General features: G+C 44.0%; 1 protein-coding gene across 1 annotated transcript; it reads right to left on the bottom strand.

The window, feature by feature from the left end:
* Positions 1 to 48,666: 48,666 nt before the first annotated feature.
* TFAP2C (transcription factor AP-2 gamma) lies at positions 48,667 to 56,838 on the bottom strand. Its single transcript, XM_027646037.1, has 7 exons — positions 56,791 to 56,838; positions 55,043 to 55,519; positions 54,731 to 54,782; positions 53,029 to 53,251; positions 52,272 to 52,390; positions 50,788 to 50,929; positions 48,667 to 48,952 (listed from the first exon to the last, which is right to left on the bottom strand). Exons 1-7 carry the CDS (start codon positions 56,836 to 56,838, stop codon positions 48,667 to 48,669), a joined length of 1,347 nt encoding a protein of 448 aa, XP_027501838.1.
* Positions 56,839 to 72,089: the final 15,251 nt, after the last annotated feature.

The raw sequence follows: 72,089 nt of genomic DNA, 5'->3' as shown, positions 1-72,089 counted from the left end.
CAAAAATTTATATTCTGCTATATAAACATCTGCCCGCCTCTTGGATGGCAAATAGCGATCATTCTGCAAAAAGAATTCTTTACAGCACTTCAGCTTAGCCCTTGTCTCCTGGTGCTTGGACAAACAGTTTTCAGTTTATGTAAATACGTGGTGGATCAAATTTCCACGGCAGCCACACCCAACCAGCCTGAATCACCCAGGGAAACATAAAGAGAGTCACCTTTTATGCATTACTTTTTTACCAAAGTACACAAGAGTTGCTACGTTACCCTTTGCCCACCAGCAAACAGATTTTTCACTCTGAAAGAATTTTCCTGTGTATCAACCCTCTGCAGAATGCGTAGTAAAGTTTGATCTGGTTCAGAGGAGGAGCAGTGGGGGTGAAACAATGCAAAATAAATGCTCAAAGTGAGCCTTCACTTCTGGATTCCCATGTTGTTGCTCCTCTAAAAAAGAGACAGGCTCCCACCACCTGCTCTTACTGCAGCCTCCTTAGTGCAGGACAGGAGGACTAAGCCATCTACCAACATGGGCAAATACAAAGGTCATTGAGAAAAACCTGTACGAACCCCAGGAGCTCGTCTACGTGCACTTGTCAGCTGACTTTAGTTGGGCTTGCTTCTCTGGAAAGATCAATACAAGGCAAGGCCAACTAGACCAACTGTAGTTACACCTCTACAGGGAAAAATTATGGAACAAAAAGCAGCCCTGTGGCCCCTCTCTCCCCATATTGTGTCTGTCCTGCAGTGCAAGGCTCCCAACATCACTTACGAGTACAGCACAGCCCAATATATCCCATGTTTGACCATGGCTCGGCACTGTCTGCTTCCCTCCCCTCCAGGAGCCAAGACATCTCTCCTTCTCCCTGTTTTAAGCTGCAGGGAAACTCTTTCCTGAGACTGATGCCACTGCTGCAGTTCTAGTGGTGCAAGGCTTGGGAAGAGATGCAGATCTGCTGATGCTCTCAAAAAGTCAGAAATCCTTTCTAAAAGCAAATGCTCGCTTTTAGGCTCAAAGCAGAAACAACAGGGAGAAATTACTATTAGATGTTTCTTTTAACATTGTGATGTCTTAAAAAGCCTCCCTTGTAGTTCAAATAATCACTAATTAGCCTCTGTGCACTAAGACTATCATACTACTACTTGTAGCTACTAGCAAGCAAACCCAGACTGAGACCAGTCAGGTGTTCCCCGAGATCACCACTCTCTGGTCGGGTTCATCTGGACCCCTGCCCAGCCATACCCTTAATCCCACCTCCAGCCCAACCTCAGCTTTGCAGCTGCTGCAGGAATTCAAAAGGACTCTGTAAAACAAAGCACCGAGGTCTGAGTTCTCTATGGAAACCCGAATGTAATCCCTGCTACGTCAGCAACTTACCTAAACTTTCCAGCTATCACATACAAAAACACTTGAAAAGCCAAACCCAGCTATGGGTTTCATTGATGAAACAGAGGGAAATTGGACTCGGGAGAGTTATGCCTACTTAGTGGCCATTAGAAACATGAAATACTTTGTAAGGGTTTGATTTATTGCAGGAGAACAATTCCATTGTTGAGCCAGCTCACTTCATGGCATAGTCTATAGACTGAAATCTTTTGTTTGTTTAAACTCTTTATAGAAATTCTTACATAGTTTTAAATAGTTGTGGTTAAACAGTTGTAAATACATAAGCATTTCCAACTATGTCACTATCATTTCCATTGCTCTTGTAATGCTTTGGGTGACCTTAATGCATGAGTCTAGGTTTTTTTATGTGAAATAAAATTACGTTGATTTGTCTCAAGACCTCTCTGATTTTTTTTTTTTGTTTAATTTTGTTGTTATATTACTCAGATTGATTTTGACTCTGTCATAGTGCTTATGAGCAATGTGGAGTATAAAGTGTATTGTGTGGATCATAAATCACTGCAAAGTGTATTTTAGTCTTCGTTGAAGGTGCAAGTCCCAGTTCTTTCTACAAGATTTCTAGGAGATATCTTAGCACTATTATTCTTTGAAACATTGGGATAAGTAGAGAACAAAGCTTCTAAATCTCAATAAACTAAAAAGATCTCTGTGTAGATCTTAACTACAAAGCCATTGGTGATCCATGCCTGGATTCACCTGGACTTTGGAATATGATTTGCAGCTTTTTGGGTAGCAGAAAACTGACCTTCTCTGAGGATCTTTCATTGTTGCAGGGTGAGAAATTGTGAATTAATCAGAGGAAATGTCTAGAAAAGGGAAAGCTGCACCAGGGGGAGAGAAAAGCACAAAGAGAAGGTGGCATGTGCTGGGCAGAGACCTGGGCAAGCACACACTGCTGCTGGGCAGCTCAGGACAGAGGCTGCTGGTGTGGTGCACACTGTGGGAGTTGGCACAGACTGTGAATTAACTGATGTGATACATAAATCCCCAGCAAAACTGATTGCACACACCCAGCTGAAAAATGTAAGTAAACAATAATTCCTGTCCTTTTTATATCTCTTGCTTCAAGCTCAAGCATGCTTTAATCCTTCATTTTATTTGATATCACTTGGCTTATCCAATGTATATAAAAGGATATGTTCTCCTTCTTAGATTGCCTTCAACTTTCTATGAAACCAGCATTAAGGAGTAGGCCAATATTTATATAACAGATAATACCTAAAAGGGGGCTCTCCCCTGTCTAAATAGGCAGAGAAAATTCCCATTTTAGGCCTTCAGTATAGAAAAAAATGTGATATGCTTAAAGACTGGTTTCAGCCACGTATTTGATATTCCTTGCATGTGTCCCTTGTGTCTGAAAACTGAGGACTATATGCCAAAAGTCATTCACTTTTCAGATGTGACACGTCTAGAAACGCCCCCATCTTTGAACAGAAACAATCAGGAGTATTTCACTCTTGTAGAGCTTTCAAACAGTTGTAAGAAATACAGGGTTATAAAGTCCTGTATATGTCAAACAAGAATAGAGGGACTGACAGGGAACAGAAAGTGGTGGAAAATAGGAAAAGTAGTTAAACAAATGAGCCTGGAGAACTGGGTTCTGTGCCTGACTCCACCTGAGGTGCTCTGTTTGGCCTGTGGCAAGCTACTTATCTTCTCTGTTTCCTTCATGTTTTTATGGAAACTCACAGCTAAAAATTACGAGCCTGTAGAAATTAGAAACCAGCACTGAGGGTAGGAAAAGCATCTCTGAGTAACAGTTTAGAATAAAAAGAAGTGGAGAATGGAATGACGGGATTGACATTTAATGAGGGAAGTCTCAGCTCTTGCTCCCAGTGTTTGACATTGCTCCTTTATCGCAAAGTCATCGACAGGAGCCTGTATTGCTTTGCCTCTAAGGGCCTTATTTTATCTTCTCACCTGCTCTTCTTCCGTGACTAGGACTTCTAGTCTCATGAGCTTGCATAATCGTGCTTAATCACAACCAAAGTGTGACACACTGCTGAACTGGCACCTTTGCCTCTCTATCCACTTATCACTGTGTTATCTCAACATGTCCCTAATTTTCTGCTTTTACTTCCTGCAGGCTGAGTGGGGAGAGTGGACTGCATGTGTTTTAAATTATTATCCCTCTAGTTACTCTCTGAATATTGTTATCCTAGGGAACACCGAGCTGCATCGCAAGGTTCATCTCTGATTGTGATCTTTGTTAGCAATAGTGTTATATATATTCAAATAAAACTTACATGTTCAGCTGTAAGAGGCACAGCAGCTGTTTTAAGTACTTTAAGACCTTTAATAAATTCATAGTTCATAAATATTTTCATGCCCTAGAATGAATCCATAATATCTGGTTTCTTTCATCCCAGCAATGTTATTCAAGTTGCTGAAATAGCCTCAGTTGCTGACTTTTTTCTCCCATCATATAAAACCACAAATACTCATATACACCCAAAAAATCGTTGCCTATGGAGTGGCACCTATGGACTTTAGACTTCAACCAGTCTACTTTTAGATGATCTGAAATCCCATTGCAAGTGACATTACAAAGATTTCCATTCTAACAGGAGAATTTCTCTCTGAATTAGTGTTGCACACTCAGTTGGAAAGCTCTGCTGCCTCCTGAGCAGGTGAACTGCAGAAATAACTTTTAAGGTTAAATACTCCTGCAAAGGATCCACTACTTAGCTTGACTAATTCCAGGAGGTATTACCCCAACTTCTCACCATCCATTTGGCCAATACTCCTAATCCTGTGACAAGGCAGAACATCTCATAACTTTGCAGTATTTCTGATGGGAGTATTGAAAGGAGGAATAAGGAAAAAAAAAAGTCCTAACTCATTTTAAAATCACACTTTCTAGGGAAAATTCACATGGTGCAGACCTTTCAAGATCAGAGGACTGCACAAAATGATCCCTGATGCCCCTCATAACCAATCTACACATATGTCAAAACAGATACTGTCTTGTTCTTAAGTGCCTACACTTTAAACACAGCAAGTCCTGATACCACGGGAAAACACAGATGAGAGTTAAAGAACTGTATTATCAGGCATAAAAAGATGTAGCCAAATTGTCTTTCTTCACCTGAACTAAGCCTCCTACACCAAGCTCTGACTTCCCAGAAATGTCTAACTCCTTGTTCTCACTGAGTGGTGGAACACTGATGGCACCAAGTACCAGACATGACAATTAATGAAAAGCCAGAAAGTGCCTTTTTACATGATGCCTAAAGCTGAAATGCTTATCAACACACTGCCTTTTAGATGCTCAAAGCCCAGTGTGAGAGGACTCAAACGGGTACCGCAATCCTGCATTTCTAGAACTATATCCAGTGAAAGAAATATACTATTTTTTTTACAAGTGTTAACAGGGATTTGTAAAACCCTGGTGTGCAGGGAGGCATCACAATCCTTGTTTTATAAGTGGGGCCTTTTTTTCATGATTGAATTGCTTCAAGGCCCAGACCTCAAAGCCCCAGATCCCTGTTTGCTCTGAGCATAGTGCAGCTCACCCACCTTTAAGAGCTTTCCCATACAGCTTCCTGCCCTTCCTACACGTGAGATAAAGGTATTTTCTACACAAATTACTTTAAGTATTATATTGACATGGGTTGAAAAGTCTATTCAGTGGGAAGGTCTATGATCCAATATTTAAATTGGACAAGGTATAGGCACAGGCACTGGAAGCACCTTGTGTTCAGAGAGGTTCATCTCCTCAGCAGGGAGAGCAAACAATCTGCTACGAGAGCACTTTATGCTGTCTAACAACGTTTGTGTGTATCTGCATATATATAAAAAACCACTTCATACTGCTGCTGAATGACTTCTTTCTCCCTCCCTATTTGGATTTGCTCCAAAGTGAGGATTATAACTGCTCTTTGCTAAGCAACAAATATTAACTATTGCTACTTCATCAAAATCCTGCACCAATGCATTTAACCAGTTTATCAGCCAGGAAGATGATATTTTCATATTTGCTAGCCTGGAGCTCCACTAAAATTAAGATCAACTGAGTACAGCTATAACAATTATCAATTTTCATTCTTGAATAACAGCTTGAAATTGCCTTCAGGAAAAAGGAGGGTCCTTAACTTTGGATAAAAAAAAAATAAAAATTTAGATATAAAATTAACTACTCTTTCTTCCTCAGGCTAAAGATGTGGTTAAGCTCACTAAAGTTATTCAACAGCTTTACAGGTTGCATCCCTATTTGCTTTAGCTTTTAGGTTGATAAATGAGTAAGTGAAAAAAGGCTGTCAGGGATATTACACTGAGTTACCAGCCTGCACTTTTACCTGTCCTATACTAAATTACTTCCTGCAGCCAGATGAAACTGTACCAAGAGGGGGAAATTTGAAGTGCCTATGAAAAAAAATCCTTCAAAACTGCCAAGACCAGTGTCACCCACTGGATTTGAATCCAGAGTTCTGTACACTGTTGGTCACAGTGGAAGATCCTCTGTATCAAAGAGGTTTAATATCAATGAGGAGACAGTAGTTTTACCTAAATAACGTGATAAAGGTGTAAATATTATAATATCCATTGCTGAATGCTTTATGATCACAGAAAATTCAAAGGTTTGATCATATGAAATTACTGACAAACTTAGAAGTGGACAAACTGCCTCCTACAAGCTTCTGAGCTCTGTTTCTTTCCATGGGCCTGGCATAAATATCAGGGAGGTCTGGTGGCTCCATCTCTCAGCAAACTTTTAGCTACACATCTTCCCAGTTCCTCAAGCGAACAGATCAGAGCTTTTATGTATTCTTTTTAAGAGAGCTCCCAAAGGCAAAGAAAATTAGCTCTGTAAGCAGTGAAAACAGATTTTTGTGTCAAAACAGAAGAATAAACAAAATAATGGAATTTCCTCCCTCTTCTGTCTACCTATTTTTCTATTGAAAAAGCGCCAGGTGATTTAATTATTTATTTGAATGCAAAACAAGATTTCTTCTGTCATTGGAGAAAACAACACTATTTGTGGGACTTTTTTTTTTAATTTATTTTTCCCTTTGAAGATTTTCCACTGAACATACTTTACATTGTTTTAATGGATCCTACCAACCACAGTGAAGCAAACACATGCAACCCAGTACTGAAGTAATGTCATTTCTGGATTGCTTAAAGCTGTACAAAGATTAAAGCAGCCCAGCTCTACCTTACTCAATCTGAGAGATTGCAAACTCCTACTTTAAGGCACGTGTGGTACAGCATTGCATGGGACTGTGTATCCCAGGAAAAGGTCAAAGGGACTGATATCCTGTTGAGCAACATTTTCTATGACTGAGACAAATGCAGCATCAGATCAAAAGGGAGTAGGTTGAGTAAAGGATCAGCCTGCTATCAATTTGAAGACACAAGAAAGACAAAGCAATTCCATCAAGAAAAATTAACCCACATAGATAAGAGGTAGATGGTGAAACTGTTTCAAGATATGTTGATAAAACTACTGCATCAAAGCAGTAGATTGTCTATAAAATTAAATCTCTTAGTGAATTTGGACAGCTTTTTTTTTCCCAGTGAAAATATTTCCACAATAAAAAATGTACCATTTGTAATTTCCAGACCTAAACTTTTTCTTTTTGTAACAGATTTTCTTTCTGATTTTTTTTTGAGTTTTAAATAGTTGAAATTGAACAAATATCAATGTATTTTAATTATGTCAAAATAACTGCTTTCAGGAGTTTTGTTTTTAATTAAGAGCAATTCACATTTTCCACTTTACCCTAATTGGAAAAAGAAAAAAAAGAAAAAAAAATTAAAAACCAGAAATACCACCTAATTTAATTGTCCTCCATAGCTTTCCACACTGCAGCAGTGCACAGACATTACAAGCAGACATGAGCTTTGCTGTGTCTTGTGGAAGAGAGCATCATTCACCTGTAAAGAACCTACAGGAAAGCAGAAAGCTTTCCCACAGGTTGGGGTGCTCCAAGTCATGAATCTGTGCCCTGAGTTTTCACCTTACTTAGCTGAAAATTGAGACACACACATTTTGGAGGTGGGAGGCGACTGAGAAGCAAAGATTCCATTTCTTTCTGGTACTAAATTCTGGACACTGACAGCAACCCAAGGAGATGTCTTGACCTTCAAACCTGTTTGCTCATCTTGGCAGCTACACCCCAGCTGGTGCTCGATGGCAGAGAGCAGTTTTCCTCCCCACAATATGCCAAATGCACTCCCTGCTGATGGAGCTGCATGGGTGAGACTAATTCCACTGTATTGGAGTGGGAGAATGAGCAGCACCTTCGGGAAGGTTATTCTTAAGAGGAGCTGTTAAGCTGCAGCCCAGCAGGGCCTTCTCCCCCTAATCCACTTTATCAGTGGTCCAGGGCAGCAATTACAGCCACTGTCAACAGCTGCTCTGGCACTGTTGGGAGTCACTGGGATTGCAATGAACACACCCTCAACAGCTCTTCCAGAGCTTCTGACCCACTCAGGAAAAGGGTCATTTTCACAGTCACAAAGATAAGCTGCAGCAAATCAAAGCAGTAGTGTACTTGGCAAAGAATTGCTTAGGAATCTGACTTTAAGGAGACAGATACCACCTTCTCCTTAATGTGTCCCCATTGGGACGTCGCTAAAGTTTTGTGCTGGTGGCAACATTAAGTAATTATCTGGATAAAGCTCTAAGTCATTACACCTGTTATGGTACACCTGACATAAGAACAAGAGGTTCAGATACTAAATAATCTATGATTCCTTCCTTTGCTGGGGCAAAATTGGCTTATTCTGCCTAGTGAGAGGTAACATGCACCTATTGATGAATGCCTCCCATCCTCAGTTTTAGTAGGAATCAGTCAACAGAATGTTTAGCTCCAGTGGACACTTTGACCGTGGGAGACCAGGGCATAACAACTACAACACAGTCTACAAAGGAGAGCCTTTCCATAAGAGCAATTTTCCAGCAACTTTCAAACATTTATTGTGTCCTCAAGCCTTCTGTGTCTGGAAACACAGACACGCTCAAGCTTTTGTAGGTTAATGTAAACAGTGTATGGAACTGAGCACAGCATTAGGATTCAGGCCCCTCTAGCCAACCTGCAAATGTAGAGGAAGTTCAGGATTACCAGCACATAATTGTGGAGTTGGGGGAGCCAGCCCAACATTTGACTTTTCCCTCGGTTCGGATTTCCCTGCATATAGAAAGAGTGGGTGGATATGGCAAGACATACAGTACTTATATATCAGCTGATGTCACATCTGAATGCAATTCTAGATTTACTATTACAACTCTTCCTTCATCTAGGCAATAACTACCTGCCTGCTAAAAGGCATCGGATTCTTTTATTGTTAAAATGAAACCGGACCTGGTACCCTGGGGCAACTGATTTCAATCTCCAAGTTCATATGGTTTTTCTTGCTGACAAGACTGGTTTGAAGGAGAGCCAAGATGCCAGAGGCACTTGCCCTTGCTAAGAAGAACCTTGAAAGACGTTATGAGGATTGTTAAGAGAGCACACACACACGCACACAGTTTTTTCTACCATAAACTGTGGATTATAACTAGTTCCTCCAACAGTACAATGGGATTGGCGTGAGGAGGATACAGTTCGTGTCCTGTTGTGGAGGAGACAAGAAATTTTGAGTTTGCAGGAAGTCAAAGTGTCTCCCACATTGCTCCTGCAACGTCCCTCAAGCACAAGAGGCACTGACTGACCATCTACTTGTACAAATACCAGACTTCATGTGGTGAAAGGGCTCTTGCACAAAAGCAGTAGCAATTTTGTGCATTTTGCTGGTGTATGGGCCATTGACTGACCATTTCCCTGAATATCAGGCTTGATACTTTAGGGACAGAAAGCAAACAGAGGAGTCACCAGTTCTAAAATGACTGAAAAGCTGGAACCTGTGTTATTCAAGAGCTTTAGGCCATTTCAGAGCAGTGGTATTGCACTGTTGGTGTTCCTATAGCTGTTGACACACACCTGCTCCATTGCCACGTGACACACTATAATAACACAAACACCTAACTCTGCCATGGATTATGCATGATTATAAATTTTCCAGACACCATAATGATCCTGGAGGAGCATCTCACTCGACTCTGCTTTCCCTGCACTCAATGGAACTCTTATCTCTAGGACTCTGCAGTTTTCATACAGAAACTTCATACCATGCTTACCATAAATCAGGCTTTTATTTGAGCTCTGGTTTCTACACAAGTAGGATTACAGTTATTAAAAAAAAACAAACTTTTTTTTTTTTCTTACTACTCAACTCAGTTGCATTTGCAGCACTTCCTAGGCAGAGGTTTTACTGTGATAGGTTTGTCTGTGCTAAGCGGTTGCTCTGAATAATTGCACCAAACAGTTCCAGTTTTTCTGGACCTGCTGCATTTTTCTACATTTTGCAAACACTTTAGGGAAAAAAAAAAAAAAGAAAAGAAAAAGAAAAGCAACGACAATGCTGAAACCCTGAGGCTGCTGGGCAGTTCAAGGAGCCAAGAGCCCACAGCACCTGTGTGTGTGTGATTGTCTCTGTCCACCCTAAAAGGCTTCGCCCCTTCTGCTGAGGCCAAGGACTATCAGAGATGTGACTTCCCTGGCCACCCAAAGCAGTTACTATGCTTAGCTGAAAGCAATTTCTGCCATGGAATCTGTGGCAGGCAAGAATATTCCTTGGAAGCTTCCACACACATTTGCAGAGCGCAGTTTAAGAGCATATTTATTAGTAGTAGTTTCTCCTTTAAAACAGACTAACATTTTTGATACTGAAGCTTGGATATACAAGATCTCATTACTTGAAAAAAATATTAAATTTGCTATTTAGGAGGTATAAAAGAAGTGACCAGATCAAAAGGCAGATCACCCTTACCCCCAGACTTATATCTGGAGAAAAACATTGTATGCAATCATTCCACAGATATGGCTTTTGGTTCTTGGTTTGAATTTGTAACTGAGTATATTGAATTTTCCCTGCATTATTAAACCACTGCAAAATGCCTGACTGTTGTTAGCAGTGCACATAACAGACATGGACTGCAGATCAATTCTGACTTCTCTTCGTTTTATTCTCTTTTATTCTAACACTTCCTAGGCAGAAGAAAAAAATTAGAGGCCTTCTAGAAATTCTCTGTAAAAGATGCAGAGCCCAGGTGTGAGACAACACACCTATGAACAGCAGGCAACATCAGAGACAGGCAAGGGTCACAAGTTTGTTCAGCATATTAGGGTTCTTTTTGTGTTTCTGGATGATCGGGTTAAATATTTTGGTTGAATAGCAGCCTTAGCTTCTTCAGCAATAGCAAATAACTCTTGTGCCTGATCTTACTACAATTCATACAGATTTGCATTCCATTGTTCATAAACAAGGCAAAAAAAAAAATCAATTTGTTAGATTCAGAGATTTCTCATCAGAGCAAAATTCACTGGAAGGTGTCCTCTGATACCTCCAGTTCAAATTTTCATGTTATTTTGTAATTCAGTATGGTAGTTACAGAACCTTGGAATACAATATTCTAAGTTGGAAGGGACCCACGAGGCTCTATGGTCTGTTCAGCCCAGCACGTCGTTCTCTCTCTGGTAACCCCATTTTCGTAACAAACCTCCTTAGAGCTCCCAACATCTGGAATATCTGACCACAAGTCAGTGCAAACCAGGGGTTTAGTCCTCCCAACTCACCACAGTCTCTTTTCACCTTTCACTGTAAGAACCTGAGAGGTGGAAATCGCTGCTAAACAATGCGGGATTCCTAGGAAAAGACAGTTCCTGTTACCAGAGCATTTTGGATCTGCATGTATGTAAATAGCCTGTTAATAGATAGCAACAGATGGCTCTTAACTTAGCAACAGAATAAACATAGCATGTTTTATTTGATCTGATCTGAGGTGGTTGATGAAGCCATTTGTTTACAAGTGTATTTTTTAAATAAGATCATCTGCAGCGCCCAGAGCATTGTCTGGGTTCTTTTTTATTACAGTTTGTAAAACTCCAAATAAAAACAGGAGGCAAGCCCATCATTCTTTGGAGCTCTGCCTGTGCAACAGTAGGGTTCTGGGCACATCAGTGAGTATTCAAAATAAAGCAGAAAGAATCAAAATAGCAAATTTTCGCAGCTATGAATTTGCACTTGTGCTCAGCCCCACACAAAGATGACACAGCTTGCACATGTTTTTATTGCTGCCATTGGCATAACCCAGGGTAAAGTAACAATAGGCAACTATGAGGATGCACTGGAGACATGCAGTTTGGAGTAGCCTCACACTGTTACACCTTCAAGTACATTAAGGTCATCATACCAAATAAAGTCACAGTTTTATATGTGCTGGCAACTGTAATGGTCTTATTTATTTCTCTCCCCAGAACAGGATTGTAAATTTGTAACAGATCATTTTAAAAGAGGTGGAAGAGCATCAGTGGAAGTCAAAGCTTCTTTTTCAAAGCAATACAAAATCATGTGGAATTTGTATACAGTTCTGACCTGTGAATTCCTCCCTCATTTCTCTGATCACTTGCTCTGTTTGAGAGTCATGCAGAAGCAGAGCCTCCCGTGTCGTGCTGGCCCCATGTGCACACGCACAGTCACTCTTTCCACTAACAATTGTCACTACTACACACTCAGACACTGCCCCAGGACACTGTATAACTATTTCACTTCTACCAGGGGCAGCCAGAGCAGACACAGAACAACTTATGTACCCCCCAATACAAATATGATAAACACAACACCCACAGCAGTGGGTGGAGCAAGAGGATAGAGAACTCGTCTGGACTGCACCAGCATTTAGATATTGGTATAAATGCTCTCAGAAGATTAAAACAGAGATGAAATACAACCATAGCATAGGCAGACTTGCAAAAATAGTCTTCCTTGCCTACCATGTGCAGCCTTTTAATCAAAGCACTACTAAGAGCAGTACGTGCAGACAGTACAGGCACCCTGCTCACAAACTGCAGAGCTGCAGCTGCCCCGTGCAGTTCACTTTGGGGACGGGACTTTGCATGCACTGAACGCAGTTGTGCAAACAAATGAAGGATCGACTCACTGCAGCTGGAGGGGACACAGTCACAGCAGCCTCAGACTGAGCAGTTCAGCTCTTTAGGTTTTCTGGTGTCTGGGGCAGGTTTGGCAGCACTGCTCTCCTCCCTCCGCCGGGGGTTTCTGAGCAGCCCAGCAAAGCTCCCTCCCAGGCTCTGTGCAGGTGCACTCCAAACTCAACAACACCCTTCCTTCCCTTGTCTGTGTGGGTGAGGGCAGGGTAGAAAGAGTGCATCAGCCGGCCCACCTCTGACTGGCATGTCTGGCTTGCTTTTAGTCTAATTTCACATAGAAGCCAGGCAGGGAAATACACGGGGTGTTATGTGTGAGCTCCTTTTACTGCCTCAACGTCATTTGAATCTGCTGCCCAAGTTAAACACTCAGAGAGAAAAAACAAAGTGAAATCTCTTGCATTAAAATGCACCAAAAATCAACAGGGAAGGGGACATCTGATAAATATTCAGCCACAAGAGAGCATCAGCTAGACCTTTCACTTTCTCCAACACCAAAGCTCATCAGCCACAGGACCCCTGTAAGAGCCAAGCTTTATTAGTGGCATGGAGATACCTGTTTTTAAAAAAGAAAATGAAGTTTCTGTCTGGCTCCAGGATTGATTTACAGGAAAACACAAGAAGCAGGAGAATACTGAGCTTTCATGCCACACCTTCTACAGCTTAAAAAAAAAACACTAGTAAAAATATTTATGATCTTCTTAAGATAGTGAAAATTTAGTTAAAATTAGGAAGAGGAAATTCATAACCTTTAAGTTAAGCTAGAAGCAGTACAGAAGAGCCCAATCAGCAGCCATGCAACGCTAATATGAACTCAAGCCATTCCAAATGTCCTGACCTCAGTGCTGCAAACTCACTCTTGCTCTTCACTGACTCTAAAGAAAGACCAAGCCACGGCTTCAGCCCCTTTCCCACCTACTACTCTCCTCTTAGTCCAGTTTTGTCAAGTTTGTCCTTCAGAGAAGAGGTCACGGAGCCATCTGTGCCCCGTTTCAGCCTCTCACTTTCCACAGGCAGCACCAGACCCCCCGTGTGCAGCACCCCACACTCCGCTCCCCGCCGTCCTTGGCGCGGTGACATTGGCAGCTGCATTTCGGGTGCCGGGGGGGACGGATGTCCTCTCCCAGCAAGACAAATTGGAAGTGGCACGCGGAGAATGATTGACACCACATGTAAGTTCTTATTCTGTCAAAGCTCTGCAGTGTTGTTAGTTGTCAAACCCAACCACCCTGCCATTGCTTTGCCACAATCCTACATGATGCCCAATGTCTACCAGGCTTTTCATCTGCTCGCGACGCTCACAAATGCCTTTCTCAGGGTTGTACATGTACCTCCTGCATAGCCTACGGTCATGCAGGCTTCTGAAACTTCATTTGCTTTGTGGAGGATGCTGCAAAAAATATTTTTGCTTGCTAGACTTATAAGGGAGGAAACTCTCTTAAATTAAAGGGGGTTTTTCAATAAATAAATAAATAAAATCTAGGGCAAAACCTGCTCGTGCACTACCAAACTCTGCATTTAATGGGCAGGACTAGGGGGGAAATAAAAAACCACTATAAATCAGATTTTAAATTCTCACTTCGCAGCACTCAGCAAATGCACCTCAAAGTTTAGCCTATACAGGGTCTGCCAGACCAGTTCAGCTGATGATCAAAACAGTCCTGGCTCCTACACAACCCAACCTTGGCCACAGAAAGAGAGCCTGCAGTACTGCTCAGTATCCAAATCACTGATGAACTTGCTAAATTTTTGTATTCCAGACTGTTATAAAATGATGCAAACCAAAAACTTAACGAAGAAATGACACACATGTATTGGAATATCTTGTCAATAAGCACTTTCCCACTCATTCATTTCTGTACCATGTTGGCAGGAAACTATATCAACAGTTTTAAGCCAGGGAGTTTTAAAATATTCCGAGATTTTTCTAACTCAATGAAAATATGGAGTGTGGCTCTTATCTCAGATGTAAGAATTTGTTCAGGCATTAACATGATGAAAAACTAAAAAAAGACCTGTATTCTTAGCAGAAAATTCAATATATCAGCTACAGAAGGAAAAGAGTAAATAAAGTTCAATGGAGATACAGTTCATTCTTTGGTGTACCTGTATGTTTACAGTTCCCATCATGTCTGTTGTGCTGGGATGCCCCTCCCTGTCCTCACTGAGTGTTCACTTTCAAGGGATTGATAAGTATTGAATTTCTAAGCATTTTTCCAGCCATCATTTCATACTGCAGAGCAAACCTTTCCCCAGAGAAGCAAGAAAAATCTTTTTCTACCAAAATAAATGAAAGAAGATAGGTCTTAAATGCTCTCCACTTGAAAACTCAGTGTTTTTTTTTAATTTTTTTTTTTTTGTTTCATATTAAAAAAAGTTGCTCTATGCTTATTTGAGCCCATGGTAACTCAAGAATTTTATTGTAACTTTTCATATTTGTTTAGTTATGATTGATTTTATATAAAGGGAGATTGAGAGCAAGTAAATCCAAGAGCTCCAACTCCCCTTCTCTTTTTTGTAATTTTCTATTAGTTACTAAAAGATCCTGAATATTTCACTTCTAGAAAGACCAGCACCTTTAGACTTCTGTAACCACCTTATTTACTTCCAGACTTCATAGGAAGCTGCAAATCTGGAGAAGGAAAAATAAAAATCAAGGCAACATAAAAACAGTTAGACCTGAAAGGGTCAATGGAAAGATTCTCAGTTAGGAAGAGTCAACTGAATCCTCAATTTGTTCTCAGGTCTGCAAAGCTGAAAGAAACAGTTTCATACTCCACACGCCCTTTGCTTGTGTTTTTTCCTACGAAATTTAGTTTAGGTTGGGGTAGAAGATGGAGAACTGGGCTTTGGAAAGGCAACCTACAGAGATCCCTGTGTCAAGCTTTCCCTGCTGGAATCAAAATGCATATCCAGCAGGCTGCCACTCCAGGGTGACTCCTGTGTGACAGCATGAAGGGAACCAGGCCTGCTCTGTGCCTGCTGCACAGAAAATGTTGTGCAAACACCGAGGATGTCTCCATGCAGGGATTAGCAGGAGGATTGCACAAGTTTAAGGTGTTGTGTTGCTTAGTCTGGGAGAACTCATCAAGGTGCAGGACAGGCTGCAGTGGTACTGCCTTGCCAGTATCTCCAAAGTGTGAGGGATGGAGTGATCCCACGGGGTTGAGGCATTTATCCACACCCCACCACAACTGCACCAGCTGCCCTCTGTGCAGCAAAGCAAAACAAACCAACCTGGGACACCACATTTTGTGGCTTGGAGGAGCATGTTTTGACTGATGGAGCAATTCCTGCAGAATCACATACCATTTAGCAGATAATATTTCAAAGATCATATAATATAATATGATATTTCAAACCTGAGTAGCATTTTCTGCCTTTTGAGAAGTCAGTCGCTTCAGATATCTTCCTACACACTGACCAACCAGCTCAGGGACTACAAACAGCTCAAATACAGTCCATGTTTTGCCTTGCAGAAAGGTTGGACTGCTTCTCTGGGCTCAGTTAAATCACCTGCATCTCTGCCTGGTATCACTCACAGGGTACAGCCAAAAATAGGGGTTTCCTTTTTCTCATTTGTTGCCACCAAAACACTCTGTTGCAAAGGTTCATGTGTATTTTTTCTTTTTTAAAATGGTAGTAATTCTATTAAGAGAGATCAGAAAAAAACAAAAATAACAAGTGAATGTGAAAGTCTTATCATTAGCAAAGGATTTAATTAGAAAAACACCTACAAGTCAGGGCAGGAACTGCACCTTGCTTTGTATTTGGAACGCAGCTTGTGCCTCCTCAGCCTTACCACAGTGCAAATATTCAGCTATTTGCTGAAAGAGGGAAAAAATATGTCCCCTCATTGCATAGTCGGTACTCCTGAAGCTTGGAGATGCTTGAATTAACACATTCTTGAATTTTAAAAAGCTGGAGTGGAGAAATTTCAGCCCACCACCACTTAAATACTGATATTTTGTACCCATGGGACCTCCCTGCACAGAGCAGACAGGAATCCTCTCCATGCCTGGGAAAGTGGCGAATAAAACATTGGCAAAACAGACTTCAACAAATTTATCTTTACCACACCTTGACAGGATGAGCTGCTCTTTTAATCTTTTGGAGTTTGAGGGTTTTTTCCTGTTGTTATTTTGGGGGTTTTTTTGATGGTTAGGGTTTTTTCCTCTGGTAGGTGGAATACAAAGAAAAAGACTAAAATTGTCAAGGATTAGCTGCTTCTGGATGTGCTGCTAGAAACACCCAAACCCTATTCTACTCAAAAGAGCATTCAGTACTTTTATGGCATATAATTCATCCCCAGACTTCACTCAGAGCCATGGCTATGCAGTAATTCCCAAATGAGAAGTCAAGACCTCAAGCAAGGCAGCCAGAGACACATCTGGGTTAAACCAGAAGGGCAGATACATGGTATGGGAAATTCATCCTAATGGTTCAAACCTGCCAAAATTATGAGCCATGGAATATCTGGCCAGAAATTCTTTCCCAGCCTTCACAGTGTCATCAAAAACAGCAGATCAACTGGACCAAGAGATGTATGTCTTACAAACTTATCTCCCCAACAGACAAACCAGGTATCACAAATTTAGCTATTGATAAAAATGTGATTTATCATTTGCATTCATCTGACATCAAAAACTGTGGGGCATTATCAGTAACTTTTCACACTACATCCATCGGTAAGTCCTGGTGGGTGATGAGAATTGGTTGGAAATGAAACTTAGAAGTCGAAGTTTTTCATAATGTTAAATGGTCTAAATTATTTGGTGCCACCACGCCCTCTAAAAGTTACAAAGGCATCAACAACTGTTTCACGAGCTCATCCCAGGGCCTTTCTGTGCTTCAAGAGATGACTGAGTTTACCCATTTCAGGATCAAAGCAGGTTGTACAAGTCAAAGGCACAAAACTTTGCACCCCTTGCCCCCTCTGAGCACTATCTGGCTTTTATGATGCTCAGAACCATGCAAAAGGTAGAGTTTCCATGCAGCTGGTTCATCAGCAATGGCAGACATGATACAATTAAAACTTTATTTTCATGACCCAAGAATTTACTATTCCTAACACCTGTTGGTGCAGCCCCAGTCACTAATCCTCTGGGCTAACAGGCCCTGCATTGCTAAAGAGGGCAGATTCTCTGAAACAAACCTTCTTCCAACTGGGCACTGCCTGCCACTCCCACACACCCCTGTATGTGGGGCATCTGGGTTTTAATGGATTATATCATCCCTCTTGGTGTTGTACAAGTGATGTATTTAAACACCCCTGAGCATAAGTGAGGCTGAAGAAAAAGGGCAAGGGAAGAGCTATTCCCATCTACAGCTCCAGGCATCAAACTTCAGGGACATCAGAGCAACAGTGGCTCCCCAGAAATGCAATTTTAGCAGTTAACCTAGATCCCTAGGGGACAGGACGTGAACAGCCCCACCTGCAAGCAAAATGCTCCGGGTTACCCAGCTTGTGTGAGGCAGGGCAGGAAAACAAATCCCCATTTCCCCATGCTCCCAATTAGCATCTTCCCTGCTGGATGGGCCTTCCCTTACCAAGCTGTTTGCAGGCCATGTTTGCTGAGCAGGAATAGCTTTCAAAAGTTACAACTGGCTGCACTGTTTTAGTCCCTGCACCCCCACCCAGTGTCCTGAAGTAAAGCAAAAACTTGCAGCAGAATTTGTTTGAGCAGAAAAATAATTCTCTCCTTCAACAAGAGTCAGGAGAGATGTAAAGAGGTTTTTTTTTTGCTTTCCGCTGAAAGTATGTTTTTGGGACCAAAAAAAAAAAGCAGTATTTTTTCTACTGTAACTCTAAATATCCCTTCTTCAGTTGGGAGAAAATGGTGATGTTTCATAATTCTAAAAACAGAGCAATCCCGAGGAGAATGACAGAAGTTGCAGCTGCACTGTGATATATGGCATCAGTTAGAAACAGAATATACTGAGATCCTTTTTAGTAGTATTTTCAGAAAAATAAATCAGGGCACGCACAAGTCTCCTGTGCAGTGCCTGCCTGAGGTTGAAATCAGTGCTCAGTCCTTCCTTGTCTCTCCAGACACCCAAAACCACAATGTGCTGAACACTTAGAGATTCCATCACTGCAGTGCAGGTGGGATCAGGCTCCCCCTTCCCAAAAATTTAGCAGTTCTCTGTGCTCTCACCAGCAAGTACCATTGAACACCTTTTCCTGCTATCTGTGCATTTTCCCCAGATCCTGACAGGTGAACTACAGGAAGTAGCAACTGCAAGGAAGGAAAAAATAGTTCATTCTCATGTGCCAGGTCAGGATCTCTCTTCTCTTGGCCTGTTGGATAGCTTCAGGTTAAATTTCTAGCCAAACACAACAAAACAAACTTCAAATTTTTTTCACCATGCTGCCCTTCATTTGGGAGAATTTTAACAATTTGCTGGTAAATCCAACTCTTAAGAGTTGTAGTGATGACTAATCACCAACAGACATGTAGTCACAGCTGCTCAGATATTTATTTCTTGTCTAAACCCAACTCTGAATACTTAAGCACCTTAATAGAAGTAGAATAATAAATACAGTCCAAATATAGGCAGCAATCCAACAGAGCCATCACAGCTCTCTTAAATCCCCCATCTTTCAACAGTGCTCAGTGCAATAGCTCTCACTATTGTATAGCAGGAATGTAACAGAAAAGCAGAGTAGGAAGGACTGGCATATTTGCCATATTTACTGCTTTCACCTAGTTCTTTATTTTTTTTTAAACTCAGCACATTCAGGTTTGTCACAGATTCTTTCCCCATGCACAGCAATAACCTCCCTCTGCTCCAACAGACTGGGGCAGAGATAAATCAAACCTGTCTGAGGCTGCTGGACAGGATGGGGAAAGGAAAACTTTACTGATGATTGAGCTTTGGTTTTCATCTAACCTTGAAGAGGAGGAGGATCCCATGGTTTGCATTACTCTGGTTAGGACAGACATTTCCCAGGTAAGACAGAGCTTAGCCAATGTGTTCCCTATGAGCAAAAGGTCTTGGAGCCAAATACTCACCCAGGGAACAGCCAGTAAGGGCATCTGGGCTTCCTATTTCCAAGGGAATTGCAGTAGAATAAGAAAAAAAATATATATCTGCTGCTAAACAGCTTTGGTTTAACTGGCAGAGTGACTGCTTCATTAATGACCACCCCAAGCATCAAAACGAACTCTTGGCTGTACATTCTGAGATCCCATGAATTACTCCTAGGGAAATGAAAACAAAAATCTATTTTTAAGCCGCATTTTGAGGTTTCTTATAGGTTTTTTCCATATACTTAGTTTGATTTTTTTTCCCTGCAACTACAACATTTATAAACTTAATTTTTTTTTTCCAAAGTTCATATGTTTACAGCTTTACAGAGATTAAAGTCTCCAAAATATTGATCTCCCAGTTAAAAAAAAAAAAATCAAACTAGTTGATGGACTATTGATTTTATCTTGTATGGCATCATGTTTTTTTTTCCTTAGGTCAAGCTTGCAAACAACGAGCTCAACAGAAACTAAATTGTAGTTTTTCCTCAATAACAACATACGTAGTAATTCAAGTGGCTATTGCTGCTTTGAGTTTTTCTTCACAAGGATAAAATTCATAAAATGCACAGCAGCACTTCAGGAATAATTGTAAACCTTAGGGGACAAAAAGGCTTGTACCTGCCACTATACACACACAGAAGATATTTAGCTTTATTTATTGGTTCTGATTTCATTTACAAGTCAGGTATGAACTAAAAATCTGTCTTTTGTATTTTTTCCCCTTTTCAATTTACTTTAATAGACAAAACTCTTCATTCTTGACCTGGCCTTTGTCATAAAGGTTGCTCTTTTCACTCAGACATACAGTGAAGGTAAATCCTGCTCTTGCAGTCCATCAAATAAGTTTCTGTCTCCTCTAACCTGTAATTGAGGTTGTAACAGATGGCTTTGCATTTTGCAAGACCAAAGGTTGTGCAACTACAGCAGCTTTATTTAAAGGTAAAGATCTGTCAGTGCACAGAGTAAGGTGGGAGTTCGTGGAAGATAAAAAAGAATTTCTCACTTTGAAGGAAGACTCAGAGGAACAGCATTTAAAAGCTCATCTGCCTGTGTCTTCTCCATTCTTATTAATGCTTTTAGTAGAAATAACAAAACATCCATGGATCCCTGTGTGATTAAGGACTTCCACCTTCTACTGTAATATTTGTCAACATCTCTGTTGCCAATGCCACAGGCTTTATTGCACTGAGGTCAGGCAGAAAGGCTGTACAGCCACTCAAGGTGAGGCTGCTCCAAGAGTCTCAAAACTTAGCCAGAAGTAACATTTCATGGGTGATGCTCCTGGCTCGTGATGCAGATTCTTTGTGCAGCACCACAAGAGCAGGAGCAGAACACTGGGAGCAAAGCAACAGGAGGGCTCGGCGAGAGACCCTCAAGGAAACACCACTAGTCTGGTACAAAACATGGTCTTTGGGTCACAGAGCTTCAAATCAATGACAACCTGGTGCTTTCCAGAGGGATCTCAGCTGGCAGTAGGCTCGAGCCCAGTTTTATTGGGATCACACCCAACGATTTGTCTGGGGACAGCTTCCTGAACCGGTTACTTGCCAAGGTTCTGTTTGTTTGGTAACAGGGATGGGGAAGAGTCCCTGATGGTCCTGAGAGAGGTTATTTCAGTGCTGCACCTGGGCACGTCTCAGAGCAGCTCCTCCATCGCTCACCCAGAGCGATTCTCCCTGGTTTACACAGCTCCCTCCCTCCTTTTAAGCCTGTTAAGTGAGTCCAGCCCCCCAGGCAGAAGGGTGGTACCTCCCAACTTTCTGGCTTGCCATGGTCTGTTTATCAGATCTAATGAAGACATTTATGGGTTGATGGTCTGACAGATGCTCAATTTTCTGACTGGATGAGGAAGTCAAACTGTTATATAAGAAGCCAATAAGTACCATTCATTCCTAAAGCAATAAAACACTGCTGCATTTCCAAGTTAATTGGCACAACAGAGCCAGTTTGCTGCAAGTGCGTTTAAGCAAATTTAATCTTTAGTTAGGGGTTTCTGTAGCACCCTGCACTGCACTGAGGATCTAGAACAGTAATGATTGCTATTACAATGCACTGTTTTCTGTAGCTCTATCCAGGATCAAAACATATTGCTAACACAGCAAAACACTCTTGGAGACATTCACACCTTTCACCATTTGCATATGGGGTGGGGGTTAACACAGAGGTTTGCTGACAAGTTGAAGTTATGAAGGTTGTTCCTCTCCTTTACTCAGAACACTTGGGTATTCCTAAAAATTCTGAAAGTAGTTGAAGATTTCCTTATTAAAAACCTTATTAGAAGACAGATTCTTTCTCAGCACTAGTTGCCCTAGATGTTTACTAGAGGCACCACTTCACCCTCCACCATATATTAAATTCAGGAGTGTTTTGTGCTAAAGCACTAAGGCTTGATGGGGCACGTTTTATGTGTTCATTACAGTGCCTCTGGAGCATTGCAAGGCATGAGACCAAAGGCTATGTCCCATTGGCTGCCTGAGTCATTTATTAATGGCCCCATTAAACACTCCCTCAAGCTTTTGATTGCAGTTATCCAGTTTACTTTCAAAATATTTTTTTTTCCTTTTGACTTAGGATTCCACAGCTGAAGAGTTTCCTTAGGGAGTCACAGCAAGGCACCCAGGTTTGGCATCTGAAAAGCCATAAGACCTTGGTGTGGAGGTGCCACAACTCCAGTTTGGGACTGGACCTCCTGCCTTCCCTTCCCATGGGCACCAGGCACAAGAGAGGGACAGAAGTTCACCTTGCCTTATGCAATCACAGGATGTGGGTCAGGCAAGGGATAGATAGGCCACCTTTCTCCTTCCAGGGCTCCAAAACCCCTCCCTACAAAGACCAAGGAATCTCCTTTTCTCATGCTTAGCATCAGCATTCACACACAGCAGAAATAAAGCATCATTATTATTTGCTTTAAGTGAGTGTATAGGAAATGCAGTTCAGAAGTATTTCACCTTTCTTGCTGCCATGAACCAGTGATGCTGGGAGATGCACAGAAACAAGCTCCATGTTGACCTTCAAGGGCCACTTTCCCCTCCAGAGGATTTCCATCCTCTCTGCCAGTGGTTTAATTGCATTCAGCAGACAAGAATTAATAGCAGTACTGAGCTCTGTGCTACCTCAGGAGATAAAACACAACTACTGGGAAGTGACAGAATAAAGGCAAAACTCATAGACCCCTAAATCACTCCCCCATCATTTACCCTGTTGCTGCTGCATTAGGAAATGTCAAGCTGCATCTTTAAGAGTAGACCTGTCTCTGCAGCAAGAGCACAGAAAGCTGGCAGTTGAGAAAGCAGAACGGATGACAGTTTTTGGCAGCAGTTTCAGCTGTCTTGTTGGGTTTTTCAGATTAATCAGCCCCTTTGGAACACTGAACAGATCATCAGGACAATCCCTCAATCCAAGATATTTTGCAGTGGAAAAAAAAGAAAAAAAAGGAAAGTCATAAACTGGGACAGCAGCATCACAGAGGCAGCTTTCTGAAGGAGGCTTGGTCTTGGCTCTGAGAAAGGTCCTTATCAAGACTGTCTAAAGCCAATGGCATGTCAGCACTGTCACCCTCTGCATCTGCTCACACATGGTGTGGTTTCTTTCAATGTGATGTTTCAGGAAGTCATGGACTGAAAAAAGCTTCTCTGCCTGCTCCCCAATCTCACCAATTTCAAGCTTTGTTAAATACATCTTGTTTCTGTCAGATGCCAAAAGTATTGACCATTTTCTCTAAAGGAAAAAAAAAAATCTTCCTTCCACAACATCTAAGGCTGTGTGCATATGCTCAACACATTTTGTTTGAAACATTCAGTTTTACTTTATATAGGAGGCAAATAATCAGGAACCTTGTATTCTCTTAGGAATTTATCTGCAACAATAAGTCTCCAGAATCTTAGTTTTCCCTCCATGAATTCTGAATTCAAGACACTTACATGTCTAACTCCCCCCCTCAAAAAAAAAAGAAGAAAAAAAGAAATTATTGGTGTTAGATGCTACTTTCCCTGCTTTACATTTTTACTTCTTCAGGCTCTACTGTTGCTGTTTCAACAGATTTCAGCTCTGCTTTCTCCTTAAAAGGCATCTGCATTTCAAACACAGAGCATATATTGGCCTTGGTCTATTCCACGCTAGTGCAAGCAGCCTTTTGCACCTGGACAAGTATCCACCAAAGTCATGAATGCATAAGGTCTACATTCTATGGATCAGAAAAAGTATATGCAATTCATAATCACATAAGCTATTTATTAGGTCATATAATCAATATTTTTTATTGCCCTTGCTGGCAGGAATAATTCTATAGTGTAAAAGCAGAGTTTATTATATCAGTTTAACCACTTGATAATCTGGTACAGCTCTCTATAACACAGTGCTGGCCCTCAGTATCCAAAATTTAGGGAGAAAGAAAAAAGCAATTTTGCCAAGGAGTTTCACCCTTCTTCCATTACACAACAAGCTAACAATTAGTGTTATGCAAGTTTTTGCTCCCCATGAAGTGTGCACTCTTTCAGCTTGCTGAAGGTAGCAGGCACAGAGGAGCCAAAACTGAAATTAGATTAATATATTATGCTCTTGACCTAAAGGCAGAGCTCCCTGCCCTGATCACCACTGCTTTCAACAAGGATTTTGTATCATCTGGGAAATTGCTTTAGGTCAGAAGGCAACACTTCACTTTATCCCTGCATCTTTCTGGGGCTTTCACTTCCACATCACACCAACCAAGTGCTTTGAGTGCTGACAGACAGGATTGAGCCAGGACACCTCCAGCAGGCTCTGCCCATGCCCTGGCCCTGCTCACCTCTGTCACTGGGGTAAGGGCACTCAGGGCAAATCCCAGCAGCTCTCAAACCACACTGGCATGTGCCTACAGGGCAACTCATCCCCTAAAAACAGATCCCTAAGCACAACTGGATATTCAAGCTCTTACTGGAACAAAGGGTTTATTTCCAGTAGGAATGGGCACAACTGACTTAAGGGCCAGTGTGATGAAGCAGCACTGCCAAACTGCCTTATGCTCTGTCAGACTTCTCTGGTGTGGCTGTAACTTCATTGCTCCCGCCACTTCCATCCACAAGCCCCAGTCCAGGCCCCCATCTGTTCCTACACCAGCACAGCTCTGCCATCTCCACCCAACTGAGCAGTGTGAGCTTGGCCTGCACGTGGCCCCCCTGCCACAGGGGGGGCTCAGCTCCTGCTTTTGCCCCACGATTTCTTTTCCATGTCCAGTCACCCACCTGTGGTCTGGCCGTTGCCAGGGAAGGAGGTGGTTCAAACAAGACATGCCAGGGTTGCAAAACACATTACTAGGGAGATGTTCTTATCACAAGCAGTTTTTACAGCCATAGCCCTGAGAAATCCCATCAGAGAAGAAGAGATGACTCAAGCCTCGTACAGACACTTTACACATCCAGACATTCTTGCATATGAGAATTTACTGCATATAAAAAATGACCTCTGACTTTTTGTGCCTCTCCTCTACACTGTCATAAACAAGAATATCATTTCAAGAGATGCTGTCAACTTATATTTAGCCTAGTTTTTTTGTTTTGTTTAAAAATAAAAGCCTTCTGTAAAGCATAAGATGAACAGAATTAAAAAAACAATTCTTTGAAACAAAACAAAAATTGTGCTGTTGCCTTTCAAACCCTTACCCTGTAGCACTGAAAACTTGGAATTGTCCACAAATGAATACGAGACTGACATGATATTTATTATCCAAGCTTAAAATAGCACAGAACAAACAGAATACAAATCATGGCAAGTAAAAATTAATTTAAAAATTCAATTTAATAATCTAACAGTTCAGGGGCAATATGTGGTTTATATTGGCAGTGGCCTTTTAATCTTGCAAATCATATAATTAAGAAAACTTAATTAGCAAAAGCAGTCTTTGAATATTAGAGCTGTGAAAATATCTCTGAAAAAATGGCAAGTATTGGCTTGAACTTTTTGTAAGCCTCAGTTCTGTGTCTGCATGCACTTCTATGAATATAAATAAAAGGCAGGCATAAATAAATGGCAGAAGCATTGAGGAAATTGTGAAGTTAGAGTGTTCACAAAAACCAAAATTGCAAGTGCTTGCACAAGGGCCTGAGGCACAGCCCAGCAATGAGGAGCAGCATGTCCTACTTCTCCATGAAATCTCCCCATCACAGCCAGGCCAGACACGAGAACAGACCTCCCCTCTCCTCTCTTCCCACCAGCCCTCTCAAAAAGCATGCAAACAACTCAGCCATGAAGAGAAACTAAATAAAATAAAGACAGCTGCCTGATGCAGAGCTGCACGCATGTCTGTTTGGAGAGAGCCCTGACTTGTTTCATACATCCAAAGGAGAACAATGAAGGAGGAAAAAAAAAGGCTTTTGGCAGTTTTCAATCTTAGAAACCCAAGTTAACTTCAGACCTGTAGTTGAGTTAAAAGGCACCAACACACCACCGTGTCTCCCTCTCTGGAGGGATGTGCGAGATTCTCACAAGCTGCAAGTCCTCAGAGTTATAACATTTATCTCCAGCCCAGCCAACTTTTAGAAATACAAACCCCATTAGACTCATGTTTCCTTTCTCAGCCAGGTAGTCAAGAAGAATCTATACAACATGAAAACTCCAAAGACTTCAGAGATGAAATGACTTTGCAAATGATACAGGCACCAAAATAACGACATCCACAGGCAATGTTCCCACTATCCTTCCAGCTTTAGGCAAAAGGGAAAAAAACCCACCCAAACCAAAACTGTAATTCTGTTAAGTGCCAAGATGTTTGCATCTGTAAAATCCCAGGGAGAAATTTCTCTGCATCAGAAAACCAGAAATCTGTTTCACTCACTACTGGACCACTAATATTGCAGAAAAGTTTGCAGCAAACCATTTCACATGGAGGGTTTGACTATATTTATATATTTTGCAATATTTGCTCAAGAGAGGTTTTTATTGTTGCTGTTCTGCTTTGGGACATGTACTGCATTTTTTTCTAAATGATTGATCATTGCCTTAATAAAGAATCTTACATTCTTAAACTGATCAGATTGCTTTGTTTCTGGCGGAGAACCCACTGATTTTTATTTGCTTTATGAACAATTTCCAGTACGGGAACAAAGTTCAGAACCCAAAGCTGATCCAGATTTTCCCCACCAAGTCGCGGGATCTTCAGTGTTTTAAGTTTCCCTTCTGCACTTCAGGCTGTGTTTTACTTAATTTTCACAGAATAAGGGCCCTCAAAACCCACATGTAATCCAGGGCTTCACCCTGTATCCATTCTTCCCCATCCAAGCTCTTTTTATTCAGCACCTTTGGAAGGAAACCAACAGCAACTACAATAAACTGGGGAGGATTTGAAAAAAAAAAAATTGTTCTTGGTAAATTTTGCTCTTGTAAAACAGAAGTCATTCCAAGTAAAGGTAACAGTGACAGACTTCTGCTGTAAGTCACGCCATTGAGTTATTAATTGCAGCAGAAATCAAGAGTGACTGGTGGGTAGAATTATATAAATTTACTGCACAAGTCATGTGGAATTTTGTGCTCTCTGACAGTAGTGGGATGTTCCTGTACTGGGGGTTAAGCCAGCACAGAGAAAGCTCAGCTTTGCCACTCACTCAGCCCCCAGGTCCCTTTTCAGCACGGGCACGTGTCAGGGCTTTCCCATAGATCTTAAAACCCTCCTGCACGAGGAGTTATTCTGTTTGTCAAACTTGCCTTATCAACAGGCTCTTTTTTTTTTTTTTTAACTCCTTATCTGAAGTGCTTGGCTGTTGACATCCAGCCTGAAATAATGACACATTAAAAGGTTTTAATCTCCTATAATTGGGATAGGCTTCCAAAGAAACAGAGGTGTACAAATAGCACCTCCCCATCCTGAATGTGTATTACCCAAACAGATGTCACCAAGTTAATCCCGGTTCTGCAGTTGGAAAGAGGGACAAAGTTGTCTGATTCTCAGGTAGACCCTGCTCTAACTCTGCAGACATCTGTGCTAAAAAAGCATCCTGGTATATTAACCTTTTATCCTCTCCAAGTGCACCACATTTTACAAAGCAAACAAACAAAAAAGATTCAGGTAGTTTTTAGCCTTTGCACATACACAAAATGCCCCTGTATTAGCTGAAATATTAATGCCAGATACATGCACAAATCTAGCAAAATTTCATCGTGAATTTATCCTCTCAGCATGCCAGGGAACACCAAAAAAAAGGAGAAACAAAGATCTGGACCTTATTTATACCTATCAGAGGACTCAAGGAAGGAGGTTGACCAACCCAGAAAATTAACATTTGTTTCTGACAGGGATCTATGCAAAGCAACAGGGTTTTAATTTAGGGCTCTTTTCATCAGAATGATAACAGCTGTCATCTACTGTGTGAGTGCAGTAATTACTGAATCTCCTCTGTGCAAAATGAATACCCGATGTTTCATTTACACAACATCTCAATCTGCAGCGCCAGAGACAGCCAGCGACATTCCCACGGGACGACTCGCACATACCCCACCTCTAAATTCCTACAAATTTACAGCCAGCTCCCCCCAAAACCTCAACAGTTATTAAGTTCTTTCCAAAAAAAGACCAGAAGATTCTGCAACAGCATTTATGACCCTAAAGCTTCAAAATCCAGCCTGATTTATCCTATACTTTCACAAGTTAGCTGAAATAAATCAAGTTTTATTAATAGCATAAATATCCTGTCTCACCTGTAATTTTAACCTCTTGTTTCTAGACTCATCTGCCACACACACACACACAGAGGAGATTCTTGTTCCATTTGCTGTTACCACACCAGCACAAGAAAACACAGAGAAAACCACACAAGATGCAGACAACTTGCTTTGTTTTAAACAGAAACATTTGAATATGTTTATCAATTAAATTGTAACTGACCTGAAAACAGAGATTGGTTATAGATCTAATTTCTCCAAAGTTGAGGAATTTTCTTTTTATCTTTTTAAAACATCCAGTTTCTTAGTAGAAACGAATTTGGATTTTAAAAGCTAAACAGCCTGATGAGAGAATGCAATTCTTTTGCTTACTAATGAAGCACTCTAACTAGAGTCATTATGGGAATGAAACTAATTAAAAAAAAGTATTTCCATCAAAACATTTGTAATTGCACAGTAGAGATCAGTTTAAAAGTATATGTTTCCTGATCATTAAAACAAGTGAAGTAAAATTATATGTTTTGCAGAACTGCTTGTACCAGCCCGGGCTGTATTATGAGGCAGGGGGCCAAGAGCTAAACATTTCCAATCACCAAAAAGTACCAGTAATTCCTGTATAACCTCACACCTTGGAGAGAAAAACGGTTCCAGTGCATTGTGTTGTTTTTTCATCAATTGGAGAGGATGTGGAAAATAACTTTGGATTAGATAAACGACTTGGAAAAGCTATTTCAATCAATCATTTCCCCTTTTCTAGCCATGCCCTGAAGATGTTTTGCCAACAACTGGTTTGCATTCAAATGAGTTAAGCATGTATCTCTTTTGCATACCCTGCCATGCAGGAGCACGCTTGGGTCTCACAGAGGTGCCTGCCCCTCCAAACTGCCTCACACAACCACCTCCCTACTCAAAACTCCTGTAGCAGCCTCTAATTTTAGGGTTTGACTCATTGTCAGCACAAAAGCAGGGAGGTGGGAGCCTAAACGATCTTGTTTTGATAAAATGTAATGAGTTTCGTGTCAGGCAGCAAATAAATAGGAAGTAGCCAATTTATCTAAATATTTTAAGGCATGTGCTTAAATTCTATCAATTACAAAGCCTTTTCAGGCAGTTCTTGATGATCTTGGTTAAGGTACAGCTTGAGTTTCAGAGAAGCAAAAGAATCAGGGCATTCATATCCTTCAAAAATCAAATGAAGCTTTGGATGTACAGAATAAAAAGTTTCTATGAAGAACAGCCAAGAGTCAGCCTGAAGGAGATGTTTGAAACAGAGATGGCAAGAAGCAGGTCTTCTATTTGCAAAATAAAGTCAAGCTGAGTGAAAGCAAGTGAGTGTCAGACATTTTGATTCTTTTCTGTATCAACAAAATTCAAGCCTTAATTTTTTCTCTCCTTCAGACAGTATGTTCTCATAAGTGTTTTGGTTTTTTCCTTTAACCTATAGGTGTATTTCCAGAAAAGTTGGCAGGAAAATGCCTAAGAACTTCTTCACCATGTTTCATTTAAAGGAAGATGCTTCTGTAGAAGAAAATGCAATCCAGAACAGGGAAATTAAGCTGACATGTTTACTTGGAATAAAGAATGATTTTTCAGTAACTGAAGTTACAACCTTTTACAATGACTTATTCTAACTCATTGTACAAGAGTGCTTACAGCAGTTATTAAAAAAATAAATCATAAAATTAGAACAACAAGGCTGGAAGGGATCTCAAGCAATCTTCCAGCTATTCCCTTTCCCGTTCCAAACTGATGTTTGTCTAATTTTTTCCTCAGCTGAAACTCACAATCTATTACAAATGTCCTCTTACTGCTAAAAAATGGTTTTCTGATGTGTAGCTCTGTAGCCAAGAAATTGATTCTTATGGATGAATGGATACAGAGAACAAAATCTCTTCCTTCTTTTTGAAAGCTTGTAATGCCATCCTGGCCTTGTCTGCAAGAAAAGCAGCCCCAAGTTCAAAGTTTTTTCATAAACTCGTTTTCCCTTCCTCTCTAGATACTCTTCACCTGGTCCATCTCTTTCCCACAGTAAAATGACTAATTCTGGATATAATCTTCCTAGCAGTACCAAGAAGAGTGGAAAATTATCTCTGTTTTCTTCTGTATAGTTTAGTCCATTTATAATGTCTAGATTGTTTCTCTTGGTAACAGCATAATATGAGTTCAGGTTCAGCAGGTGCAGGTACAGCCACTGCATCCCTTTTCCAAAATGCAGACACAGACAGGTTTTCCCACTAGGATCCTCCAAAAATAAAATTTGTACTTCAGAGAGCATTGTCTTTAAAAAATGAGCTGAAAATCTGAATGGATGGTGAATATCCTTACTAATAAACATAAAACTCCACATCTGCACTTAGAAGGTGGTTTTCAAGCCCTCTGCAGAGATGCAATTAAGTGGATTTGTGTGTTTTAAATATAGCACGTAACTATTAAGATTTTGTTCCTTATTACCTGGTAGTTGCTCACTTTAACTTGAGTAAAACACACAGTCAGAGTGCTACTAACTCATCAGTCACTGCTCTTCAATGTACATCTGCATTTGGGTCTCAAAATTAAAGAATAACACACATAGGATATTATTTTCTATATTAATTTTACATGTTACAAACAATATCTTTGCTATTACAAAACAGCGATTTAAGCAACTAAACTAATTTTAGATCACCATCTAGATGCAAACGTGCTTCTGAAAGCACACCTTAAACACGAGTCATCCTTCAGTTTGGAGACTCAAAGAACTATTTCATCAGCAAATGGTTTTGTTAGGAGCACCACCGAGTAATTGCAGGGCCTTCATGATGCTGTGCTGTGATATTTGTATCTTGCCATGCAGTTTATTGTCCCACCTGGGCAGCCTTTGAGATGGACATCTCAAAAGCAGAACTTTTGTCCTTTCTACACCTGTGTTCAACAGGATCAGTTCTTTCTCGTTCCCTCAAGATGTAAGATTAGGAAGACAGATGGTAAAGAGTGCAGAGTAAGCAAAACAAATCAGCTTGTTTGTCAGCTGGATGCCAGTTTGTCCACTGGCTGTTTTGAAACCCAAGACAAAGGGTGCCCCATGCACTGCTGCATTGTCCATACTCTGCATCTCCAAAGCCTGGAGTTAAGCTTAAACACGAAAAAATTTACTTAAGAGGTCACAAACATTAGCAACAAGTGTTCTGAACAGAGTTACTCCTTCAGTCCTCCAAAACAGGAATTTTCAGTGATGCAGATTCCTGAAGTTTAGCAAATGACACAGCCCTGCTTTGACACCTGTCCTCCCACACTTCCAGTCACAGCACACAAGGGACATTCCCATGTCCTGTTGCCAAATCCACCACTGCCAATGTATTTACAAGCAAAAAAAATTTCAAAATAAAGCACAGTGTTTGACAGGTTGGCTCATTTGCTTAGGAAATGTCATTTTTCCCATTTGACGTACAGCTGAGGAATGATCCCACTTGCAAAGGGAAGGCAATTGCTCAACCGAGCACACACTCCAGCAATTTTTGCATAATTAGCAGAATACATTTAGTCTTAACCTTCTTCTGATGAATTCAGTCACACCTGTTTATGTGAAATCAATTAAGAGACCTTAATCTTCTTAGACAGTTTCCAGCACTCCATCCACAGGTTCGGGCCTGTTTCTTGTATTGCGAAGTTTAAATTATATTAAAAAAGAAACAATTATCCTATAAACATGAAGAACCTAAATTATAGCTTAATAATTAAAGCCAGTTACACTTTAAGTCTGCAGCCTTTTGGTGGCCAGGCACATATCAGGGCAGCCCACTTGGCCTCTGTGAGTGGAGGGGTGGCAGAATGACCCCAAAGCAAGGTCAGCAGGAACGTGTCTGTGTGCCCGCCCTGTGCAGGCTGTGCCAGAACACACATTCCTGTGCCTGGATCTGCTCAGGACTTGTGGAGTGACATAAGGGTAAAGTCTGGCAACAGGGTCATCCAAGGAAAGGAAGCCCAGACTACCTCCCCAGAGCATCCAAAATCCCCCATCTTACAGAAGAATTTTTGGGGGAGGACTTAATTTCACCTCACTTCAGGCATGTCCCTAAAATAGACACTGACAGCAAGTCGGATGAATCATAGTTCAGATGTGCCTGTATTTCTTCACTACAAACAAAGCCTTCACAAGAAGCTCAGGTCAGACATCCAGAGTCTGATGAGACAAATCCCACCATTAGTGAGGATGTACCAACAGCACTGACATCCAGTGGAAGAACAAGGTGCACGAATGCCTGCTCACCTCTGGATTCAGAAGTTACCTGACTAGTTGAAGCTAAAAAAAGAAGAGTGTTACTAGTCTCCATTGGGCATAGTTTGTGGTTTATAGCATGAGGAGTCCTGGCAGTGTTTTATGCCAAAGGAGAATTTAAATCTCACATCTGTGTTTGTTTCTTGGATCTACTATGCTGGCAAGTGAGTCATCCTAAGAAACCTTAAATTACTTTTCTTCATACATCTCACATTATAAAAAGCGTTGAATTAGTGTCCAGAAATAGTTCAAATTGCAGTAGAAGTAAGTAGAAGTCAGCACACATGATTATCTAGTGGGATATACATGAAAGGATCTTGAAGTACCTTGAGGATTCTGGAGCCAAACCTCTCTTTAACCTACAGAGCTGCACAAAACTGCATTGAGGTGAAAAACCAATGAAAATAATGGCTTTAACTGAGGAAACCCTGCCATTTAGCATGTGTCACGTGTGAAAACTGAGCCACTCCACTAGACCTTGGAAGCTGAGATCCTGTTCACTGCAAAGCAGGAGTTTCTCTTGCAGCAGAGTACGTGCTATCTCTCCAGTCATGTTCACTACACTGTTTTTAGAAGGTGGATGAAAGAAAAGAGGAAGAAGAAGAAAAAAATAGAAAGCCCCCATTGCCCCCCTCCACTCCAATCCCTAGAAAGGGAAAATATCAAGTAGCAGCTAAAATCTGTTTGAGATCAGCTTTTGTTTTATAAACTTTGGGTTTCGTTCTAATTGTTAGGGAGACACATAATAACTGGCTTTAACATAATTTTCTTTGGACTATCTCCCCAAAGCCACAATTAATGTAAATACCAGTCTCTTGTTAGTAATTTCCTTTCATTGGTAAACGCTGAAATGCAATGATCCGACCACAGATCACAAAGCAAATAAGCTGCAGTGCTGTTCAGGCTACATTGTTATTATGCAGTTTGTACACGGAAGAGTTGATAAGGGAAATGTTTTGTGAACAGAATTCTTGGACTACTCGGAAGAGTTTCATTCCATGAGAAAGGAGTAACTCATACCCTTCCAAGCAATGCAGATTGCAGCTTCTGGGGGCACTTAGGCACAAACCAGCTCGAAAGGGTAAAAGCAGAGTCAGGTCTCAGGAAGTCAAGAGAATCCTGATGTAAGCATGGGATCAGAGACCAGACTACAGACTTCCTTCTCTGTTCACAAACCTGGAGGGATTTACTCCCACTCATGCATTTTCTTCAGTTGCTTTTGAGGGGCCTCTAGTGATGGACAACACAAACCTGCAGCAGGAGATGACTACCAACCTCTCTGTCTCTCCTCTGTGTTCTAGGAAACCCACGGTGGAGGGAGAAGAGCATCCCCCATGCACAAATCTCAGTCTTTCTAAGTTTTGCTGTCACTATGCATCTTCTGTTTTAGCATCACTTCCTGGCACACAAAAAACACCAGTATTTTAATGCCCTATTTTCACTTTATAACTGGATATATGTTTAGCAGCCAAAAATAACACATCTCCACTCAAAAAAAATACTGAGCATCCAAATAACTGAAGTAGGTTCCAGTGTCCCGTCAGCCAAAATCCCTCTTTGCCAAATCACCTCTTCTCTGCAGTCACAGGAAGAGACAGACACAGAGATGCTGCTACCATATGCAACAGTAGAAGATGTTCTCCAGAGAAAAAAATTAAAATGTTTGCCTGAAATACAATTGGTGCCCACAGAGCAGAACAAAATCCATGACCAGAGTGCCCTGTTTGGTGCAGCAGGACCATTCACTGAACACACAGCAGGGACAGATTTCCAACATAGTCTTGCCTTCATACAAGTGCAGCCAATGTTACTCTGACCAAGTAAAAATCCTTGGGTTTAACTCAGCATTCTGCAAAGGCAATAGTTCAATCCCTATTCTTCCACGCTGCTCTATGAATTAGCCTCTCAAAAGTGACTACAGAGCTATCACTTACCAGCAGGACAGAGCTGTCATTCTTCCCACAGGGCCTCAGGAGTCTCTTTCCTGGCAGGAGAAGCTGTCACTAAACAGTTGTAAGGAAGAAGATAGAGGGATAATGAGATTAATCCCTTTGCCTTTCTAAGCAATTTAAGTATCATCCTTCCATATCTGAGCACCTTGCAGTTTAGACTCTGCCTCTCTTCAGGGTGAACATGCAAAATAGGAATGATACCTTGTTTTCAATGATAAGAAAGGGTACATGCCAAGAGGAGAAATGATTTGCTTGTGGCAACACAAGACATTTGGACATGAGGAAATGAGGTGCACAGATGTATTGTAGGCTACAGCTTTCTGCCAACTTTCTGGCCTCTCTAGCGCTGATCTCTGTATGACTTAACTTACTGTGCTTGTGGAAGGGAAATTTCCTTCCCATATCCCAAAGTGCAGAGCTTGGTTATCCTGCCAACTAATTCAGTCACAACCAACTCAGGTATCTCTGCTGCATTTACACTCTGGAGTGTAGACATTCCTCACATCTTCTCAGGTCAGAGATTAGGACCTAATCCTTCTGCCACGTTTCCCTGTAGGAACTGCACAGTACTAAGGCTTTGCTCACCTCTACAAGGATGGTTTTGCAAGGCCCAAACTACTTTGCAAGGATTGCAAAACATGTTTGAACTTGTAGTTTCCCCAGTCACAAAGGGTTGGCCAGCCCCTCCCCCAGTCCCACAGCACATTGGCACGAGGGCTGGAAAATAAGTCAAAAAATCCCCAAACCATCTTGGAAATCAATAGGGTCTCAAAAACTGATGGGATATGTGTGGATGCAGACGCATAGATCATGATTTGTCATCTCGTGTATTCTTACACATTCCCTTTCCCCTGTTGTTTTTCCTCTAGGCTGTTTCTACATTCTAACTCCAGCTCCAGTTTCTCCTCTGGGTTTTCATTATGCTCCTGGTGTAAGAGCCACACATCCCTTTCCATTTCACTCTTACCATGTAGTCAGAAGTGTCTATAGATGATTCACAAAAGGCTTCCGACCTCCTTGTGGTACATTTCTCAACATTAAGCTCCTCCAGCTCCCTGTTGATCCAAATCACTCTGAATTTTATTACCCTCCTTTGTATTGCCTGACTCCCTGACCCTGTAGTTTATGGTTAGTGCAATCTCTGTGTTTCCATCAGAAGACACTTATCAGCTAACATCAGATTTGAGCCTATTAGAGCTGCTGATCCAAGAGGAACCCCTAAGAAATCCTAAAGGGTAGAACTGGGGATAGAAAGAGACCAGGAGCAATAAGCTTGTTCCCTAGAAAACACAATCAAAATGATGGATCTTGCCAAAAGTGTCAATTGCTCGATTTTTGCTCTTACCAAGCTATAGGGTTTCCTTCTCAGCCTTTAATTACTCAAACCTTACTTAAGGAACCTGGTTCAAACAAACAAACATAAAAAAAAAAAAGTTACAACAACGTACCATGATCTTGACATACAAGATGTCAGAACCATTATAAACCCCTTTATTCCAGAATGATGTCTTTTGTGCTTAGAGGCATGCTTGCTATTCATAGATCTACTGCTCAGCTGTTCCAGTTTTTAGTTCTGCATAAATGCCCACTCATTATGTCCAGAGGGTTTTGCCTGTAGCTTTGTGTTTGTAGCCTTGAGGCAAATGTCTTGATGGCTTAGGGAACTCGTAGGGAATGACCAAATAACATCGGATTTTCCACAGCAACGAAGCCATTATGGGACAGCATTTCTATGTAACAGCACCCTTCAGTGTGCAATCATTATAACTAAGGATTTAAACAGGCTCTGGGGACATAACAAAAATCACTTTGAAGCCAAAAATCCACAGTGAAATCTTAGGCATTAGATTTCTGAAATGCTTGAGTCAGGCAGCTTTGTCAGTTACAGTAAAAGCAAGTGAAGGGGAAGGAGTTTTGTGCACATCTTAAGAATGAATCCAAGTGTTTGGACCTGTGCATTCAGAGCTGGGAGTGCAGCTTTCCTTGTGCATTCCTTGCACACAGAGTTTTCTGCAGTTGCATGTAGAGCCACCATAAGCACACACACAAGTCCTAGATAATATTTTTAAGCGCAGAATTTTAGCTATTGCTGAAATTCCCACATTTGAGGAAAATCTGGTTAGACTGTAGGAGACTATAATGAGCCTTTGTAACCCTCATAGCCCACGGAGGCCAGAGCCTGAAACCTGGCCCATTTCAGCTGTGATACTCCCCACTGACTGACTAAGGAATTTATCTAGAGGGTTCCTGCTGAATTACAAATCTGTGCAGACCAGGTTTACAACAGAGACAGACGGAAAGTTTGAGATAAAAAGAATTGAGGATTCAGAGCACAAGCTCTGGGTGAACACAGTGCTGCACAAGTGTGATGGGTTAACCTCAGACTACAGACACCCAAACATAGCCACCATCTCCTAGACAGGAGAAAAAAGACAAAAAAAGAAAAAAAAAAAGCTCATGGATCTGGATAAAAATCAAAGATCCCTGACCAGTTCCTGTCACAAGCAAGTCAGGCTTCATTTCGGGAAAACTAATTTAATGTATTGCCAATTCAAATAGATTTGGACAGTGAGAAACAGACAAAATGAAAACATCATCTCGCTCCCCCCTCTTGCAGCTCCTTTCCCCTCATGCTTTTCCCCTGTTCCAGCTCAAGTCCTGCACAGGCCACAGGAGATCCCTTCTCCAGCATCTTGAGAACCTCCACAGGGATGGCAGAGCTCTTTCTCACACTTTTCCCTTCACTCCCAGGCAGCATTTTACTCTCTTTCTCACATCTTTTTTCATGGGGAGGCCCCCCCAACTTCACTGACAGACCCCACACGGCCAGAAAACACAGTAGAGGAAGTCTGGGTCTCTCCAGTGAGGGAATCTCTCAAATTAGAAGGGAAATTATAGCTAAAAGCCACCAAAACTCCCTCCCTGCTCCCAGGGCTGTGTGTGTGTGTGTGTGTGTGTGTGTAGACCTGAATTAGGAGAGCCCCTTGTGCCATTCCAGCCGCCCTCAGTGCAGGGAGCTGGAAGAGGAGCTCGTGCGGAACGAGCGGCTGTTTTGGTGGGGAGTGTGTGGAAATAATAATGGGGAGCAATCTGGGTGGAGGAGCCCACACCCCTCACCCTCAAAGCTCACTCTGGACAGTGTCAATGAGCTCCCTGTTGTGGCACGTGAGAAACTCCACCGGTGCTTCCAGGAGAGGAGGCAGAACACCTGCCTGCTGCACAGATGGCCACTTTCTCCCACAAAGGCAGGGAATAAACCCAGCCAAGGACATAGCATGGTTCAGAGAGCACAGTGCCCTGGTTCCACAACCACTGGGAGGGCAAGAACGAGGCAGGAGCTTCTGGATGGTTCCTTCGGCCCCTTAACACAAAGCACCCAAGCAAACCAGCCTTTCACCCAGCACACATCTCCGAGGATGAGCTGTGCTTTGAGACATCCACAGAGATGCTGAGGGTTGGATAAGGGCTGCATTGATGAGGCAGGAAGTTGAAGCATGGATCAGAAATGCATGACTGCATGGAAAAAAAATCAGAGGTGTACCAAGACAAGTGACCCTCTTGTATAATAAGGTGATGTGGTCCAGCCCTGGAATGCAATGGAAATGGAGCTCCCAGTCACATCCCTCCCCAGTTTGTAACCCTTGCACACAATGGCTATCGTATCTTGACAGGACTCAGAACAACTAACTACAGAGCAGGGATTAATCTGACTGTGCATCTCACCCCAGATACTGCATGACTTTTGCATCTCCAGGAAGGCTGGATTAATAGCAGCAGCCAGCAACATCACTGTCACAACAACTTAGCGCTGCCAAAAGAAGTAACAGGAAGAATAACCTCTATATTACAGAGGCTTACAAAATGGTTCAACCCAGCAGCATTGCTAGGCAGTGTTTTAGCCCAGCAGTGACTCACCAGAAATGCTCACATGCTCCCTGTGCTGGAAAACACTGTGGAAGTCTCCCCTTGGCAAGTCCTGCAGCAGCCCCACTGTGGCCAGCACAGCCTGGAACAGCAGTTGTGCATTTTACCCTCAGCTTCTTCCCTCCCCAGGGATGCAATTTCCTACCTGCCTGGTGGCTTTGGATTTTAACCCTGATGGAAGAAAGAAGCTGGGCCTCAGGAGGTTTTAGGTACATGTTTTTGAGAAGGTGTGCATTTTTTGATACCTTTCCCTTGTATTGTAAAGGTCAGCTAACACATGCCAGACAGAACATTCTCAGTGATTAAAACCCCTCAAAAATAGGAGAGAAAAGTTTAGTTCTTTGCATTATTTGCCTGGTTCGGGCTTTGTAACTTTTCAGGTTTCTTCCTCAGACAAAAGGACTTTCTTTCCTTTAAACTGCTAATTGGGGTAAGCTGGGAACAATGACTTTTGTTGCCTAAGTACTTGGAACACAGACCTGAAGTTGCCTGCATATGATGGTGTTTCAAACCTCAAAAATAAGTACAGGACACAAGTGTCAACTAAAGAGATTTCCAGCAGCCAGACATCAAATCACCAGCTCCAGGAATGAGCTCTCACACCCAGCAGCAGCAACACAGACAGGTTCGCTTGACTCATTATTGTAATGAAACTCATTAAACTCCCAAGAGAGGATATTCCACAACATCCCAGCTCCAGTGCATCATGTAATAACCATTTCCACCTTTCCCAGGGTCACACAGAGTGGCTAAATCAGAAGGGACCTCTGGAGGTCATCTAGCCCAACCTGGATATTCAACCAGTGTCCCCTCAAGCACATTTGTCAGGATTCTGTCCAGATAGCTTTTGAGTAGAGGAAAGAGACTCCACAACCTCCCTGAGCAACCTGTCCCAGTGCTCAGTCACCCTCACAGGAAAGAATTGCTTCCTTGTGTTCAGGCAGCATCAGTTTCTGCCCACTGTTTCTCATCCTGTTGTTTGGCACTACCAAGAAGGACCTGGCTGTGAAAAAGACCTTTCAAAGGTGATTGAGAGTGCCCTAGAAAGGGGAGAAGAGATGGAAGGAGAAACCTTTCCTAATGGAAGGTGTGATGACATTCCTAAATACACAGTGATCCAGCCCATATTTAGTGTTCAAGCAACTGCGTGTTGGAACCACAGGAAGAGTCAGCTCTTCTTGTGTCATCCTAATAAATGCAGTATAACCACACAGCCCATCCAGGATCTGTGGAGGGACATACTATAAAAGAGGAAGGGATATAAACCCAAGGGAAGAATGGACAGAAAGAAGCAGAAAGCCATTCAGAGATACAGAATGTTCCAAGTGAGCCATAATAGCACAGGCATGGAGCTGTGCTATTATGCAATCCTCTCTTTCAGCACATTTATTTCTTTTTTACCCTGTTTTTTAGGTTTGCACTTGGTACAAGGCAGGAGATTTCCCCCTCCCCAACTAGTAATTTCATGAGCCTTGTTTCATAAGGGATGTGAAAGGGGAGGGAGGAGGAGAAGAGACATACCAACCAAAAAAAAAATCAAAAAAAGTTAAAAATTTTCAATAGACAAGTCCAGTTCCTTGCACAACCACTTTTTATGGCCATGCTGACAAGGTAGATTTCCTGTCCACAGCACTTTTTACCCCCAGGACCACAATGCAGGCCCATTCACATCCCTCAGTCTGACAGCAAGCAGCTCTTTGCCTTTTTAGACATCATTTTGACCTGCAAAGCATTTGGGTATTTCAATGCTATTTATTTCAATAACAGATAGGGGCCCTAAACAGGTACCTGATCTAACCATAAATACTTCAGACATCGCTCACTGTGACCAGACTCAAGTTTCACCTCCTGTGTTCAGATCAAGCAGCTGCCACTGCCTCTCCCCACACAAAGAGATGAATAAAGCTGTGTCCAGGGGCATAGCCATGGACATCACTACCAAGTCCTGGGGAAAAGCTGAAGACCACAGCTCTGAGTCCTGCAGGGAGTAGTTGAAATGGGGATTAGTAAAACAGATCCTGCTAAAACAAAACCTCTCAGGAAACCCAATGCCACCCCTCATTCAAGTCTCTTCATCACCTACAAGCACAGGGCTGTGCTGGAAGCAGTTTGGTTGGATCAGAGGGAGCTGGGCACCTGCCCTACACAGCCCAGGGGTCCCACATGCCCCCAAGTTTCACCCTTTCAGGGGAGCAGATGACTCAGTCTCCAAGGCCACACTTACATCCAGCCAGCAGGGACATTTTTTTGCCTTCTCTCGTCCCCAAAGTGGCATTTTTATTTTATTTCCTGATGCAACAGCTGTAGCTAATGAGTTCCATGGCCATAGCTACACTCTGGGATATTTATCAGACTTTCACAAGCACCAGCCAGCATTTCCTAATGCATTGCAGCAGAGAAAACACCCAAGCTTTGCACTTTCCTGGAATTTTTTTGCCTCACCTCCACATGTTTTTCCACTAAAAAACTTGTGCAGGAGTAGCCCCTGTGGGAAACAGTCAACCCAGCACAGGAAACACGTGCAGCTGAGCAACAAATCATCATCAGACTGATCAGTACGGTGGCTCTTATAACTATATCCAGTGGCTCCCAGAGAGTCAACACTGGCCAAGTGTGCACAGAAGGTGCATTTCTGGAGATCATAGGCCACAGACTGACCTTTGCATTAGTCACCCACTGTAATTAAGCAAAGTGAGAACGCCTTGGTTTGGTGACTCCACAGGCTTTGGCAACACTCTGCAGGAGAAGGAGGGTTTTCTCCTATGTGCAGCATCCAACAGGTTTGGAGAAACAACTCCTTCAAAAGGGATGAGTTCCTCATCACTGGTCCAAAATTCTGTTTATGGTCCTACCTCTGGGATGTTGTTTTCCCCAAGTCCTCTATAACAGATTCCCAAATTAGACAGTTACCCTTGAAATAATTTCTGACCAATTACTGATGCTGTCATTCTGAAAACCACAGGTTTCTGGCATCCTTTTTTTTTTTTTTTTAAAACTCTTTCACCTATTTTATCTCTTTTATGCAAAAAGTTTCTTCAGTTTTCATCTTGTACAACACATTATGCAAAGGTGTGGGGTTTATGTAAGATGATGGCCCGAGGCCATATCACCCCTGGCCCCGGCTGTGATCTCGTTACATCTCCCAGCCCGAGCAGGCTGGGACCTGCTGTGCTGGCTGGGAGACCTCTGGAGCGATCCAGGTGCTGCCGGAGCCGGGCGGTGCTTCAGTCACTGCCCCCATCACTGTGAGTCGGCACCGAGCACGACCCACCCGAGGGACAGCCCAGGACCACAGGGAGAGCCCAAGATCCCCCGCACAGACACTTCGGAGCATCCCCGCATCCAGCCCTGCCTTCCCGGAGGGCAGAGCCCTTCCAAGGTGGAAGCCTCGAGGTTTTCAACAAAGGGGCAAAGTCCTGACCGACACACAGCGCTGTTTGGCTTGCGCTTGTGATTGGCTTGGCTTGCTGATTGTGGTGGGTTTTTTTCCTATCTTTCTTTCCCCTCAGATCTTGAACTACCTGAGGAAAATGAATACAAAAGAAATCCCGTAATTGATTTAACACATTTTTCTCACCTTTTTAGCTCGCACCCAAAGACTCTCATCTTTACCTCTCTGATACAAGTCACTGTCCCCACCCTTGCCAAGGATTGATTTTAGCTACACTTACGTTGCTTTTTAGCAGCACCATCACACAAATCCTGAAGAAGAGCAGACAGAAATAATTTTTACTTCCAATATTAACATAGATCACTGAATCCTTCCCCCAGCTTAACAGTTTTTCTGGAGAGAATCCCTAAAAACACTCTACGGGAAAATTAACAGTAGTGTCTCATAACAGCTTTACCAGGATCTAATCAACACTTATCTTCCACCAGACAAAGCCGCTAAGTACAGGCATTTGTTTGCCAGACTAGTACTTGAGACTCACTCCCAAGGGGAGATTCGGCTCATACAGAAACATGCATAGTTTTTCTCCTCCTGTAAGTCTTCACAACGACCTCATACACATGCAGATGTGCCCTGTCTACACTCTAACCCTTTAACCTGGGCTTCCAGAAACTGGTGAGATCTGGAAAACGGGAGCCTCTGCAGAAAGGCCAAAATGGTAGCTCTAAGTGATGCCTCTGTCCACATTACACCTTTGTCTGAGTCACATTAACTGGTTGCAGCCCAGTTAAAAGCTGTAAGTTTGTTCCTTAATATAATAAGACCTCAAGTGTGAAAGGGTTTTTTCCTCTTAGGAGGGCAGGGCCAGAACCCCCCTGCACTGATATTTTCTATGCTGTCCCCACAGGTGTTTCTTGTTAAGGTTGTAAAGAACCAGAGCCTCATCCAATGTGCTTCTGGTTTAGAAAATACCCAGTATTTTGCTTAAATGCCAAGGGTTACTTGGCATTAGGTCTCCCCTTGATGAGAGGTTTGGTGGTCATTGCTTTCTTAGGAATTCAAAGATAGATATCCAAGCATTGGGCAGTAGCTTTTGGCAGTTTAGGACCTGCCCCAGACATCACTGACATGTTGGCCATCTGGCTTCCTCTGCACCCATGAAAACACAGTTTCCTGGCATCTCCAGCTCTGAGCATTCTCCAGCTTCTCTCATGTTTTCTCTGGATTTCACCACACCTTAACCTTAAATATAGAGCACCGTTTTGGGGTAATTAGAGATTCTTAATTAATTACAGTTATGGATTTAAGGATTCAAAGCTTGACAAATGAGCTCAGGCAAATTTTGCTGCAAGAGTTGGAGAAAATTACTGGTCCCAGGTACCTGCCCTACCTTTCTGCTGGAGGTTAATTACTGTTTCCCTTGCAGAGCCAAAAATACGTGTGCCTCCATCCCAACTGCTTCAGCTCCCAGTCCAGGGTCGAGCTCCCAGTCCGGCATCCAGCTCAGCTCCAGCATCATCCAGCTGCCAGGTTCCAGCATCATCAGCACCAGCACATCCAGCACGGGCTGTCTCTGTCTTGGTCCTCCAGCAGACATGGCAGAGGACAACCTCAGACCTGCAGTTTCTTTCCTTAGCCCCTCACGGCTTTTTCGGGGGGGAATTCTTTCTGTATAGAGTTGATGTGATGCAAAGGGGGAATGACAGGATGAAGACCTGGCAGAAGTGTTTTCTGCTCCCAGGCTGGCACCATCCTACCAGAGGGCTGAAATGAAGTATTTTCCCTTCTCTCTGCTTTAACATCCCTGTTTTTAGCAAGGGAGATGGCAGAATTTTAAGACTACTGAAGAACTCTTTCAATTAATTAGAAATAATTATTTTATTGCAATGATCAGCTAAAGAACACTACCTTTCCAACCCCTACTCTAAACTGCTACTTTCCTCTTGATGCTACTTGACTTGAAAATGTAAACTCTGAAGCTCATCAAAAAGATTCATTCTATTATTTGGTTCGTTGTCCATCTCTGAACTTTCTGCTGCATTCATGAACAAGTGTCATGGCAGAGAGCGAGTGTCTGTGTTATCACATGGTTTTAATGTTAAATTATGGGTAAAACTGTAGATCGCATGGAATATTTAGGGAATGTGTCATGGAAAAATAGTAGCCTGTGAGCAAGGCCTTCACAAGAACCAGTTAAAAAGGCCTGTTTAGCCAAAAGAGAGGGAAAACAGAATATTTGTGGCCAGCCCTTACACAACAATGGTACATGGAAACCAGCTGGAACATCCTCGTAAGACATGAGAACAGCCAGTGAACGCAAAGGGGCATCTGAAACTGGAGAAAGCTCATTTACATAACCCTGTGAAAGTGAAAATGGGAGAGGGAGAAGGCAGCAAATGATACAGAACAGAACCTAACAATTTGCCAAAAATATGGTTCCAGTGTAGGCCCTGTGTCCTTTTGGCAGAGACGTCACCCATGTGGTCCCATGGATCATGGGATGTTAGGAAACAGGCAGCAGGAATAGCCTGGCACCATGGAAATGTCCTGATGGACTGCAACTGGTTTGGATAACACAGATTCCACGGTATCTCTGGCTGTGGCCAGGGTTTGGGAACAATTCCCACGTGCATGGTCTGTATGCATTTCCTGTGTCTCACCACCAGACCTTGGGTTACAATCCCAAGGGGACCCTGGAGTGCTCAGCAAAACTGGCTCCAGGTTCCAATCAAATATCCATGAACATGTTCTACTTCAGAGATTTCTTTTAGTGAGAAGGAAGCATCTTTGTCCCTAACCTCATGTTCTTTTGGTGAGTAACAGTTTGGGGACAAAGTCTTAAAAGCACCCTATGTTTTTTTCTAAGTAAAATAAAATAACATAAAATAATCCAGCCGTTATTGCAAAACATGCCCCAGAAGGCAGGTCAGGCTGTTGTCATGACCAAGGCTCTATACTGTTAGGCCAAAATAGCTACAAGGATGTACATAAAACATTGCATGTAGGAAAAAAACAGAGGAGAAAGGGCTGCAACAACTAAGCACAGCCAGCTATCCCAGCAAGCCAAGCCCATTTCGAGATACATTCATTCATGTTGCACAAGTCCGAGGGAACAGGCAGGGCTGCAGCCAAGGGCTGGGGTGAAACAAATCATAACCACTGAAATAAGTGATGGACAAAGAAGAACTGGAGTCAAAAATTAATTTAACTGAAATAATTTACTAGGGACAGAATTCTTTTTTTTTTCTTGTTTTATTTTAGTAGTTTTGCATCGTTATTTCTCTCTGAAGCTGTGAACACTACAAAAGAATTTCTTTTTAAACTGGGAGCAACAGTGCCATGAAGTCACATGGTTTCATGAGTTGGAGTGTTGAGTAGTCCTCAGGTTTGCAGTTAATAATCTGTGGGAATCAGGCCATTTCTCAGGTGATGGGGTTGCAGAGGCCATGCCCTCACCTGCTGCAGGTGGAAGGAAGCAGCACCACTGCCTGCCATGGCTCCAGCACTGCCTGGAAGACCCTAAAATCCTGATGCCCAACTGCTGTTGGTGGCCAAGCAAGAGAGGGTTGAAATATTTTCTTATTCCACAAGCCATTTATATGCTGAGTAACATGAATTCAGCTGTTTTGTGGGTATGTATCAAATTAACAGTTTTGCAGAAGGGCAATACATAAAAGACTCAATTTCAGATTTTTTACTTTTAAACTCTAATAGTTTGAAGTCATTTTTCTTTATACAGTGACCAAACCCATTCTTTTTCTGGGAGAATGGCAAGGGAAAAGATTGGACAGTCATTTGAATAGTCCATTTTAAAAGGAAATAAAAAAATGGAACTTAAGAAGAGTCTTACATTAGAACTTCTTTTTCTTTTAGCCAGCTAAAAGGACTAGTCTCTATAAAAGCAGTAAAATCCATGAAATTTTGAGGACCAGGAAGAAGCAAACAAATGCCTTCCTGCGTTTCAGGTAACTCTGTTCCTTTTGGAATCCCCAAGAAGTTATTAACCTATTAACATATTCCTTAAGATTATTAATATCACGTGAGACAAGTTCAGATCAGTTTAACTGTTCTTTTCAGTGAATGGAGCAGAAGACATTGTTCTTGTTTCATGTTCCTGGCACAGCTTAGGAGGTAGTTGAGCCTCAAAATAATGTACCAGCTAAAATATACAGTAGGGAAAAGCATTAAGGTAATGGAAACTCAACATTTCTAATGTTCCAAACATATGAATAGAACTCGAGTCAGTACATTAGACAATTGACTGGCTTTGCTTGAATGCACGCAGGAATAAATGGAAACATCCTTATTTCCTATCCCAAGGGGCAATTATTTCACAGCCTGGGTTTGTGCATTAATAAAAAGCAAGATTCCATTGTCTGGTAGCTAAAATATCCTCCTATATATGCTGTATAAGCAGTCCAGCAGCAGAAACAGGAAAAAAGAACAGAACTCTAGCATTGCATTCTCTAAACAAGCTCTTCCCATACCCAGCATTTTTTTGTGTATATATATATATATATACTCACACATATATATATAAAATCCATAAAAATACATGATCAGAATGGTATAGTTTGTATATTTTAGAAGTTAATCAACTCATGTCCTGGCTGCTCTTGAGCCTACAGATGGTCCAAAATACTCATTTCTGAAATGCTACAATGAGTCTAACTAATGCAAAGGCTGGAATTTCACACCTCTAGGAGAAAAGGGGACTGGATTGCAACTTGAAAAACAGCTTTCTGCCAGCTCACCACTGATACAGTCACTCATTTCTTTGAGCTTCCCTTTCCTTTCTTCTCCCTGCACACCGTCAGTGTTTTGTCTTTATCCTTTAAAGGAAAAAGGAGGACATAAAAATAATTTATAAACATAGCATTCAGAAATTGTGCATATTTTCTCTTCTCCACATCTGTGGAAGAAACAGTGCCATGATGTGAACCCAATTCTCACTCCCCGTTACAGCCCAGTGTCCCCATTCCTGTTTGCCCAAGCCACTGAACCTCAAGGATGGATGAGGTATGGAAGTGCCAAGGACACACTAAAGCCCAGATTCGTGTTCCTTTTCCAGAAAGCACTGAAAGAAAAAGCCCAGTTTCTCTTCAGGGAGGTTTGTTTGGCAATTTTGCATCTGAGACACCAAAAGCCCCAGCTCCTGCCCCACCACTAAGGCACAAAGCACTTTGGGGACTTTCTGCAAAATGGAAACTTTCTCAAATCAGTAAAACTGGGCCGAAACCAGATGGGAGACCTATCAGATTTCACACCCCAGGTTTTTGCAAATATTTGTCATTAGAGACAGATTATTCTAATAAAGTCAGATTCACTGGGAGACAAAGCTGGTAGGATTGATTTTTATTAAGAAGCCTTGCAGTTTGTGTTTAAGCTGCCTATTTAAGCAGCCAGCAGGCAGGATAATGACATCTGAGGAAGGGAAAAAAAAAAAAAGATTCTTGGAGATACAGAATGTGTTTAATTGAAACCATTAGTTTTACTGGCAAACAGCTTCATATTTCTGTTCTGTTAATCCGAACAAAGTGCTGCGATTATGACTCAATACATAATGTCCTCTAGTGCTACTCGCCCCACATTCCCCAAGTATAGAAAGAAAACAGAACTGTTTTCAGTTAACAAAACATTCCATGCTTCTATCCAGAATACTTTTATTATATGGTTATCATATACATCAGAATTATATTGGGAACATTTACAAATATGTAAAGATAGTTCGGAACCTCCATTATTCACATACACACTAACTCACACACTCGTTTTCCATGTCTAGTCAGTTATCAGGTGAATGATGCACAAAATTATTGCTTTGTGAACATACACCTCAGATTAAATCTAATCTTCAGTGGCAAGAATTGAGATTAAAAAAAAAAAAAAAAAAAGTCTTAAATACCCTGTATGACATACCTGTGCATAAACCTAAAGATATGTTTAGCTTACCCATTACCTTTGAAATACTTACCAAAATTAAAATTTGAAACCCATTTATAAAAAAAAAAGTATTAAAAAGTTCACCATTATTTACAAATCCGATTAAATTACACATAAATAAATATTTACATTCAACACACTGCTTCCCTTAATACACATAAAGCCTCCCTGGAAATATTTTTTGGCCTTAATAGGCAAAAAAATGTAAAAAAAAAAAACAACCAAAAAAGGTATGTGCCTATTCTTTCAAGTTTCCCCCCCAATTTAAAATACAAGACAATATAAATATGTGAATAAAGCTGCAATATCCTTAGACACAGAAAGTGAATTTTCTAAAAGCATTTCATTTTGAACTATTCCTCATTAAAAAAATACCAAAATATTAACTGCAGCCAACATGACTGCAGTTTTTAAAAGCCTGAATATTTCCATAAAAAATAAGCATGTCAAATGCCATCAGATAACTTTTAAGTCTAGCAGGATTTTAGTACTCTCTTATGGTAATCTGAAAACAATGAAAAAGAAAAAAAAAATCCCCAACAAAATAAAACAGAGTAAAAAAAAAAAACCCACAGAATAATCTTACTATTTTCAGGTGTTTATAAAAAAAAATTTAATGTACATAAATCTATATACCATTGTTTAATACTGCTTTATTGTTACTGTTGCGTTTAGAGAGAATAAAACCCTGAAATTGTATCAGATAACAAACAGGCTTTCACTCTAAAATCTGTATCTTAAAAACTGTACATGAAGCTGGTCACCACTAGATACTTAGATGTGGAGAAGAAATCTAAATATATCTCTCTGTGTATTTCCATCAAACCCCCCCCCCCTTTATAGCACCACTTTTACAGCAAAGGATTCAATACATTGTACCAAGTACTTATCTTCAGGTAATTGCTTCCACAGAAAAGGGATACTGCAGCTTTTAGAAAGACTTTTCTCACGGATGGATCCAGGAGGAGAGAAGATCCTGAATGATATTGATATTTTTCCCCTCCTTTCTTTAAAAAAAAAAAAAAAAAAAAAAAAAAAGACAAAACCAAAAGAAAAAACAAAACCACCAAATCTCTATGTTCCCCCTGGCAAGAAGATCCCAGTCTGTGTTTAGGAGGAAGAGTAAAGTCTGGTTTTCCTTTCACTTCCTGTGCTTATCCATTTTATCCATGGTTTTGTTGGTTTCTGCAGGGCTCTGGTCGCCAGCGTTCATGTATGATTTGTCTGCTATTTTTAATGCTTCATTTAGGTAGTTCTGGACGGATGTCATGGCAGCACAGATGGCAGCACTCCCAAAGCCATGTGTGATCAGGCTAAAATGAGTCAAACAGCCCTGGATGCCAGGGTCCAAGATGGGACTGGGTCTTGTGTTTCCAAGAGGAGTTCTGTCCTGAGTGAGGAGGTCTGTGAATTCCTTACAGATCTGCCTGCAAGACACAAAGGGGTCACACTTTACACCATGGTGGGAATTTATGCAAAAGCAAATAAATAAATAAAAATAACAGAGGAGTCTGTATCAAATATTTGGCAGTTACGTGGGAATCAGAGAAATTCAGTACTGCCTGAGCAGTGTCCAAAAGTAAAGCCTGTTTATTAGCACCACTTTCTGATGAACCTTCTGTTATATCTACATCATCAAAACACTCTGCAAAATAATCTCCCCACCTCTGGTGCCTGGCTGGCTCTGCATCATTTGCTCCAGATTTTAAGGGGGCAGTGGGAATTCAGTGCTAGTTTCTATGAGAACTTTCCCAGCTGCAGTTTAGTGATTTAGAAAGACTCAAGCAGCTGAACAGGAGATTCAATTTAGCTGTGTATATTCTGTGTATATGCCCCCTTCCAGAGAGACCGAGGCCCTGCTCCTGCAAACACTAACACATATGCCTGGCAAAACATGAGTGGTTAATAATGCTCCAGCATATGTTGTTTGCTGCTTGCAAATCTGTCCCCTTGAAGGGATTTCACAGGAGCTGAGCAGTCTTAACAGAATCATCACTTTTATCAGAATTTCTCAATCACAAACATCCTCCAGAAGATTAGTATTGGTGCCAATCACAGTACCAATAATGAGCAGAAAGAGCAGTGCTCAGGAAAAATTATCATCATGTTCAAACTATAGGAAAGAGAGACTAGATTCCTAAATTTATAAGAGATAGAGATCTTTTACAGGAATATTTCTCAGGAAGGCTGGATAAATTCAGCAACAGGAATGTGTTTTGCATGCCTGATCTGAGCCTAAAGTTAGGGCTACACTGCTCTGCAATTTAAGCAAACTTTTCTCATATCCTTTGCAGAGCAAGGGTGCTCTCATATACAGGGAATTACATTGAGCCCAAACCAGAAAACATCTCAGACCAGAACAAATCATGAACTGAAGCTCTGTTAGACCTCAGCCTGGGAAAGGAACCTCAGCAGGGAGAAGGGGACAGCAAGCACACCAGCCACCAGTTTAAGATTAGCTTAACTTAACACAGATATTTCCTACCAGAGACCTGTTCAGGACGTGGTTTATTTACAGGTACAAGGTGTCTGCAGAACAGACATAACCAAGCTGCTCTTCTTGACCCCGCCTTCCCTCTTTGTCAAGGTTTGTAATACGAATTTCGTTTTAAGCACAGGGACTTTCCACACCTACCAAAGGATGGCTTCCAGTGAACTATAAAAATCTTCAGCCATATTAGGGAAAAAGGGACTATCCAATTTTTGACTCCCAGTGTCCCAGGAGGAAAGCTGTGTGCTGCTACTGCCAAAGGCAGTCAGGAGGACACAGGGGCTGAGCTTCCCTGGCGCCCAGCACGCCCACCAGTAACTCTGCTTGGAGACACTGCACAAACAAGAGATGGGGGAACCATCTCCTGCTCCCAGTCCCAACACTGGTTCACATTCCCAGGCCATACCTGCTTTCCAGATCCTCAACCCCTTCAGACCCAGGGACATCTCTCCTTAGAGTTATAGTTGTCTGGGTATAGGACATTTTCCTGATGTTTTTACTACAGCTTAAAGCAGTTTGGACCAGTTCTGTGCTTTTTCTTTTGAGTTATCCTACAGGATTGTTCCTATTATTATTGGTTCAGACTAAAATAACTGCTGCCATAATTGAATTCAAACCAAAACCAAATAAAAAGAATTGCTTCATCTTCTCAATTAAAATTATACATGAAGAAGTACCAAGCTGTCCCGCAGTCACAGATACTCATGGGCAGACAAAAGCATGTTTAAAAGGGAGAGGAAAAAAAAAATAAAATCGAAGCTGAAGACTTACTTTGCAGCAAGAAGCATATTCTTTCTGTTTGCCATTTCATTGCGGCCCATGTGTGGTCTGGTTAAATATTCAGCCACTGCTTTGGAAGGAAACTCTGTCTCACAAACATAACCAAAGTCACGAGCAAGATGTACAGCTTCACCTGGTGTGGGTAAAAGAGTGATTGTTAAATGGTGTAACATCCATTTATCAGAAGAAAATCAGAGAAATTAAGGGAAAAAAATGCTGTGAAATTTTTAAGTGTATTCTTGTTTTAGAAAAGGACACTACGTTACTACTGTATCACTCAGTACCATTTTCTAATTGATGGATCAGTGTTTCTTTAAGTTTGCATCAAGAAAAAGAAAATTATCTTACTTTTATATGTAAGAAAAACTCCTGTCTCTCTCCAGAATAACTGCACAGCAAAGAACAGAACTCAGTTGATATCAAATTATCCACTGATATTTAAGAGTATCTGGCAACTACATTCCACTTATCCAATAAAAATTTTCAGTTTGTTTTCTACTTTTTGTAAGCATATTCATATAGAAAATAAAATTGCAAGGTGTATAACTAGGCCACTTTTTTTTTTCATTAAAGCAATTTGACCAGACTTACAAAAAATGGATTGACATGGTCAGTGTATTATCTGCAAGGTACCTGTGTGCATGTGCACACACACCAGCTCTCTGAAACCCAGCTTCCAAGGAAAAGGCCTTAAATGGAAGTTGCTGTTTTATTTGAGCTGATGTAGAAGTGAATTAGCAGTATTGTTAGATCATTCCTCACTTTTCATTTCAGTTGCTGCTTCTGTTCCTATTAAATTGTGCTGCTACGGGGAGCTGCTTCAAACAGAAACACCAAACAAAAACCACACACATACATACATATATATACACCCTTCAAGTCAGTTTAACTGACAGAGGGGCCACAGAACATGGTACAGATTAAAGGGGCTCCAGTTTCCTATCAGGAAGTAAAAAGCTATAAATCTCACTTAATATGCTTGTTTATTAGAAAAGCTTCTGAGGATACCGCTGAGGTAGGGCCAGGCTTTGGAGTCAGCTGCCCCAGACTTTTAAAGCTCCCCAATAGGGAACCAAACTCACTAATGTGATGAGTTTCACACCTTTTACCATTCCTGCCTGTCCCTGCACACACCTTTATGAAACCCAAAACAGCCTTTAAGAAACACAGACTGGACAAACATGCCTTTTGAACATCTTGGCACTTAGGAGAGTTGCTCCATCCCTTCCACACAGCAGGGAGGATGAGGAGCATTAGCTGGGTTTGTGTGAGCAGGGCTCAGGGACCAGATTTGAAGGGAGAAGAAGGGGGACAGGAGTCCCTCAAAGGCAACATCCCCATCATGCTCATTTTAAAATAAATAAAAAGCTCTCCATTACTTTCACTGGCTTTCTAGCCTTTCCATGCTCTGCCCAGAGGATAAAAGCTGTACACAAAGGAAAAAAGTTCATTTTTAAGACACGTTCAAGACTGACCTTCCACCAGAGATGTCAATAGTGTCACGTTTGCAGCTTTCCTTCTACCAGCAGGAAGATTCAAGCCAATTTTATCCAGTTTTTCCCTTAATGATCTGCCCCCATTTTTAGATTTGGCTCTGTAATTAAAGAGAAAAAAAAAATGGCCTTATTTATCTTGGGGGAACACTTCTTTTTAAGATGAGAAATTCCAGTTACTGACATTCAATAGGGTTCTACTGAGGTGAAGATAAAAAACAGGCTCTTTTCAAGTGACCTACTTTTTAAATGCTGTACTACAAACCAGCCAGGATGAAACACAGCAGGTCAAAATCAAAATGTTTCGAACTGCACCACTGAAACCAACAGCTGTAGAACAATCACAAGCCAAATTAGGCATATGCAAAAAAGGACATCTAAAGTGTCCTTGTAATGATTAATCAGGACCACAAGATTTAATCAAAAAATGGTTCCATGGGGAAACAGTTTGTGTTGGCCATGAGCTGGTTTTGAGACAAAAATTGAACTTTAAACAGAGAATGAGAATTGCTGTCAGAGCTGTTAACAGCACTTCTCGAGAGGTAGCAGAAGTGTAAAGTTTTATTTCTAAAGCCTATTAGGATTCAGTGTCGTTGGGCTTCTTAAGAATCAGTAATTCGCTAAAAGCCGTTCTTAGCTCCTCGTTATGCTGATCTGGCCGCTCTTACACCCAGCACAAGGGAAATCACGAACAATAGGCACGGAGGGGAGGGATGGTGGGAAGGGGAGTGCAGCCTACCTTCTGAGGACTCCTCCTAGCAAAGAGGCATTGAGACACTCCGGGGGCGAGAGCCGCCTCTGAACCTCTGCTACTGTCACTTTGTATTTCGACGTGGAGCTCAGGAGGGAAAGTCTCCCCGGAACGGAACAAAACACTTCGTTGGGGTTTATGACCACCCCAATTAATCCATCCTTTTGGCAGGGGAGGCTCAGAGCACTGTTTTTCGTTAGGGAAATGGGACCTACAGGAGGAGGAGGGAAAGCAGGTATTTTGTAAAAGGGAAAAATAAATAGGAAGTGGCAACTGAATTTCCTTTCTATAAAAACAACCCAGAAGGCAGGATTTCGTTTGGCATTAAATGCTCACACCGCTGACCCCCATCCCCAGTATCAATCTAGGGCACAGGGACCAAAAGGTCCATACAACGATTCCTGACCAGCTGGACTTTGCCACCGGATTCCAAGGAGTTGCTGAACACAACTAAGAATGCTTTTCAAACCCCACATCTCTGAAGCAGCAGGCTGCAAGTTAGCAAATCCGTGCTTATGAAAAGCCCGACACAACTACAGACTCCAAATTAGCATCCCTCAACTGCTGCCAAAAACTCTTTCCGAGCCGGGGCAAGGAGAAACCTCTCAGCTCCCGCTGGGGTTCATCTTCCACCTCACACACGCAGATTTAAGAAACCGCCTTTAGAATTTAATCCCAACAAATTCATAACAGACAGTACAACAACAGAGAGGGATGCAGCCCAGGGCAGAACCGAAAGTAAAACGTTGCTCCTTAATAGCTTCAGCTTTAAGGTGAAGAGGGACAACAAAGGCTTTGTTGGAAGGAGCAAACCACTGATCCAGCTTTTCCATGCCCTTGCAAATCCACCCAGTGATGTGCTGCTGGCTCAGGGCACCGAGCTAAAGGGTTAAAGAGCCGAGATCGGCCCCACTCCCGGAGGGGGAAGATTTGTCAGTGGTGCATCTGACAGCGAAATTATTCTCCCATGAGCTGAAGGCAGCAATCAGCGCTCTGACACACACTTCTGCTTTTCCTCAGTTAGGTATTTGTTTGAAGTCTTCAGAGGAAACTTCCACTGAATTTTATTTTTTTTTTAGCACAAATTTGTTTAAAAACAAAAGCAGGGGAAAAAACCTAAATGACTGTAAATTGAGTCAATACGTCTTCCTCCTTCCTCAAAATCTCAGCTACAAACCAATTTCGATTAAGATAAAGCCGAGCAGGCTTCTGTCAGCGATCTCATTCCCTTCTCAAGTCTTGCAAAGAAGTTAAAAAGAAAGTTGGGAGAAAAAAAGGGAAAACCCCCCTGCCTTCGAGTGCTAGCAGCAACAAAAACCCCCAAACAAACAAACAAAAAGCAAAGCCCCGCGTCACTTTACACACACATATTCCAGGGAAGATTAAATTGGGTTCAAGGTCCCGGTTTCGATTAAAGCCACAGCACAAGAGCACACGAGTGGGACAGCCGGTGTCCTCCGGAGGAGTCTCACACCCCAGGGGAACCCTGGGGGTTTGTCCCCGCCGCCACCTTCCCTCGGACAGCGTTAGAAAAATCCAACGACTGAGAAAGTGGAATAAAAACTCCTCCGCCCTCCCGATCCCAAAGGATCCTTCTCTATAAAAATAATAGGGCGTCTCTTCACCGGTGCGTCATTAAACTTTTAACTATTGACAAGGGAAAGTTAAACAGCGGTGCCACCTTACTGACCTTTTCTAATGACTGTCTGGTCATGCATTAGTAAGTGTTGATCTTCCACATTCTGGAAAGAGAAAGGGGGAGAAAGTTTCGCACCTCGAAGAGCTAAGAGGGAACAAGCTGGGTGGCTTTTGGGAAACCCATTCCCTCTCCGCCCGTCCCCATTTTAAGGGCCGAAGGGGAGAAAAGGTGGACTTCTTTCCAAGGACGGGGATGGGGCAGGTAAAGCCGGGATGTGCAGGAGGGGACAGTGCCAGGGGAGTGCCTGTCCCGCCTCCCCCGATGCGCGGAGCTGCCCGAGGGGGATGCCTGGGGGGTCCTTACCTGCACCTCCTCCATCTGGTGAGCCATGTCGTGCAGGCCCAGGTTATCGGCCAGAGCCGAGGCGTCCAGCCCGTGCCCGTGGGGCAGGAGCAGCTCGGAGCGCCGGTAGGTCTCCCGGCGGCTGCCGGCGGAGCCGCTCTCCAGCGCCGAGAGGTGCGGGACGAGCCCGGGGCGGCCGTGCGGGGCGAGCCCGGCCGGGTCCTGGCTCTGCCGGTTCGGCCAAGCGCTCTGCTGCTGGCTGGGGGGCGGCGGCGGCGGCTGGTGCAGGGGGTTGATGGAGAAGGGGTCCCCGAGGTGCGAGTAGGGGTCGCTGGACTGGGAGTAAGGCAGCGGCTGGTATGGAGGGGGAAAGTAAGGGGGCTGGAAGTCGGAGGCGCCCGAGTGGGAGAGCGGCGGGGCCGGGCTGTACAGGTGCTGGCTGACGGCGGAGAGGTGCGGGAGCCGCGGGTTCCCGTTGCTGCTCCCATCGTGCCGGTCCTGGAAAGCACAGAGGGGTGGGAGAAAAGGGGGCAGCCGTCATTGGGGGCAGCCTGGACTCGGGGACATGGCGAAACGGGGCTGCGGGTGGTGCCACTTGCTGGTACTGGGGAAGCAGAGAGCAGAGCCGAGAGCCGCCCTGCTCCTGCCCAGAGAGCTTGCGCTTAGTAGGGCAATTCGGGGAAGAAGTCAGCCCCGCTCCCAGAGAAGAGACTGCAAACCAGTTCTCGCTGCTCTGCTCATCGCAACTACACCAGACCAACCCTCCCGTTTGGGCAAGTCATCGGAAGAATCATTAAAATCAGAAAAATTCAAATCAGCGACGCAGCTTCATTTCCGCCGCGCTGCCCTCGCTGGGGAGGAGATACCGGGACCCCGAATTGAGGACCCGCCGCCCTTGGAGCGAAAGGCCCAAGGGTCCCCGGCACCCCCATCCCTCCCACCCCCCGAGGTCCCGGGGGCCGCCCGGGGCTCTGCCCGACGGCAGCGGCGCGGCTGGGAGGGACGGCGGGGCTGCCTCCAGCCCGTCCCATCGCCGCTACTACCCCGATTTCCAATCTCAGCAGTCAAAGCTGAAATGTCTACATTGAGCCGATCCAGGGATTTAGCAGCTTCTGGCTTCACGGTCATTAAAATAACAGGGCTAGTTAATAAGAGGTGAATGGGGTCCCAATGGAGCGTGAAGCGGGGACTGCAGCTAATCTGTAGGAGCCGAGCAGGCGGAGCGGGGCCGGGGGGGGGCACAGGGGGACACGGCCGCTTTCGGAGAGATCAAAACCCGGGAGCACCTCGCGGCGTTCGGGAGCCGCTCCCGAGGAGGAGAAACGTGGGAAGGAAGGGTTCGCCCAGCCCGGCTGCTACCTGCCGGCCCCTCCGCATCGCCCAGCCCTCGCCCGCCCGGGCGGGACCCGCAGCTTCGGGAACACCCGCTCCCGCACGGCGCTGCTCCACGGGCGCCTGGGGGATGCGGGATGCCAGCTCGGTTCTCCCAGCCGAGGTTTTCACCCCGTTTTATTCGAGAGTTCAAAAGACTGGTAAAAAAAAAAAAAATACAACTCGCACCTCCGAAGAGGGGAAAAAAAAAAAAAAAAGGCAAAAAGCAAACCGGGGGTCTTCGGGCAGGGATAGATCGCGGCCGGCGGGGAGGCGGAAGAGACGGGCGCCGGCTGGGAGGGAGCGGGGCGGGCAGCGCGGCGCGGGGGCTGCGGAGCTCCGCGCTGCCCCACGCCCGACCCCCCTTCCCAAAGCTGCCCCCTCCCCGCGCTTCTCACCTCGCAGTCCTCTTCGTACTTGACATTATCTGCTAGTTTCCACAACATGGCGTCCAGCGTCCAAACCAGGTGTGCGGAGCCGAAAACAGACGAGAGCTCAGCCCCCCCCCACGGGCGGTAAATCCACGTCGGCGCTGGGGAAGAGGAGCGGCCCCCCGGACGGAGCTCAGTTGGCAGGCATGAAGGCAGATGACGGACTAACCCTCCGCGCTTATGGTCACTCGGGTTTTTTTCCCTGCCCAGACGCCCTTAATGGCAATAGGATTATCCTAACTCCTCCCCAGGGATGGCTCGGGCGCCGCGGCCGCCAGCCACTCAGGAGGGAGCGCGCAGCCCCAAGCCAATCCTTCCGCACCCGCGGAGGGGTGGGCGGGCAGCGCGGAGCCGGAGCCCCTCCCAACGCCCCCGCAGCGCTCAGGGCACGGGGGGTCAGTCCCACCCCGTGGGGAAGGGGTCATGCCTGGACATCCCTCTGCACCCACTGCAACGGGGCTTCCCCGAATTCCCACACGCGTTGCATTTTTTTGGGAGGGGGGTGTGGAAGTAATGCTGGGTGTTCCCCCGCCCCCCCACGCGTGGAAGGGCTTTGCTAAAACCCGCGTGGGGCGGCGCAGCGCCGGTGCCCCCACGCTCGGCCCGTGCGGCGGCTTTAGGGCGGAACAAACTCGGAAAAAAGTCCTCGTAGCAAAAGCGAGAAAGTCCGAGCGTAGACGGGGCTTCATTTGCATAATTGTCAAGAGTTTGAATTACTGATTACAACTTGTAAGCTACCAATGTTTAAGGTATAATTTACTTAATGATCCGACAAGATTATTGCAGTGGTGTTGAACCCCCGGTGGGTAAAGCAGCCCTGATTCAGCGTTCCCGATCCAGGCTCTGCGAATTGTGAGACTGGTTCCTCGCATCGTCATTTTTTATTTTTTTTTTTAATTTATTTTATTTTTTGTAACGAAAATCCCGCCTGTCTAATCTTTTCGGGCAAACTCGGGGCTGGGGAAGCAAGTGGGAGGTGAGACAGGCAATTTCGGACGCCGTGAGCACACTTTCATCTAAGCTTAGAAAATACTTCCCTGCCAAATTGCTACCTTTCTGCAGGCATTTGATCTATGCAGTTATGTGTGTCAGACAAAATGAACATCATTTTCAAAAGCAACGACTTCTCCCAGTGTTTTAAGGTGCATCCGGATCACTGCTCATTTACATGAGAGGAGCAAGTGTTTATTTATTGTGGCAGGGGAAAAAGCTGACCCTGGACGGTGCTGGCTGCGGAGATCTCGGCTATCAGTGCCCGGGGACGAGCCGCCTGAGAGCTGCTATTAAAGGCCCGAGGTAGACCCACGACTGCAGATTAAACCAGATCACACTTCCATCGGTGTTTTTTTTTCCCTAAAACTCAGGGAAGACAAATATAGAAGAACAATAATTAAAAAAAAAAATCCAAACACTAAACATCATCCAACTAAATGAACGATCTAAAAATAAATCTGAGGAGGACGGGGGTGCTGGAAGTAACTGTTGGAGGTGTTATCTACCTTATCTAGCACGCAGGTGCTGATTTGCAACTGTTGCATTAAGCCCATCATCATCAGCTACTCCGAATTATCATTTTTGGTGGAGTCTCTATTTATTTTTTTAACGACAGTGTTTTTCTTCCAGGGATGTTTCTTTGAAATGCAGTTCGCGACGATTATTAGCGAGTGTGCTTGCGCTGCTCCTGGCGTCATTAAGACTAAGAATCTAAATAGTAAAATACAGGGGGAGCTTAAAGTTCATTTGTATTAAAGGGACAAGACGGATTTAGAAAGAAACGAGGAAGGGAACCGTCGAGCTTCCCGCGTTTGAGATCAGTTCTTCTTCCTTCCATAGAAGCATTGGAGGAACATTGGTTATTTTCATTATAACCTCAGAAGCCAGATTTTCTGTCTGCTCAGAAATGTCACGCTGAGAAGTGCACACGATTTCATCATTTTTTGGAATTGTCAGTGCCTGAACTGACACATTTTGGTGGCCAAAATCGCGAAGATGAATTCTGGTTCTTTTTATTTGTTATGTATATATAATATTTATAAATAAAGAAATGGAAGAGGATGAGGGATTTATAAGGAATTACCTAAACAAGGCGACCAAAATAAGCACTTGGCTTGCTAGAAAACAAACCAAGAAAGCAGAGAAGAGACTAAATAGGCGAAGTTTGAGACAAACTTTCCCGTTCGTCCGCTTGCGCCTCGGTCTCTGCACGCTGCAGCGGCCGCTGCCAGGGACCGGCGCAGGTCCGGGCTCCGCGGGGAGCACACGGGCAGAGCAAGGCGAGGGAAGGGAAGAGAAGGAAAGGTAGGGAGGGAAGGGAAGGCAGGGCAGGGGCGGGCACTGCCCGCCGCCTCCGCTGGTGTCCGGCCCGAGAGCTCGGCCCCGCACCCGGCAGGTGATGCCCCCCGGGGCGAGCGCGGCCCCTGCCCCGGGTGCTTCTGTCGAGGGATGCTTTGATGCAATGAACGGCCGGGCACCCCGGCAGATCGGCTCGAGTCCCCCCTGAGGGGTTAGCGAGGGGGATAACGCTCTCTGAGCCGCTCCCTCTCCGGAGCGTGTCTTTCCGCGCCCCTCCGCGGTTCCGCGCAAGCCGAGGGAAGCGGGGCGGGCGGGCGGGGGGTCCCTGCAGAGCCCCCCGGCAGCCGCGCCCGGCCGTGCCCTCCCGCGCCCGGCGGAATTCTCCGTTTCCAGGGAACTCCCGGGTACGGGGAAGGCGCAGGCAGCCAGGGCTGCTGCAGGCACACGGAACCTCCCTGGTGAGACACGGGGCAGAGCTGTGCAGGGACCGAGTAGCAGCCAGGGACGTGGCTCCTGACAGGTGGCGGCTTTTATTTACTTATAAAAAAAATATATATATATATAAAAACATGTGCCTTTACTTTGGGAATATCCCTGGTTTCCAAGAAAAAGGGATGCCTTCCTCCCTGGGGTCTTAGTTCCCCCGCACACCTCTTTTGACGGCGATGCAGTTTCCCAGGGAGGACCACGAAGCACCCCCAGGCGTGAACACGCTTCGAGAGGGGAGCCAGAGCCCACTGCTGAGCCTCTGTCACAGTCGGTAGTTTTCCTATTTGGCAGCAATTAAAAGAGAGCGTGGGGATGCTAATTAGTTACATCCCTCTTCCTCTAAAAATTATTTAAACACACGCATATCTGTATTGTTAATGAGGCTGCAGCAACCTGTCCGGATTGTCGCCTCGGCTCCTGCAGAGCTCTACAAAGGGAGCTGCTGCCCCGCGGGCTCGGGAGACTCCTCGGAACTTCCACAGCGACTCGGCGGGGAGGGGCTGAAAGCGGGGTGTCCCCCCCGCCCCTTCCCGGGCGGCGGAGCCCGCCCGGAGGGGCCGGACCCCCGCACACAGCCCGGAGTGGGGGGGCAGAGGGGCTCCTGCGGGGGCGAGGGGGCGCGGGGGGGTCCCCGGGACAAGTGCCGCGGTACGTACTTGCCAGTCGATCCTCGCCAGCGGAGCCGCGGCCCGAGCGGCTCCCGCAGCCGCCTCCGCACCGGGGCCGCGCACACCTGGGTGCGGAGCAGCGCCTGCGCTCCGCATCCCCCCGCCTGCCCTCCCCCTGCCCAAACCTGCCCACCCCGCGCCCCGGGAGGGCACCGGGAGGCGGCCCCTCCGCCGGGGGGGCGCGGGGGTCCCGCTGCCGCGCACGGCCGTGCCCCGCTGCTGGGCCGATCCCGCCGGCCGCGGCAGAGCCGGGACATTTTAAAGAGGTTTTTTTCCCGCTGATCCGTCGTTTCTCCTCCCTTTAAGGAGCCCCGGGGGATGGGGGGGTGTGTCTGTGCGTGTGTTTCCCCGTGGCTGCTGGCACCGGGAGCATCCCTGAAATCCCTGACTGGCGGCAGCCCTCGGTTGTGCCCCTCCGGGAGGGCAGCGGCCGCTTGGGAGCCGCTGGTTCAACCGCACAGCCCCGGGCTGCCCCCACCTCCCCCGGGGCTCCCGCAGCCCGGGGCTGGCAGTGCCCAGCAGGGCTCGGGGCACCCGCACCGCTGTTACGGGTGTTCAGGGCCACGTTGGGGCTTGGAGCGACCTGGTCTAGTGGGAGGTGTCCTTAACCATGGCAGGGGCGTTGGAACGAGACGATCTTTAAGGTCCGTTCCAACACGAACCGTTCTATGGTTCTACAGCGGTATTAGGGGCTGGCCTCCGTCGGGGCTGTGACACTGACTGCCTTCCCAGCTCCCTGCCTCAGCTTCCAGCCCCTGCTTCTGCAGGAAGCGAGAAGAAAGCATGTCCACACTGAGGCTAGTTTTTCCCCAACCTATTAATTTGCTTAATAAACAAGATTCCAGCTATGTTTTCTGCTGCTCCTTCCCACTGGAGCTGGAGGAGCTGAGTCCCCTGGCCATAGCGTGCCGTGAGCCCGCAGCAGAGAGGATGTTTAGCAATTCCCGGGCAGAAGTGACAGGCTTTGGCACCAGGAGCTCACAGGCCCTGGGTCAGATGCTCCATGGCATGTGGCAGAGGTTCAGCAGGGATATGCAGCTGCCTCAGGCTCCAGCAAAGGAGTTTCTCTGGCTTTCCTACACAAGAAGTTTTGCCGAGCTGGATGGTTTGCGGCAGGAGACAGATACCTGGGAGAGAGAGTTCACACGAGCCTGCCTGCAGCCACAGCATGGGACAGGGGAGAGGCAGATCCAGATTCCCAGCCTGTCCCTGTCCTTGAGGCAGGGGATGACCACAAATATGACAGCAGCTGCAATTACCTCAGTCTCCTCATTCATAAAACAAGAATTATAGATCCAGTGCTGTTGAGGGCTGGATTCTAACCTACTGGGACCAAGAGAGAAGTGGGAGCCATGATCCCCAAGCTCCTTCCATCCTTGCCCAATGATCCTGAGGTACCTTCTCAGGGCTCTGACATTTTGCCTGCAGTGGTGTGGTGATTCCATTCTAGAGAGATGCCCTGATTTTTTTTGTTCCTTCCTTTTTAAATTCATCAGGAAGAGCAGTGTCATAACCTTCATTGCTGTTAGTCAGAGTGTTGCTCCAAAGGCTGCCATTGCTGTACTGTGTGTAACCAAGCTCAGTTCTCTCTTGCAGGAAACAGGCTTCACGTAAAAAAAACCCCAAACCAAACAAAAACAAGATCAAAAAAACCCAAAACCAGTCAAAACACCACAATGCTAAATGTAAAATCAATGTTCATAGATTTACTTAGGGTTTTTCTGAAAGCAAAAAGATAAACAGGTTCTTGACACAACAGGCATAATTCAAACTTTAAAAAATAAAGGTTGGTGGATCATACATTCCTACAGCTAATTGCTTATACTGCAATAAGAAAAAAAAACCAACAGTACCAAAAAAAAAAAAAAAGAATCCCATAGCTTTAACCAGCAAAAAAGCATTTCAAACACACAGAAACGAGCTGAAAAAACATTGCTCAGCACAATTCAGGCTGTAGTTAATGCAGGTCCTTCAATATGAGCTTCCCATTCCTTCTCCCCTTCTAGAAAAAGGAGTGAATGCTCTCACCAAGCTACACTTGCACTGTAAAAACATCTTCCATGAGAAGCTTCTTCATCCTTCCCTCTGCTCCCAGGGTACATGAAGCCTACACAATATCTTAAATGTTGCACCATCTTTTAGGAAAAAAGTGCTGAGGCACAACGGTGATGGTTTGGGGAAGGTTCCTCCATGGACAGAGATGGGCATCAGGTACAAAGGTTTTTTTCCACCCCCAGCTTTGAGGGATCCTGCAGCCTGTGCACCTTCATGTGTGTTAAGTGTGTTTTTTAAAATATCCACTTCTCCACGTACATACACAGACATACACAGATGTGCCAAGTTTGAAATCCTAATAGGTAAATAATCTAAATGCTTTCCAAGAGTATTTTGAGTACAATATAAAGCAGAGATGCAGACAGTACCTGTACAGTAGGGAAAGAATTTGCAGAGAATTCAGTTGCCTTATTTCTAGTTACCTTTCACTTTTCAGTCATCTTAAAGGAGTGATGAAATCAGTAAGCTGACCTCGATGTCAGGGAAATGGGTCATGTCAGTTGAAGCTCAGGATTTTCCCTGTAGGCAATTTAAATAAGTAAAGAAAACAAATTCAATTACTCTTATACTTCCACAGTCCAGTTCCTTGAAAACTCCTAATCCCTCTAAATAGCCAGTCTCTCCAGCAAGCTGAGCTGGACAAAATCTGAACTGTATCAAAAATGAGGGAAATGTGGCAACGTGGCACCACGTTCCCTCCTTTGTGGTGTTCTCCATTGCTGGTACACTGGTGAGCTGCAACTCCATTGCATGGCAAGATGAAGCAGAGCTGTGTGGGGAAAACAAAATGAACTACTGGTAAAATTACATCAGTCAGAACTCTGCACCTAATGCACTCTGCCCACTACAGTCACGTTAATAAGGTACCATGACAGGGCTGTCAGCATTATAAAATGCTGTTAGGTGCCAGCAAACACCTCCAAATTCTTCCAAACCTGCTCCAAGCTGCGTTCTCGAGGACTTGATTTTGGTTTCTATAGCAAACATATGCAGGTGCTGGGTGTTTTCTTAATAGATCTGGTTTTTTTCCAGGCAAACTTACTTGCAAAACTTCATGCAGCACTACTGCTGCAAAGGCACAAAGTAGATATTCTGTGGTGAAAGAATTCACACTACTTAGAAACCTCTTATTCATGTTTGCCAATTGTGTGCAGTTATGAGTACAAAAGGACACAGACTTGGGATGTCCAGCTGATTTTTCTTGTGTTAAAACCCTTCAGATCAAACCTGAATTCAGGCAGCATTTCAGCCATCTTCATTCCTGGGCTTCCAGCCTTTTCTCTGTCATCCCTTTCCCCCTCTGCCTGCACACAGGCACCCATGCTCCAAGATCTCCCATCATTGCTGCTGCTAACAGTTTTGTGCAGGAGCACCACTGTGACTGGGCAGCTCTGGCTCTCCACACCTGCTCCCCAGGTCTTTCTTTCCCTGTGCTACATTTCTAGTAGACTACTGAGAAGTGCCCAGTCCAGTCCAGAGAAATTTAAGTGCTGTAACAAAAGTATTTGCTGGACTTCCAACCTCTGACATAGTTGTTTCACAAAAGAGTCAAGAGTTCCCATGGAATGGGATTTAGGAGCCACAGTCCAGACACTGCCAGATAACACAGTGCAAGCTATTTTAAATCTCCTCCTCCTCCTCTAAAAATCTACCACTGGAAAGCACTAAGTCAATATAAATTCACTCTATCAATGCAAATGTATTAAAAATAAAGCTGACTTCAACTTGCAGCAGTTTTACACTGCATAAGGTGTCTTTTGCCCACACCACTGCAGCCTGACCTGGTCCATCACCCTGTCACCAAAACCATTTCACAAAAACTCCAAAGCTGACTCTAACCATGTGTTTTGACTGACTCAGCAGAAAGGCAGCCCCAGGTTCACAGCTGATCCAGATGGAATTTGTACTGTTAGATGACTTGGGTGTCCACAGAGCTGGGATTAATGATGAGCCAGCAGCTGAGGAAAGCCTTGGAGGGGATGTGAGAGGAGCTGCTCTCTCCCTCTGGGGCACAGGGAAGCTTTGCTTTGGGGACCCATGGGGCAAGGGTCTGTCAAGGAACCAGAGAGAACTTGAAAGGCAGGCAGGGCAGATTTTACAAGTGAGAGTTGAATCAATGCAAGACGGATGGTGCCTTTGAAAGCCAGCCCTGATGCTGAGAGGAAAGGAACGAGGTCACCACTTCCTTGTGCTGGGCTGCATTAGAATTGAAAACAATCACAAGAGCGAAACAAAACCAGCTCAGCTGAACAGATGCAAATCCAGCGGCAGACACGGGCTCAAACCAGGTCAAGCTGCACCCATGCAAATGATGGGTTAGCCCAGAGCACGGCGAGGTGTCCACGCCGAGGGTGTGTGTGCTGGTGAGCTGCCAGAGTGACCTGAACTCAGCCCGGGTCCCGGCTGTTGGGCACTGCTTGCCCGGGGACAGCCTGGCAAAGTGCCCAGTGCAGGCTCCAAGTCCCCTCGCCGGATGCATCTCTCCTCTCCTCTCCTCGGATTCTCTGCCCATACAACTCCACAGCAAGGCTGCAGAGACTCAGTAGCCCGAGGGGAGATTTGCCAGCAGAGCCAGCCCGATAAAGCACTCCCCTTGTGTAAACACAGAATACACCAGCTAAAGTGCTCTTCTGTCAGCATAGCTTATCCCGGCAGAGTTTTGCCAAAGGAATCGTTGCTCGCGTTTCAGCGAGGCTGTAAATCTGCTGTAGCTGTGGTTGGGAGCTGCTCAGAGCAACATCACTGCAAACAGCACAAAGCCCTCCACCAGTTCAAGTCTATTCCCATTTTCCAAGTCATGGTGTTGTTCCCTGGTGGGGCAAGGTCACCTGCTCTTTCCCAGCCAGCACACAAAGCCACCACGGTGGTCAGCAAACTAAGGCCTTTAAGTTGGGGTCCTCCAGAACCCCCAGTGCCCCAGGAACGCCAAGGCTCCTTGTCCATGCCCAAGGCACCAGTTGCCACTTGTGCCTGTGGCTTGTTCCAGCAAAGCAAGCCAAACCTCATGAAGCCCACAGTGCCTTCTGGAACCCAAACCTGGCCCTGCTTAATAACAGAGGTGTGTGGATAGTCAGAGAGAGGCTTCCCAATGAATGGGAGGGAGGGATGAGTTCACACTTCTGCTGCCACAGCTTTGCCCAGTGGTGGTTTCCTGGGACACTGGGTGGAAGAGTCCCACTTTGTCCACATAAAACTCTGCACTAACTGCAGAGGAGAAAGCTCTGAGCACTCACTTTTTTAAATCTCCCTCCCTAAAAGTCATTCCTCAGCTTCTCAGGAGAGCGTGCTGTGCCCATGAGTCTGGTCAGTAGTGAGGATTGTGTCTGCACACAAGCACGGGGGAATTTACATCTCCAGCAGTCCCAGACTGAACATCTGCCACACTCTGCTTGCCTTCACAGCCCTGCACTACCTACACACGTAGGCAACATGCCATCTTCCTGTCCCAAAAGTTTGGGGATGTGGCATTTCCTTGTTTATAGTGGGGAAGCAGGAAACACGGAAATGTAAAGCATATCTACAAGCTACAAACACCTCCAGCTCACCCTGCCCCTGCCCCGAGCTGGCCAGATGTGATCTGGGAGCTGCAGGAGCCCTTGCATTGCCCGAGACACCGATTCCCTCCCGGAGCAGGGAGAGCCATGGCTGGCGGCCTCCCAGCCCTGCTGACACCTGGAGCCAGTTCAGAGCAGGCACAGGGAAAGCTCTGGAACCTGCAGACATGCCCAAAGGGTCCTGCTCAGTGCAGGAAGGCTGCGATGGCAAAGAGGTGATGCTGACTCTGCCGAGATCTGGGCTGCAACCAGAGACTCATCTTGTTCCCTATGGAAAATCCCTGGGTGGAGGCTGAGGGCTGTGTCGCCCTGTTGGAGCTCTGCAAGTGGGTTATGGCACAAGGCTCCCCACGCACACACCTCGCTGGCTCCAGTCTCAGGACAGTCTCCCTGAACCATGCAATTGATGCTCCTTGTAATTTTACCCAAGCTGGTGCCATTGCAAATGCCATTCTTATCTCCCTAAGTACAGATCCTCTCTTGAGTTGTTAACAATGTCATACAGCAATTTGTTACATAAGCTCATTAAGTTTTTTAATGTATCTATGTTAATAGGCACATAAATATGGAAATCTTAATTTCAAACCTGTTTCTGAAAGCATTAGCTGGGAAGCTAGTCTGATAAAAAACAAACATGACCCAGAATTATCCAGGTTTTAGGTATCACTGCTGAATAGAGCAGGAGTGGGGCTGTCAGGAGTTATGCTCCTCACTGATCATCATCTTCGACCGTTTAAAAGCACAGTCTCAACAGAGAACCTTCAGTTAATTTGCTCTGCTCTTCCTACCCTCAGCTAGGCTATAATGATAGGCTACTTATTATTTCTATTATTTTTTTCTCTAATTGTGGGTGGATGGTTACCACAAATAAAAGGATTGGTTCTCCAAAGGAACTATCAGCACTGACTGCATCCCAGACATCTCCAGTGAACACCTGTAAACAGCGAAGTGCATTTTGAAAGGATTCATCTGGGTTTCATCTTATGCATTTGCAGCAGCATTTGTAATAGTAAATACTTTTTCTATTGCATTTTCTATATATTTTTTTAATATATATTTTTCTACACTTTTTCAGATGTTTGGCTTGACCCCTTCAATTTGCTGGTGTAACATGGGAGAACATTTACACACTTCGTCATCATTCCCTGAAGTGATCCTGAAAAGAAAGGAGCTCTCAATCCAGATTCCTCTGTTCTGGTCCCTCCACTGTGGCTTCACCAGGAGCATCTGTACATGCTGCATTCATTCTACAGGAACGTGAGGTACATTTGTACCGCTGTCGATAAATCACCACAACACCCGGTGCCTGTAGATAGAAGGTCACATGAAATTACAGTGCTGTGAAGTTTGTGGCTCCATATTAATCCTCTCTGCAAGGCTGGACTGCCAGAAGATGCCAGATCCAGTCTGAAGGCATCTGGGTGCCAGATGAGCAATTGCATGCCTACATTGAAGCAAATTGGTTCAGTTTTATGATATTTTTCCAGGGGTGAATTGGCTGGGGTAGTGGTGAAGTGCGGGTTGGAGAACAGAGCATGGTGCTGGTGGACATGTCTCACTGTGTGCCCCATCTCAGCAGGATATGGATGTGTCCTTGTGCTCCTGATGCTCACCAGCTGCTGGATGCTGCAGCAGTGTCCAGACCCACTTGCAGAGCACGTGGCCTCAGGCTGCTCTTTTGTGGGTGTCTGCACCAACACAGCTCACCCGTGCCAAAAAGTGTGTCGGGGGTGGGGGTGGTTTTTCTCTTTCTTCTTTTTTTAAGCTCCCAGCAGCAGGATCCAGCTCCTGGCACTTATTGGATACCTCCATACATTGCTTCTGTTGTGTGAATTTTCTGCTGCATTAGTGGGTTAAAGTGGCCCCCAGAGGACTCCCATGGAGAGCAGATGCCAGCAGGGATCTCCAACTTTTGAGCCTCCTTACTCCACAGCAGTTTCTGAGTTGCTTTTCCATGTAAGCCAGCCAGGACATTGAAATGCACTTCCTTCTCCCATCACCTTCCTTGTCAGGTAGAGGGAGAGACCATTCCTAGGAAATGTACTTGTGAAAAACCTTCCTCTTGGCATAACTGGGACTGGAGGCAGCGCTCCTGAGCCTGGAGCCCAGTAGCCTGGGCATGTCCTCAGCCCCTGCATCCCACTGCCTGGCCTTCCCAGGAAAAATGCTAAGTGCTCTGGAGCCCCCACCCCTGCAAATGGCATCTTGTGTCATTAACACTGATTGTGAAATATTGCAAGTCGTTAATTAGACAATAATGACCGATGGGAAGGGCATTTCCTGGCTGTTAACTGGAGACTCCTGACCTTGAGGTCACTGTCAGTCACCCAGGAATTATTAAAGCGTGGAAGAGGAGGAGAGAAGCAGACCAAGAAGAGCAAAACCCTCACAAAAAAGGTGATGGGTGCTCCTCCATTGCCCAGCAGGGATGGCAGGTATCTGTGCCTCAGCCCTGGCTAAGGGCTGCCCAGTGGTGCTCTGGTCTCTACCCCTCTCTTCCAGTTATTCCTATTTCCCAATTAACCTCTGTGGTCATGATGAAATAGGACATTAAATATTCAAGGATTATCTTTTTTTTATATATAGCTAAAAGGTGAAGCTGCAATTAGCAATGAGCTAGGCTCCTGGTGGGCCTGTGAGTACTGATCCCTCCCCACTTCTAAAGAGAAGGTTTACACCTACTACTCTGCTTTAAAATTGGGACCTTTCTCCCATTTAACCCCGGTGCTGGCTCTGCTCTCCCTTACAGGTGGCTGCATTTCAGTACAGGGGCTTCTCAGGGTTAATTAAACTGCTGCGAATTACTGGATTTCCTAAGGGGGTGGCCATGTGAAACACTGTGTTTGTGTTTCCACAGAGAAGCACCTCTGGTTAGAGAGGACCAGCAGCACAGGAACCTCTGCAGCCTGGCCCTGGGCCAGGACTCGTGGGCCATGTCTGAAGGACAAGTAGCAACAAAAATTATCATCCCCATGCCCTAATTCTCCACACAGAATTTGGCAAAACGAACACTGCTCTGAGAATAAGCAAAGAGGAGCCAGAAGGGAGCAAAGAACCAGTCAAACAGACGTGGGGTGGGACCCCCCTCCTTTCCTTGTGGTGCTGCCTGGGTGGTGGCCCAGGCACTTGGATTTATACCTGAGTCACCACCTCATACAACAGCAAAGGGCCAGAAGCCTGACACGGCAGCTGACTCTCCCTCCCTCCTCCAAAGCAAGGAATTATAGGATGGTTTGTGTTGGAAGGGACCTTAAAATTCATCTTGTTCCGCCCCTTGCTAAGTGAAGGGACACCTTACACTAGATCAGGTTGCTCAGTGCCCCATCCAACCCGGCCTTGAATACTTCCAGGGGTATATATGTATATAAATCCTGCATATATTTCTTTTCTAGGCAAAACTCTTTATATCTGTACCTTGGTAAATGCCAACAGTAAAAATGAAAGAAATAAGGAAAGTTGCTAAGAAGGTGTGTCATTGTTAAAGGCAGAGCTGCTGCAGCTTTTGCTCACCTATTTGACCAGAAACATTCACCAGTTCCTGAGGACCTGCAAGGGTGATGGCTCTGAGATGTCTTCAGACTAGTAGAAGTAAGTGGTCACACACAGGCTATTAAGTACTAGATAGGATGCTTTAAATTCACATTCTTAACCCAAAATAGCTTTCATGGTCAAGATTAGCTTTTGGCTAAAGAAACAGTGGTAAAATTATAATACAGAGGAAATTGTCAGGTGCAGAGCTTTGAACATTCAGACTTTTTGGGAAAAAAAATTTAGCTAAAAGCTCAGCCCAAAGTTTGTAGCCTGTTTTTGTTGCCTCATCCTTGGCAGATAGGCAAGGATTGCTCTACCTTGCTAGAAGCTACAGGTAGAGCTGGGCAGCACAGAAACTCCATCCTCAGCAGCTTTGGTGAGAGGATGACAGTAGCCAAAAATAATACTGAAAAATTAACCCATTCAAGCAAACAGATTTTTTTTTACATGGTATTTCCTATTCCTTTCAGCCTGAGGGATGCTCTGAACATCTCTGTTTAATACTCTTCATATCCAAATGATCTGTCAGCTCATCTCACCTGGATGCAGGTGTGAGTCAGGGTGTTCCTCTCCTTTCCTGTCCAGCTTTGTCTCCCATTCCCAGAAAAAGCAGGTAAGTCCTGTTATCCTGTCTGCTGAACCCTGATTATTTCCTGTGAATGTTCAAGCTAATCATGATATGTTGGCCCCAGAAGTACTAGAATATGAGTGGCTTTTCTGGAACACTTCTTGGGGATCAAAATTCACTCACTTATTTTTTTTCCCCAGGTGATATCATTCCCTTGGGTGGGTGAGTTAAACCAGCAGCACCAGTGGGAGAATGAAAGGACTTGTTATACTCCAGTGCAAGGAGGTTTTCCCACTCTTCATGAGGAGCATAATGCCCTTGAAACTTATTAGGAATCATACAAAACAGGATTTATATGCAGCCTAGATTGATGAGCTGTGTTATGCTACCTTTTAAAAATATCACAAAGCGATCCACACCCAGCACAAATCAGGGGAATAAAGGCTTTTAACAGACAGTTGCTGCCCGTGAATTCTTTAAAAATATTCCATCCTGTCTCTACAAAAGGTCGGTGAGGAATTTACAAACGTCCTAATCCCCCTCTAATCCTTTAAAATGCCGAGCTGTGATCGCACATGCTGTTTGCTGATTTTGTGTCTTCAAGGGCTTGGTTAGATACTTATTTAAGAGATACCAACTCACTTTTGTCATAGAAAGCCCAAATGGCTTGATATGTTTTCATTGCACATTCTTCTGAAAAGAAACACCAGTCCTGCTGGGAAAGGCAAGCCATCCCCATCCTGTGCCACTGCCAGAGCTTTTGGAGACAACCAGCAGCTCTTCCCCGTGGAGGAGGTCACGTAGTTCAAGTTTGTAGAATGCTCCTCTCCTTCCTCTCTGCCTCAGCTTCTTCTCCTTTGCGTGTGGGGAGAGCAAGGGCTCATTTCATTTTTTAAAACATTTTAGGACCTACATAGAAAAAGCTCTAGAAAAGGCTTGTTATTATATTGGTGGTACCTTTAGCAAGCACTTAATGGAGACTTTGGCAGTTTTAAGTTGTGTGTGATATTTCTGTGTGCACAGATAACCAGGGCAGAGCCAACTTTGCTCATATGTGTTTAATTAGAGCTGCATTTTTAATCCTTTTAATTTGTATCTCTTTCTTAATAACCTCAGCTTGGCAAAGGTTGAAAAGGAGTAAGATTCATTTGAATATTGGGTAAAACTTGGTAACAGCTGAGCAGATTGTTTAGTAAAAAGGTTACAGCATGTTCTTTAAAGACCATTGGTAACAGCTGTCTAACAGCTAAGCCTAGGTTTGCATCCTTTGAAAATTATTTCAGAGAAGCTTAATAAAAATACTCTGGAGCTCAGTAGGTCATCCAAGGTATGGGAAGTTTAACTATATCAAATGGGGTGTTACTTGCTTGTAATCTCAAGGCAAGGAAGACCACAGCAACATTGATTAGTTTTTGCAGCACAGTTCTGAAATCTTAATGCAATCGTGTTATAAATTCATACTTAACTTCTGCCCAAAAGGAGAAAAAGTCATTGCAGACTATTGCAATACCTGCTGATGAAAGGAAACATGCTCAGAGGTTAAAGATCCTACAGGAATGCTCCAAGCTGAATTAGTGAAAACAGTTTCAATAATCTCTAAATCTTGAACCCAGATCTAGTAGGGAGGAATGAACCCATTTCACAAGTACTGGCTGCTTTGCTTCAGATAAATCTGAAATTTCATTTCAGAGAAAAAGAGCTGTCATTAAATACAGGACAACTTGAAAAGAAGAACAGATAAAATCAGCAACTTTCAGTTGTAAATACTATCATGGATTTTACCCAACACACTGATGGATGGCCCTCAGCCCCTGCCAATGGCATTTGAACACAGACCAGATTCCTCACCCAGGTGACTTCTGGTTTAGAAGAAACAAAGAAAAGAAATCATGTAAAAACACAGGGACTTTCAGAGTGACATTTCAGATGTGTTGTGTGACAATCTCCTTCTTGACAGCTTTTCTGTGCCATCAAAATCCAACATTTTGGCATGAAAATGACCACGCTGGGAAAATACCTGTGCCCTTCAGACAAATACACACTGCTGGGTTTGGTGTATCTGACTAATTACTAATAGGGGCCAGCTCTCAGCATGTTCAATTTTGGTGA

The sequence above is a fragment of the Corapipo altera genome, unplaced genomic scaffold (genome assembly GCF_003945725.1).
Source record: "Corapipo altera isolate COAL_440 unplaced genomic scaffold, ASM394572v1 64, whole genome shotgun sequence".
Lineage (NCBI taxonomy): Eukaryota > Metazoa > Chordata > Aves > Passeriformes > Pipridae > Corapipo > Corapipo altera.
The sequence above is the reverse complement of the archived record's forward strand: the minus strand, read 5'-3'. Positions and strand labels throughout refer to the sequence as shown.

Bases quoted from the DNA above. Each gene is read 5' to 3' on its own strand.
- TFAP2C (XM_027646037.1), bottom strand. From the start codon at position 56,838: ATGTTGTGGAAACTAGCAGATAATGTCAAGTACGAAGAGGACTGCGAG. The intron at 53,252-54,730 runs GTCAGTAAGGTG...CTCCTCCTGTAG, and splicing joins CCAGACAGTCATTAGAAAAG to GTCCCATTTCCCTAACGAAA. The intron at 52,391-53,028 runs GTAGGCTGCACT...CTTTAATTACAG, and splicing joins CTAGGAGGAGTCCTCAGAAG to AGCCAAATCTAAAAATGGGG.